The 72089-nt window shown below is 42.7% G+C and overlaps 1 long non-coding RNA gene across 1 annotated transcript; it reads left to right on the top strand.

Moving 5' to 3' along the window:
- Window positions 1–8835: 8835 nt before the first annotated feature.
- LOC133371307 (uncharacterized) lies at window positions 8836–45064 on the top strand. The gene is made up of 3 exons (XR_009759299.1): window positions 8836–8899; window positions 39847–40187; window positions 43429–45064. It is a non-coding gene; the product is annotated as an uncharacterized LOC133371307 (long non-coding RNA).
- The last annotated feature ends 27025 nt before the right edge of the window (window positions 45065–72089 follow it).

Raw genomic sequence — 72089 nt, forward strand, 5'->3', positions numbered from 1 at the left:
AGCACCTTGAAAACAATGTAGTGATTACTAGAGGGCAACATGGATTTATCAAGAACAAATCCTGCCAGACTAATCTTATCTCATTTTTTGACGGGGTAAATGTCCTGGTAGACTGTGGGAATGCTGTAGACATAATGTATCTCGACTTCAGCAAACCTTTTGACAATGTGCCCCATGGTATTCTGATTAGCAAGCTAGCTAAATGTGGGCTGGATGCAACAACTATCAGGTGAATCCACAGTTGGCTACAGAATCATACTCATAGAGCGCTTATCAGTGGTTCCTTCTCAAATTGGAGGGAGGTAACAAGCACAGTACTGTATCACTCAGTCCTGGCCCAGTTATTGTCAACATTTTCATTAATGACTTGGACAAGGAGATGAAGGAAATGCTTATCAAATTTGCAGATTATACAAAATTGGGCGAGATAGCTAATACCTTGGAAGACAGAAAAAAACCTGATCTTGATAGGCCGGAGCACTGGGCTGAAAACAACAGAACAGGGACAAGTGCAAAGTTCTACACCTAGGAATAAGAAATCAAATGCACAGTTATAAGATGGGGGATACTTGGCTCAGCAATACTACATGTGAGAAGGATCTTGGAACTGTTGTTGGTCACAAGCTGACCATGAGCCGACAGCGTGATGCAGCTGCAAAAATGGCAAATGCTATTTTACGCTGCATTAACAGCTATGATTCTATACTGTTGCTGTGTTGTTAACAATTAATGATTTGCTAAGGATTGCTATCAATAAAATCAATGTGCCTGACTCTCTATGTGTTCCTTCCTTTGTTTTGTAAATTCACTGTACAGTAGGGCCCCGCTTACCGGCGTTCTGTTTTGCGGTGTTCCACTGATGCGGCAGCTTTCAGTTTTGGGAAATTCCCCATTTTAAAGCCAATTTTGCGATTTTACAGCATTTTGCGACATTTTCGCGTGACGCAGCCCTTTATAGTCAATGGGTTCCACTTTACGGCGATTTCCGCTTTACGGCGGGGGCCTGGTCCCTAACCCGCCATATAAGTGGGGCCCTACTGTAATGGCCAATGGTATTGACATTAATGTTAATTTGCATCGTAACTGCAGTCTTTATTAATATTTAACACCTAAGTGTCTTTCCTTGCTGTCATAATTTCTAGTGTGAGTTGCGGCCACAATAACAATAAATTACTCATTGGGGTTCAGTGAGTCCCACTGACTTCCATGGGGAACACCTCCTGATAAGTGTGTACAGGATTGCAGCCTGAATTGGTTAGTCTTAAAGGTGTCACACAGGACTGTTAACAAGGGACCCCATAAATAAAATAGAGGGATATTAAGTGGCCTAGGACCTGAGAGAAGTCTTATGAAGTCTGATTTTGAATTGGAAAAGTGTTTGTGTGTGGCCAAATTCAGACTCATGAAATAACCTACCCTAAAAATCAAAGAAAAAAGAACCTGACTGGGACGCAAGCAGGATATCTAAGCCTACAAATATTGGACTTAACATGTAGGTTCTCATCAAATCCAATGTGTGGCTGTCCACTAGGAAGGGCTGCCTTGATGGGGTGTGCAGAGTTTTCATCTGCACCACCCCCTGCACCATCCTTCATTTTGAAATAACACTGTAGAGTTGCCAAAGTGTTTTAAAGCTCTTTCTAGCTTCATAACATTCCTGTAAAGTAGATCATAATGCAATTTTATAATAATAACACAGCCTACTTTAGCATTCTTGGTAATGCATGAAAGCTTATGTAATGATACATTTGCTAGCCTTTAACATGCTACTGCACGTTATACTTGGAGTGAGTGAATTAAAATGGACGGGAATGGGACATTTTCATTCAGACCACTACAAAATATTTTATGCAGGAAATGAGAAATTAAGAAGAAACAAGGTTGCTTTAATAGTGAGAAGTGATGTAGCAAAAGCAATTAGGAGCTACAATGCAAGGTCTGAGCGAGTTATGTCAATGAGATTAAATGGGAAACCTCTTAACATAACCATCATCCAAGTCTACGCTCCAACTGCAAACACAGAAGAAGAGGAATTGGAAAGATTTTATGCAGAAGTACAGGAAGAAATTGATCACACACCAAAACAAGATGTTCTGATAGTCATGGGGGACTGGAATGCAAAAGTAAGGAACAGAGAAGAACTAGGAATTGTGGGGAAATGGGGCTTAGGAGATAAAAATGAAGCAGGAGAAAGACTTACCGAATTCTGTGAAGCCAACAATTTGTTTCTTGCAAACACATTTTTTGAGCAACCAAAAAGATGACTGTACACATGGACATCACCAAATATTCAATATAGGAATCAAATTAATTATATAATTGGTAGCAGAAGATGGAGTAGTTCCATACTTCGTGCAAGAACCAGACCAGGAGCAGACTGCGGTACAGATCATGGACTGGTCATATCAAAAATCAGAGTAAAGCTAAAGCAATCATAATGCCAAAATACAATTTAAATAATATCCCAAAAGAGTTGTTAGCATTAGGCAGGAGCAGGCTGGCAGCACCATGGAGATAATATGCACACAGGGACATGAAAATTGGGGACCGGGTATCTCTTATAAAGAATATTAACCCTGGCAAATTTCAGGTGGGTAGCTTAAACTTTAAACTTAGTTGATAGAGAACCAGAAGAACTATGGATTGAAGTCAGAGACATTGTCAGGGAAGAATGCAAAAAGACAATACCTCTAGTTAAAAAGAGAGAAAGACCTCAATGGATCACTGACAAAACTCTTAAAATTGTTAAAGAGAAGGAAAGCAAAAGCAAAAGGAGATAGAAACACAGTCAAAACCCTAAATGCAACAATAGAGTGACTAGTACTAGGGACAAAGAGAATTATTACAATAGTTATTGTCAGGGCCGGCTCCAGGAATGCCGGGGACCTTGGGCATCAGCTTGCCCTGTGCCCCAGCATGTGTGTGTGTGCATGCGTGAGTGCGCGCCCACCTGCCTGCAGCCCCCACCTACCTGTCTGCTGTCTTTTACCATTGCCCTTAACGAAGATGGCGGCCGTGGTTTCCCTAAGGGGATGATGCCTCCGCCACCATCTTTGTTGATGGCATGCGTGTGTGCTACACGCGTACATCTCTGCCATCAACTAAGATGGCGACAGGGGCTTCAGTACCTTAGTGAAACCGCGGCCGCCATCTTAGTTAAGGGCAATGGTAAAAGACAGCAGACAGGCAAGTGGGGGTGTGGGGGGATGTGGTGGCCCCGTGGATCACAAAAGGGGAGCAGAGGGACGGCTGAGGGGGCCCCTGTAGCTCCAGGGACCATCGAGCCAGTGCCCCACCTGGCTGCCCTTTAGAACCAGCCCTGGTTATTGTATAGAAATAGAAGAGGACAACAAAAAAGGTAGAACAAGAGCCTTATTCCAAAGGATTAGAGAAATGAAAGGGAAATTTAAACCATGAGTATGGATGTTGAATAATCAACAGGGGAACACACTGACTGACCAAGATGAAACAAAAGGAAGATGGAAACAATACACTGAAGAATTCTATCAAAGAGATGCCCGGATGACAGATTCATTCACGGAGGAAACATATGATGAAGAACCAGAAATTTTAGAATGTGAGGTGAAAGCTGCTCTTAAAACACTTGGAAGAAACAAATCACCAGGAACAGATGGCATACCAATGGAGTTGCTACAAGCTACTGAGACTGAATCAGTCCAAATTTTGACAAAAATTTGTCAACAAATATGGAAAACTAAACAATGGCCCACAGACTGGAAGTGTTCAATATATCTTCCAATTCCAAAGAAAGGGGATCCCAGGGAATGCAGTAATTATCGAACTATTGCCTTAATATCCCATGCAAGTAAAGTAATGCTCAAGATTCTACAACAAAGGCTCTTGCCATATACAGTAGGGCCCCTCTTTATGGCACTTTGCTTTATGATGCTTTAGACTAAAGCCCCACTCATATGGTGCCTGTTCCGCTTTTATGGCGGTTTTCGGGCATCGCACGCCATTCTATTCAATGAGTTCCGCTGTTCAGCGGTTTTTGCTTTTCATCGGGGGTCTGGAATGGATCCCGCTGTATGAGTGGGGCCCTACTGTATGGAGTGAGAAATTCCAGCTTTCCAAGCTGGATTTAGAAAGGGAAGAGGTACACGAGATCATATCGCAAACATTTGTTGGATAATGGAACTGAACAAGGAATTGCAGAAGAAAATTGCCCAGTGCTTTATAGATTACAGCAAAGGCTTTGATTGTGTAGATCATGAAAAACTATGGAATGCTTTAAAAGAAATGGGGGTGCCACAGCATCTGATTGTTCTGATGCACAATCTATATTCTGGACAAGAGGCTACTGTAAGGACAGAATATGGGGAAACCGATTGGTTCCCCATCGGAAAGGATGTGAGACAGAGGTGTATTTTATCACCCTATTTGTTTAATCTATATGCAGAACATATACAGAAAGCAGGATTGGACCAAGATGAAGGAGGTGTGAAAACTGCAGGTAGAAATATCAATAATTTACGATATGCAAATGATACCATACTACTAGCAGAAACCAGTAATGATTTGAAATGCTGCTGAAAGTTAAAGAGGAAAGCACAAAAGCAGGACTACAAGCTGAACGTCACGAAGGCTAAAGTAATCACAACAGAAGATTTATGTAACTTCAATGTTGACAATGAGGACACTGAACTTGTCAAGGATTATCAATACCTTGATACCATCATTACCCAAAATGGAGACAATAATCAAGAAATTAGAGTAAGGCTAGGACTGGGGAGGGCGGCTATGAGAAAACTAGAAAAGATCCTCAAATGCAAAGATGTATCACTGAACACTACAATCAGGATCATTCAGACCATGGTATTCCCAATTTCTATGTATGGATGTGAAAGTTGGACAGTGAAAAAAGTGGATAAGAGAAAAATCAACTCATGTGAAATGTGGTGTTGGAGGAGAGCTCTGTGCATACCATGGACTGCAAAAAAGACAAATAATTGGATGTTAGAACAAATTGTACCAGAACTATCACTAGGAGCTAAAATGATGAAAGTTTATCATACTTTGGACACATAATGAGAAGACATGATTCACTAGAAAATACAATAATGCTTGGGAAAAGAGGCAGACCAAACAAGAGATGGATTGATTCCATAAAGGAAGCCACAGACCTGAACTTACAAGATCTGAATCGGGTGGTTTATAACAGATGGTGTTGGAGGTCACCGATTCATAGGGTCACCATAAGTCGAAATCGACTTGAAGGCATATAACAACAACGTGCTACTGAACTATTGTTTTGTTTCTGCTGTCAGCCATGGCTAGTTGACTACTCCTTTGTTTGAAAGTGAACCAGACTAAAACCCAGCACCATGCAATGAGCCTGTGGCAGAGAGAATGGATTGTAAATTAGGCCCCTAGATCTTATTATTTATTTATCAAATTTACATCTTGCCCTTCCTCCCAGAAGGAGCCCATGGCAACTAACACTAAAAACACTAAAACACTCTAAAACATCTTAAAATCAAAAGAAAACATATCAAAACAAAACAGTTAAAAACATGTTTAAACAAGACATCTTCTGGAGGGTGGCTTTTTTTTTAAAAAATGTAATGACCATGTTTTTGCCAATTGATTACTGGGAAGGAAAATGTGCAGGTTTTATTAAGAATTATCATCCTCAGAAATAAATGGGAAGATCATGTACAAAGTGCACCTGCGTCACCAATGAGGAATGTCTACTTTCATTTAATAAGATGATTTCACAACATCCACATTGTTCTTCTGCCTGGAAGTGGAGGAGAGATGGATAGTCATACCGTTTTAACAGGAAGTTTTTCCTAATGATGAACTGAAGTTATAGGAAGCCAAATTTTGACAGATCCTCAGGAAAAACTTAAGTTTTAGAGTGATACAAGAATTGAACCAAGGAAGGTAGTGGGCTCTCCAACACTGGAGGCCTTCAAGAGGCAGCTGGAGAGCCACTTGTCAGGGATGCTATAAGATGGATTCCTGCACTGAGCAGGGGATTGGACTCAATGGCCTTATAGGCCCCTTCCAACTCTGTGATTCTAGATTTGGATTTGGATTGGATGAGCAGTGTAGATAAGAACTTAAGAGCCTGCCACATCAGGCCAATGTCCAGTCTAGTCCTGCTCACAGCCTGAACTCCACAAATTTGTAAGAAAGGTGAAGAGAATGGGGCCACACACACCCACAAGTTAAAGAGAAAAGCACCACAAGTCAAGAGACAGCAGTCATGTAGCCTGATATTTGCTGCATGTTGCTAGGGTTTTTTTAAATAATATTTTTCAACTGCACAAATTCCCCATTCGACACTCTACTCTGCAAAAAAAAAAAAAAGGCCAAATGAGCACACCGCATGCTTTGCTCCTTGCTTGCTCCCTGTATCAGTGGCAGTTGCTTCATAGGAGTCAATCAGTCTTATCTACTATACAGCAATGGTTCATGTATGAATCCACTTTAGTTCATTAACTAACAGGACAATCCAATGGCGCTTGCACCAATGTAAAGCCCAACTGTGACACTTACACCAGAGCAAGGCCCACTGGATCACCCTGAAAGTTATCTTTCTATTTCTGCTGCCTCACTGAACTTGTGCTGCCAAAACTGGCACCTCTCAAACGCTGGGCCTTTCCTGTTTTCACAGGATAAGCACCACTCAGCTGGTGGCTGAAAACTAGTCCCTTTTACACTGTGCTCAACGGAGCCTGCAATGCAGACTTTCGGTGATTGCTGTTAGTTCACAGAAGAAAAACGCCACAGGACAGGCTCTTTCTTCTGGGCCTGCAGGTTCCTCCTCCTTCCTTCTCAAACCTTCTTCGCTCTCAGTTTATGGCTGTGTTAGGTCCAAACTTAACACGCAAGCCATCTCTGTCTCCTCAACTCGCATTCACCCGGGAGGGGGTGCGGAGATGAGTGCAATTTTTAACCCACTATCAGAGATCAAGTAAGTGCAACACAATTCCTTTGCAAAGGGGAACCCAATACTTACAAGCCAAAAGGCAGGTCAGCGTGGGAACCCGTTTTATTGATAGGTCAGAGAATATATAGCCTTTACCCCGAAAAATTACAAAATTGGGTAGCAGCGTCATAAACTACAACGAAACATTTCATTGTCACCATACCCTAAAAACATGTAGAGGAGGTGAAGGGGTGCAGAGGAAGAACATAAGTAGAAACATCAAAATATCTTTTAGACTATGGGTCTGCGTATTTCACATGTCCTTGAGATAAGCGTTCTGCGACTATGGGAACAAAAGAGTTACTGAGCAGGAGCCCCTAGCTGCAACCAGGCGCCCCTCAAGTGACAACAGATTAATATTGCTAGACTTTCATGAGAAGATTGTGGGGTAGTTGGGGAGCTTTAACATTTCTATACATGTTATGATTTGCAACTATAAGCGAAGCAATCAACTTCAGTGTGATACAGAAGTAACAGGGAATAGTGGGCAGGGAAATCTCCAGCTTAAACCGGCTTTTATTCTTTGAGCCACTGGAATGAGAAAGGGTCAGGTCACCAGGAAATATACTGACATTTTATATCCAAAGTCAATTAGAAGCCACTCTGGTGCTACTCCTAATATGTGTCACTTTAAGCAAGACAGAAGGCATAACCAAAATGTTAAATGCACCTTTTTAAATTTTTACCTAGCAGCTGCTGCAGCCCAGAGCAAGTCCCCGGCTGGCAGCCACGAGGCCCAACGCAGGATGAACCAAGTAGACCGAGGCAGCAGCACACAAGGCCTCGAGACACCAACGCCTAAATTTATGCCCTGAACCTTTTCCAATATTGCCAGGCCTACTCAGATGTCAGTAGATCTGCTGAAAAATATGCTGATCTACTGATTGTCTGAAAAATAGCTTTGAATGAGAGAAATCTACTGATATTTGGCCTTAGGTGATTAAAAAAACCAATTCCACTACAAAGCAGCAGTAAACTGCACAAGCAGCTTCTTCAGGCAGGCAACTCAGAGGAGTCAAAGCAGAGCCAGAGCCAACCTGGCAGTTGTGCTCAGTGGGAACTCTGTAATCAGCAGGATGGTCTGCTCAGTTCCCTCTGCCAGAGGGTTTAGTATTGTCTGCAGAATCAAGCTGTTGCCAACCAATGACATTTTTTCAGAGGGTTTCTAGGTGGCCTAGCTCAGTCCAGGCTTATAATTGGTATAGTTTGGGCAATTTTTCTAAAATATATAGAAACGGAGTGCATTCTGCCCTTACATAATTTGTGTCTATGCTGTTCCTTCCACTCCCGCCTGAGTGGCAGTGCAACAGCAAAAAAAAAAGAGGTGTTGGAACTCAGTTCCACCCAATTCCACCAGAAAAAAGCCCTGACTATAGTATATTACTTTACAAAGACATGTACATTCTAGTCCTTAAGAAGAATTAGCTTAGAGCTATGATGCATTTTACACAGAAACAAGCCCACACACAAGTATGCAACCTAGAGTTACCAGGTGTCCAGTTTTCGGCTGGAGTTTCTGGCTTTTGGGGGTCCCCTCCGGGTCTCCGGGTAACTCACATTAATCTCCGGACTCTCAGCTTCAATTAAAAAAAAAAGTTTCTAGGTAGTCTGGTTCCCGACATATACACCAAAACATCAGCCGCCGCCCCCGCAACTGTTAAATCTGTTTAACGGATCTGTTATAGCAGCTCCTAGCTCCACCAGATCTTGGAAAAGTTGCTTTTTTTAAACTACAACTCCCATCAGCCCCAGCCAGCATGGCCACTGGATTGGGCTGATGGGAGTTGTAGTTAAAAATAACTTTTTCAAGTTCTGGCTCTAACCCCGCCCTTGCAGGATTTTAGCCAATAAGTGAAGCGAGGGTTGTGATTTGTTGACCCAGGCAGTGCCTCGACTTAATTGCAACGTCAGGAAATGGTGGCTTTGAGATCTTCAGTTTGAGTAAGTAAGAATATTGCTTAAAGTTTTTTTTCTCTTGTGTGCAAGAGTCAGACCCTGGGCTGTTGGAGAGGGCAGTGCTTTGAAAACCTTGGCAATATGAAAGTATTTAATCCAATACTTGTTTTTCTGGGAGTAAAGCGATGCTAATCCCATGTACCTGGAGTAAACCCCATTGAATTCATTAGGACTTTTTTTTTTAGTAGACATGGTTAGGATTGTGCTGTAAATTAATGGAACTTTTAAGTAAACATAGCAAAGAATTGTGTTTGTGTTGTAAATCTTTCCCTCCCTCTCCAATCCTATTTTTAAAGCAATTAGGCAGGGTTTACCTAGGTATTACATTTTTTTATTATGTAGGAAACTAATACTGATTTTTAAAAAAATGTTCTGCAATAACCAATTGGTTTGACAATAAACTATTATATGGGGTGTATTTTTACAAGTGTGTGTGTGTGTGTATGGAGTCTTTCCAACAACACGGTGAGGTAGGGTTGGTGATTGGAAACCAAGGCAGCTCACGATAAGAAATAAATCACTTTAAAAACCAGTAACCATAAAACAAGTATAAACAGTTGCAAAACAGCTTAAAGTGGCATGATTCTGAATTTTGGGTTGGGTGAATGAAGTTTATTTATTTATTTATTTTTATTGTTTGATTTATATCCTGCTCTTTCTCTCAGCAGGAGCCCAGGGCGGCAAACAAAACCACTAAAAGCACTTTAAAAATCATAAAAGCAGACTTTAAAATATATTAAAACAAAACATCTTTAAAAACATTATTAAAAGCTTTGAAAACTTTTTTTTTATAAAAAAAGAAAAGGTTTAAAAACATATTAAAAAACAATTCCAACCCAGACACAGACTGGGATAAGGTCTCAACTTAAAAGGCTTGTTAAAAGAACAAGTTCCTTATTACTTGAGGCTGCAGTTTTTCCTGCTTGAATAAGCCCCATTGAATACATTGGGACTTGCTTCTGAGTAAACGTAGGATTGCACTATAAATATCTTTACAGGTTGTATAAATAATAAACATATTTGATAGTCATGCTTATATAAATATTTTTTCATACTGTGTCCCAATAAGTATCCAATTTCACACTATGGTTGTACAATATTTCCTCTACATTTTAAGTATGCCTTTCTTCCTTGAGGTGGTCATGGTTCTCCATTGTTTTCATCCTGAGGGGCAGATAGGCTGAAAGATGGTGAGTAGCCCATGGTCACCCACTATACTTTATAGCTCATTTGCATTTTGAAAAATTAATTAAAACAATTTACATGCAGGCAAAATTTATTAAGTGGATCCACACAATCAAACTTGCATTTAAAGTGCATGACTTCCCCTAAAGAATCCTGGGAAGTGTCATTTCTCCCTCACAGTTACAGTTCTGATTCTGTGGTGGGATTCATGTGCTTCAAATGGGTGTTGAATGAGCTTTAAATGAATGGTGTGGATCTGCCCTAGGTATGATTTGCATTCAAGAGTGAATTGAAAAGAACACTTTTAAAAGATACTTTTTTAAACAGGGGAAGGGTTGTAGCTCATGGGTAGGGCATATGCTTTGCATGGAAAGGTCCAGAATTCAATTTCTGGGAAAGACTATTGCCTGGAATCCTGGAGAGCCATTACTAATCCATGTCATCAGTACTGAGCTATGCAGTACCAAATGGCCTGAGTCAGTATAAGGCAGATTCCTTTGTTCCTAAAAGTGGGAAGAGACTCAAAGGCCACAGTGACTCCAAAATTTATTTATGTATTTTATTTACAACCGTTATATACTGCTTTATTGTAAAAAATCTCAAAGCAGTTTACAGAAAGAATTAAAACAATAACATTCTTGGCAAAAACAGTTAAAGACATGTATTTAAAAATATTCAAAATAATAAAACCAACAATGAGTTAAAAACAGATTTAAAAACACAATAGCTTCTACATGCCTGGATAGGCTTGCTTAAACAAAAATGATTTTGGCAGGTGCTGAAAAGAGGTGTCTGCCTAATGTCAATAGGCAAGGAGTTCCAAAGCTTAGGTGCTACCACTTTGTTGTTGTTGTTATGTGCCTTCAAGTCAATTTCGACTTATGGTGACCTTATGAATCAGCGACCTCCAATAGCATCTGTCATGAACCACCCTGATCAGATCTTGTAGGTTCAGGTCTGTGGCTTCCTTTATGCAATCAATCCATCTCTTGTTTGGCCTTCCTCTTTTTCCACTCCCTTCTGTTTTTCCCAGCAATATTGTTTTTCTAGTGAATCATGTCTTCTCATTATGTGTCCAAAGTATGATATGTGTCCAAGGAAGACAATGGTAAACCACCTCTGAATACCTCTTACCACAAAAACCCTATGAACAGAGTATCCAGAATGCTGCCACTTTACAGGACTGATTTCTTACAAGAGCAGAACAAGGACTATGTGGCACCCATAACATGGAAAGCACAGCTTGAACTTGGCCTGGTAGCAAATCAGCAACCAATGCAGATTTCAGAGCAGAGGTATTATGTGCAGATAGGATCTCACTCATGTCAGCAATCATGCCGCAGCATTCTGCATTAACTGCATTAACTAACTGGATGCCAGGATTTTCTTAGTTTTGGTTTTCGGTTATGAATCCTGACTGGTTGTGGGATGCGGCAGAGGCTTCAGCCCCTTAAGGAAACCTCAGCTGCCATCTTTATTGATGGCAAATCTGCGCACCGCAGAAAACAATGGAAAGGTAGGTAAAGTAGGGGGATAGTGGGGGGATGGCAGTCCGCTGATGCTTCCGCAGATCACGGAAGGAGAGCAGAGGGCCCCCTGTAGCTCCAGTAGCCCTTTTGCCAGTGCCCCACGGGCCCCCAAGAGCTCCGGGCCCTTAGGCTTCAGCCTACTAAGCGTACTGGATAATCTGGCCCTGCTCGGGCCCACCCCTAAAATCTCAGGTTTTGGGAAGCTTCTGACCTGGCAACCCTAATACAACCAGAAGCTGTTTTTTTTTTGGTCTTGTTACATCCTCTCTTTACATTTTCAGGAATAAATCTTAAACATATTAGGTGTATACCTAAAAATATAAAGTGTGAAATGACCTTTAAAATGCTCCTGTTGATATCTTGTTCTTTCCATTATTATATTCAAACAATTGTACACTTTCATTTGGATATTTTATTTGTAGTTTGCAACACAATGTTGCCTCCATCCTTTATTGTGATTGCCTTTGCTTCTGAAGGACAAACCTGAACTTGAAAAAGAAGGAACTCAGGGGGCAAATTAAATGTTTGAACATCTGAAAAACCAGGAAAGGGATACCATGATTTGCAGGAAAGAAGTGGCAGAAGCCAAAGCAGTAAAGGTTCCCCTAACATCACTTCTCCTCAGTGTTCTCCTTGTCTAGCTTCATGTGGGAACCACCACCTGAGGGAAGAAGTGGTGAGTGCGGGAAGGATCTGCTCATCACTTGACATGCCTTCCTTTCAAATTGTGGCCTCTCCCCTCCACTTCTTATCTGTTCAACAACATCCTGGCTGATACGACCCCAAATGCGTAACCATGCAAGTGTGTAAGTCTGAATCTGTGTCCTTGATATGATATACTGTACCTTGTAAGTTGAAATACATAATGTTTTCATTGACTATAAATAATTTTAATCAATTTGTGCACACACACTTTTGAATTGGATGAAGAGTAAAGATGGACCCAAAGTAGCAATTAGTTATTGCTAAAGTTACCGCTGTGATTGGAAAGACAGGATGGAAATTTATTTATTGATTGATTTATTTTATTACATTTTTAGACCGCCCTATAGCAATAAGCTCCCAGGGCGGTGTACAGCATAATAAAACAGGTTAAAATACAAGTGGATGTAAATACAATACACAATAAAACATAATTAAACATTTTCAATTTTAAATTCAAATTTTAAAATTTTTAAAATGCCTGGGCGAAGAGGTAGGTCTTTACCTGGCGCCGAAAAGATAATAAAGAAGGCGCCAGGCGTATCTCATCAGGGAGGGCGTTCCATAATTCGGGGGCCACCACTGAGAAGGCCCTAGCTCTAGTTATCGTTCTCCGTGCCTCCCTATGCGTTGGGACACGGAGAAGGGCCTTCGACGTCGAGAGCAGCGACCGGGTAGGTACATAGCGGGAGAGGCGTTCCGCCAGGTATTGCGGTCCGATGCCGTTAAGTGCTTTATAGGTAAGAACCAACACTTTGAAATTCCCCTGTTCACACTGTTAGAATTGTTTGTTTTTGGTTTATGAATGCCCAAAGCAATGGATTTCTCTCAAACAAGCATTGTACAACACACGGACCATGTTGGCACAAGTCTTTTGTTCCTCTGCCTGGAAAGACATCCAAAAGAAAAAAAAAGAAAAAAAAGAACAATGATTTATTTTACTGTAAGAACACCAAAGTGCAAAGAGTAATTGTATTTCATTGTGCAAATAGCAGAACAAACCAAATCTTCAACTTGATAGGGAGCCTGAGTTGTCGTAGCTGGGGAAAAAAATGATCAAAAACATGTCACACAGGAAAAAGGGTTTCCATTCACAAAGAAATCATTATGGTTAATTTAATTCATTGTAGCGTTTAATATAGAAAAGCTTTTCTACAGAGACTGGGAAAAAAGCCAACATTTATATATATAAATGGATTTTATTTTAGAAGCTAATGCAGTGGGCAGGATGCTTCAGGGTTATTTTATCTCTCTCTCTCTCTCCCCTCCCTGCTTCCTTCCTCTCTCTCTCTGCCTGTCTTTCAACATATATGCAAAGCTGGCATTGTATCCACAACAAAAAGTGGAGAGCAAGGAATTTGCTGCTATCTGAAGTTAACAAATTGCATTTTTGAAGAAGAGTGCAATAACATATTCCTTAGAAATGTGATTGGTGGGGCTTTTACAAATCTGCTTCCTCCCCAATTCTTTGTTAAAAGTTACTTATGTTAGTATCCCAGGCACTGATTCACCACATAGACTTCAAGGGCATAGTTATCCCACAGACTTAAACTGATTTAAGAAACATTCCAACTCTACAGGGAATCCTAGAAAATATTGTTCTGGAAAGGTAATGGGCTCAGAGTAATTAAAAGAGATTGGCTAGCAGACCCTCACCAACAATAGTTCCCAGTGTTATTTGTAGGAAGGTCTGTGACTCAATGTTAAAGGTCATGCTTTGCATGGGCAAAGGTCGCAGGTCCAACCCCTAGCATCTCCTGGTACTAGGGATGGCAATACCCCTTGGCTGAAATCCTGGGGAGCTGCTGCCAGACTGCGCTAGGTAGACCAAAGGCAGGAAGCTCTTATATCTACACTGGTATAATAGCTAAGATGGTAACAGAGCTACCCCACTAAATGTCCACTACAGTGCAGTCAGTTTAGAGGAGGAGGACGCTGACCGGACATTCCTGCTGCCCATGGGATACACAGACCATAGGAGCGGAAAGCAACATCGTCCGCCTTCCCTGCTTTCTGGTAAGCCACTAGGGTTGGTTTTGTTATCTGTTGGCTTGCCTGAACCTTAGTTGCTTAGGCAGCAGAGTGTTTACATGTTTCAGCAAGAACATATGTGGCTAAGGCTCCCACTTGGTGGGGGGAAACCCTTATTACTTCAAATTCAGCACTGCTGCTGTGCAGCGGGTCACCTTGAAGGGAAGACATCTAAAGGAATTGTTCTTTTGGATTGTTGCTACCAGTTGTTATGAGGGCAAGAGCACCACCTGTCATATTTCCCCTGCTTATTCTCTGCCTTACAGAGGTAGAGATACTTTTGTCACATCCTAAGAGTAAAACAAAATTGTTTCTATGGACCTTGTTTTCTCCCCCTCAGCCTTTGCTTACAAATTACTCTTGCAAAGGTAAGCCTCAATCCCTCTGGATATATTATAGCAGGTATAAATAAAGACTGTGGTACAGATCATTAAGTAGTAATATCGAAAATCAGAGTAAAGCTAAAGTAGAACAAAGCAATCATAATGCCAAAATACAATTTAAGTAACATCCCAGAACAATATAAAGATCAAATAAGGAACAGGTTTGAGGTTTTAAACTTAGCTGATAGAGAACCAGAAGAACTATGGAGTCAAGTGAGAGACATTATCAGGGAAGAATGCAAAAAGACAATACCACTAGTTAAAAAGAGACAAAGATCTCAATAGATGACTGACAAAACTCTTCTTCGTGGGGGGCTTTGTCAAACGCTTTGCTGAAATCTAGATAGATGACATCTACAGCATTTCCACCATCTACTAAGCTAGTGACCCGATCAAAAAAAGAGATGAGATTAGTTTGACAGGATTTTTTCTTGACAAATCCATGTCCTTCTAATCACAGCATTGTCATCTAGATAGTTGCCAATGGACTCTTTTATTATCTGTTCTAATATCTTTCTCGGTATTGAAGTCAGACTGACCGGCCTGTAATCCCCCAGATCTTCTTTTTTACCCTTTTTAAAGAGCGGGACGACGTTTGCCCATCTCCAATCCTCCGGCACCTCTCCCATTCTCCAGGATTTCTCAAAGATGATGGCAAGAGGTTCCGAGAGTACATCAGCAAGTTCCTTCAATACTCTGGGATGCAGTTCATCAGGCCCTGGAGATTTGAACTCATTTAGGTTAACTAGGTATTTCCTGACTATCTCCTTATCAATCTCGAACTGCAGTCCCGACCCCTTACTGAGATTGCTACCGATGTACTACCCACCCTGCTGCTCAATGGCTTCCCTGAACAAATTGGCCAAGGTTGTCCTGGGTGTGCTGTTGGAGGAACCCAGAATGGTGGTTTTGGGTGACTTCAACATCCATGCTGAGGCTGTCACAGGTCTGTCTCAGGAGTTCATGGCCTCCATGGCAACTATGGGTCTGTCTCAAATGGTCATTGGTCCAACACATGGAGCAGGGCATACCCTCGATATAGTCTTTGCTTCATGTGGGGAAATTGATGGGATGGCTATCACCCCACTGTCATGGTTAGACCACTTCCTGGTGATGTTTGGTCTTGCAGCCACAATTCTCCCCCGCAGGAGTGGGGGACCAGTTAGGATGGTCCACCCCCAGAGACTGATGGAATGTGGTAGATTCCTGACTGCTCTGGGGGATTTTCCAGTGGATAGAGCAAGTGATCCTGTTGAGGCCCTAGTCTCACTATGGAATGGGGAGTCTCAGTGGGCCATTGGCACGGTCACTTCTGAGGGCCAACTGAGCATGTGTTCAGGCTCATCATTAGCTTACCACATGGTGGGGGGGCCACAAAGAGATCCTGCTCTGCTGCCTCCATTGCATCCTTGAGGAGGCACCTGGCTGAGTTGTCTGTGTGGTCTCCTGACCAAGGGGGCAGACCTCTGGAGCTCACAGTGTCCAGCTGTAACTGGCTGGCTAAACACTTTGAAGATTGGCGTTACATTTGCCATTTTCCAGTCCTCAGGCACGGAGGAGGACCTGAGGGACAAGTTACATATTTTAGTTAGCAGATCAGCAATTTCACATTTGAGTTCTTTGAGAACTCTTGGGTGGATGCCATCCGGGTCTGGTGATTTGTCTGTTTTTATATTGTCCATTAAGCCTAGAACTTCCTCTCTCGTTACCGCTATTTGTCTCAGTTCCTCAGAATCCCTTCCTGCAAATGTTAGTTCAGGTTCAGGGATCTGCCCTATATCTTCCACTGTGAAGACAGATGCAAAGAATTCATTTAGCTTCTCTGCAATCTCCTTATCGTTCTTTAGTACACCTTTGACTCTCTACTCTTGGTTTAAATTTCCCTTTCATTTCTCTGATCTTTTGGAATAGGGCTCTTGTTCTACCCTTTTTGTTGTCCTCTTCTATTTCTATACAGTAACTATTGTAATAGTTCTCTTTGTCCCTACATACTAGTCGCTGTATTGTTGCATTTAAGGTTCTGACTGTGTTTCTATCTCCTTTTGCTTTTGTTTTCCTTCTCTCTTTAACCATTTGAAGAGTTTCTTCAGTCATCCATTGGGGTCTTTCTCTCTTTTTAACTTCTTTTTGCATTCTTCTCTGATAACGTCTCTGACTTCATTCCATAGTTCTTCTGGTTCTCTGTCAACTAAGTTTAAAGCCTCAAACCTGTTCCTTATTTGATCTTAATATGCTTCTGGGATGTTATTTAAATTGTATTTTGGCATTATGATTGCTTTGTTGGTTTTCTTTAGCTTTACTCTGATTTTCAATACGACCAGTTCATGATCTGTACCGCAGTCTGCTCCTGGTCTTGTTTTTGCAGAAAGTATGGAACTTCTCCACCTTCTGCTACCAATTATATAATCAATTTGATTCCTATATTGACCATTTGGTGATGTCCACGTGTATAGTCGTCTTTTCAGTTGTTCAAAAAATGTGTTCGCAAGAAACAAATTATTGGCTTCACAGAATTCAATAAGTCTTTCTCCTGCTTCATTTCTGTCTGATAAGCCCCATTTCCCCACAATTCCTAATTCTTCTCTGTTCCCTACTTTTGCATTCCAATCCCCCATGATTATCAGCACATCTTGTTTTGGTGTGTGATCAACTTCTTCATGTACTTCTGCATAAAATCTCTCCAATTCCTCTTCTGCATTTGCCCTTGGAGCATAGACTTGGATGATGGTTATGTTGATAGGTTTCCCATTTAATCTCATTGATATAACTCGCTCAGACCTTGCATTGTAGCTCCTAATTGCTTTTGCTACATCACTTCTCACTATTAAAGCAACCCCATTTCTTCTTAATTTCTCATTTCCTGCATAAAATATTTTGTAGTTGCCTGATTGGAAATATCCCATTCCCGTCCATTTTGGTTCACTCACACCAAGTATTGTAATGTTGATGCATTCCATTTCTTGCTTGATAATTTCTAACTTTCCCTGGTTCATGCTTCTCACTTTCCATGTTCCTATTGTGTGCATCGTACAACTCCATACTCTCCTTTCACATCTGTGCACATCAGCCTCTGGGCTTCCTTTCGTCTTTGACCCAGCTGCGTCATTTGTCACAGCGCTACTCGTACTTGTCCTTTGTTCTTCCCCAGTAGCTCGGTGAGTACCTTCTGACCTGGGGGTCTCATCTTCCAGCACTATCTTGTGTTGCATTTTGGATACTCTGTTCATAGGGTTTTCATGGTAAGAGATATTCAGAGGTGGTTTACCATTGCCTTCCTCTGAATTTGGATGCATCTTAATCTGGCGTTTCAGCTTTGAGCATTCCACCTTGGGTGCCCCTGCTAGGAGTCTAGCCTCTTGGTCTAGACTCCTGACGGCATTGCTCTCAGGTTCTTCAACACACTCAAACCCCCTCACCACGTTAAGGTGTGCATCCGAAGAGGAGGAACATGTAGATTACAACGCTATAAGTTCAAACCAAGTTAAAATCCAAAATAAATATATCATACCATAAAGCAAAACAGGGGAAAAAATCACCAGCCTCATACAGCTACAGAAAACTTTGGTAGCACACTAAGACAAACAACATGATCTTAGTTTATCAAATGCCTGGGAAATGTCAATGAAGGTACCAGGCAGACCTCACTGGGAGAATATTCCACAGATGGGGAACTAGAACTGAACAGGCCCTCTCCCTTCTCACCACCCTCTGAGCCTCCCTCAGAGGGGAGACCTAGAGAAGGGCTTCAGAATAAGAGTCCAGGTAAGTTCGTATTGGGAGAGGCGTTCCAGAAGATACTGGCACTCTGAGCTATAAAAAAAGTTATATGTGTAGGTTAAAACCAGCATTTTGAATTGGGCTTGGAAGTGTAGAGACAGTGAGCATACCTGGAACAGGATTGTTGTTATATGTTCTGTTTGCCTTGAAACTGTCAACAATCAGGTGGAGACATTCTAAACTACTTGAAGTTTCTGAACTGTTTTCAAAAGCAGCCCCATGTAAAGTGCATTGCAGTAATCCATCCTTGAGGTTACCAGACCTTAGATTACTGTAGCCAGGTGTTCTGACAAGTGGGGACAGATGTTCTTCTAAACAGATCCAGGTAGGCAATGAAATTTAACACCAGCTCTGCTAATTAACAAGGGTTATTCATGAGATAAGGACTAGCAGAACAAACAGCAGTAACAGAGCAGATACAACCTGAGTCAGCTGCTGTGAAACCCCTTAGTAGTTGTTGTCAGCAGCAGTTGAATTTCTCTGGGTCATCAGTCACACACTCTCCCTCCTGCTATCATCACATTAATAGCATGTGCTGGAGACTCATTTAAGGACTCAGAAAAGGAGGGGGAGTAGCGTTATACGTCAAAGACAAATACACCTCTATGGAAATCCAAGAGAGCGAACAAAGTGGTCCGATAGAGACCATTTGGGTAAAAATAAATGGAGAAACAAATAAAACCGACATGGTAGTAGGTGTCTACTACAGACCCCCTGGCCAAGAAGAGGTGGTAGACGAGGCCTTTCTCAAACAAATCTCTGAAATCTCAAGGAGGCAAGAAGTAGTAGTGATGGGGGACTTCAACTACCCGGATATCTGCTGGGAGACAAAGTGTGCGAAGCACAAAGCCTCCAACAAATTCCTGATGGGCCTTGCTGATAATTTCCTCTTTCAAAAAGTAGAAGAAGGAACAAGGGGATCGGCAATCCTGGACCTGATCTTAACTAACAGGGACTAATTGGTCACGGGAATTAAAGCGGTCGGTACCTTGGGGGAAAGTGACCACGTAATGCTGGAATTCGGGATTCTGGAGAAAGCCAAAGAAGAATATAGTCAAACATGGACCTTGGATTTCAGGAAAGCCGATTTTAGCAAGCTCAGGGAAATGATGGGTACAATCCCGTGGCTAGATAGACTAAAGAAAAAAGGAGCCCAAGAAGCGTGGGAGTTCATGAAGAAGGTATTACAAAAAGCACAATCGCAAACAATTCCAAAGAGGAAGAAAAATGGAAAACATCAGAAAAAGCCAATGTGGCTACACGGAAGACTGGTGGAGGAGGTAAAAGTAAAAAAGAGCATGTATAAAGAATGGAAGGAAGGACGCATCACCAAGGAAGAGTACCAACGAGCGGCTCGGGCTTGCAGGAATAGCGTAAGGAAAGCTAAAACCCAGAATGAGCTGAGGCTGGCGAGGGAAGCGAAGAACAACAAAAAGAGGTTTTTCAGATATGTTCGAAGCAAGAGAAAGACCAAGGAAACGGTGGGTCTGCTGCTCAATGAGGATGGCAAAATGTTGACAGATAACGAGGAAAAAGCAGAACTGCTCAACGCCTATTTTGCCTCTGTTTTCTCCCAAAAAGGGAACAATGTGCAAGCTTGCAACAGTAGCAATCTCAGTAAGGGGTCGGGATTGCAGTTCGAGATTGATAAGGAGATAGTCAGGAAATACCTAGTTAACCTAAATGAGTTCAAATCTCCAGGGCCTGATGAACTGCATCCCAGAGTATTGAAGGAACTTGCGGATTTACTCTCGGAACCTCTTGCCATCATCTTTGAGAAATCCTGGAGAACGGGAGAGGTGCCGGAGGATTGGAGACGGGCAAATGTCGTCCCGCTCTTTAAAAAGGGTAAAAAAGAAGATCCGGGGAATTACAGGTCGGTCAGTCTGACTTCAATACCGGGAAAGATATTAGAACGGATAATAAAAGAGTCCATTGGCAACTATCTAGATGACAATGCTGTGATTAGAAGGAGCCAGCATGGGTTTGTCAAGAAAAAATCCTGTCAAACCATTCTCATCTCTTTTATTGATCGGGTCACTAGCTTAGTAGATGGTGGAAATGCTGTAGATGTCATCTATCTAGATTTCAGCAAAGCGTTTGACAAAGTCCCCATGACCTTTTGATTAGCAAACTAGTCAAATGCGGACTACATGGAAATACTGTCAGGTGGATTCACAACCGGTTGGAAAACCATACTCAAAGAGTGGTCGTCGGTGGCTCTGCTTCGGACTGGAAGGAGATCTCAAGTGGAGTGCCACAGGGCTCTGTCCTGGGGCCAATACTCTTCAACATTTTTATCAATGACTTAGACGATGGGGTGGAGGGAAGCCTTATGAAGTTTGCGGATGATACAAAACTGGGAGGGATAGCTAACACGATGGAAGACAGGAATAAAATCCAAAGGGACCTGGATAGACTAGAAAATTGGGCTGAAATTAATAAAATGACATTCAATAAAGACAAATGCAGAATTCTGCATTTAGGCCACAAAAACAAAATGCACGGGTACAGGATGGGAAATACCTGGCTTAAGTAGTGCGTGTGAGAAGGACCTTGGAATTGTAGTGGATCGCAAGTTGAACATGACCCAGCAGTGTGATGCTGCAGCAAAAAAGGCAAACGCGGTTTTGGGCTGCATAAACAGAGCTATAGTTTCCAGGTCGAGGGAAGTAATAGTCCCACTATATTCTGCATTGGTCAGGCCTCATCTGGAATACTGCGTTCAGTTCTGGGCGCCTCATTTTAAGAAATATATAGACAAGTTAGAGCGGGTCCAGAAGAGGGCAACGAGGATGATAGCCGATATGGAGAACAAGTCTTATGAGGAAAGGTTGAAGGAACTTGGCATGTTCAGTCTGGTGAAGAGAAGGCTGAGGGGTGACATGATTGCACACTTTAAGTACCTGAAGGGCTGTCACATAGAGGAGGGTACAGATTTGTTCTCTGCTGCCCCAGAGGGTAGGACTAGGTCTAATGGTTTTAAGTTGCAGGAGCGTAGATTCAGATTGGACATTAGAAGGAACTTCTTGACAGTAAGGGCAGTTCGGCAATGGAACCGACTGCCTAGGGAGGTGGTGGGATCCCCTTCGCTGAATGTCTTCAAGCAGAGGCTGGACAGCTATCTGCGGGAGATGCTCTAGCTGTGGATTTCCTGCTGTGAGCAGGGGGTTGGACTCGATGGCCTACAAGGCCCCTTCCAACTCTATGATTCTATGATTCTAAGCAGTGAATTGCCATAACTTATATACTAGTGGACTATCCCAGCCCTTTGGCCTCATTGGTTGCATTAAGAATGCCCACTCATGACATTGGCCCTACCAATGCCTGTGTCCTGTCAATCAAAGTGAGGAATTTCTGGGCAGCCAGCCAAAGGAGATAAGGCCATTCCATTCCCATATTTGGACTTCCTGTGGATACTCCTTATAGGGCTCTTGCTGCCTGGCACTGCCCTCCCAGTCTATATCTGGCCTTCCTGTTCAAGGGCCTTCTGTGTCTCTTCCTGCTTGATGTCTGACACTGCTCTGTAGCCCCCACTCCTCCTGCCTGTATGTGACACCATCCATTCTTACAAACAGAATTAACTCTTTACGGGATACAACTTTATGGCTTCTTCCTATCACAATGTCATATGCTTGCATCATGTAAAAGCATATTATTAAGTGGTTTCAGACCCTTAATTATGCTCCAATTAGGGCATTAAAGGGGCAATTGCTGGATTCCATATATTTCAATGAGACCCAATCCAGCTGGTATTACACCAGGTTATCCCTGTCCAGATAGGGTCACAGTTGGGCCACTAGCCTAAGCTGATGGAAGGCACATCACACTGCCGAGGCCATACCTGTGTCACAAGTAACAGCAATGGATCTAGGAGAACTCCCAAACTACGAACCCACTCCTTCAGAGGGAATGTGACTCCATCTAGGACAGGCCACACATCGCTCAACTAGTCAGAGGAACCATCTACCTACAGGATTTCAGTCTTGTCTGGACTGAGCTTGCCTACTCTCTCTCTCTCTCACACACACACAGATACACACTCACACACACACACACACTCACACACACAGAGGTGTTTCTTTTGACCTGAATGCAAATAAACCCAAAATGAATTGTGTCACCTTCAGCCTGCAAATACCAATTAAACTGATTCATTTCATGCTATTTTAGCAGCTCACTCTGTGACTGCAATTACCCCCAGTGCTCTCTCAGCTACTGGCATCCCCTCCCCCTGCTGCCTGTCACATCTCATGGTTAGAGGATGCCTCCGTTTGTATTTTATTCCTCACTGTCCATTTTCTTTAGGTTTTGTTAATGATGGGCTCCTAGAGGGAAGGGAGTGGGGGGGCAATGAGCCTGCAGTCTCTGGCAATGCTCTTTTCTCTCCAGAGTCTGGTGCTTCAGTTAAGTACGTTCCACATATTACATTGCTCCAAGATGATATTAGAAAAACTGGTTGCAGCCTACAGGATAAAAGGGGCTAGTCTGTTGCTGGCTATGAGTGAAGTGCCTGCCCTCCCTCTCTCCCTCCCAGGTGTTCATTTCCCAGACAAAAAGGGTTGTGGCACACCCTTTAACCTAGAATCCATCCTGTGAGCATTCATACATCACTGACGTGGCTTGGCCCAGTCATGGGGATCTGTTCTACCTGATTCGTGCCCTCCTGAGGATACTGAGGATGGCCAAGCAAAAGGAACTCAGACAATTGGCCTCATGAAGCAAGATTTGCATTTGGCAAATGACTGTCTGTATTTCACTTACATTCCAGAACTGGGGGTGGGAGGCATGGGTCCAAGTGAGCCACCCTTGACACAACCAAAACAATGTATGTATTTATTACCATTATTTTTACCCCGCCCTTTCCCCAAAACTGGAACTCACGGCGGCTTCCAGATAAAAGCACACATATAATTAAAAACATACAAAAGTCTAGATTAAAATCAAATTAAACAGTTTACAGTATTAAAACCATTCATACATACAGTTAAAATAATTCAAACTCAGTTTAAAATAATACGATTAGACAACAGCAATGCAGCACCTTCAAGCCCTGTCCTTAACAGCCTTCAGTTCCAAAGGCTTGTTGAAATAAAAAAGGCTTTGCTTGCCGATGGAAGGACTGCAAGGAGGGGGCCATTCTTGCTTCCCTAGGAAGGGAGTTCCAAAGCCTTGGGGCAGCCACTGAAAAGGCCCTATCTCGCGTCCCCACTAGTCGTGCTTGTGAGGACGTAGGTATTGAGAGAAGGGCCTCTCCTGAGGATCTCAGGGCCCGGGCAGGCTCATATAGGGAGATACGGTCTGACAGATAGCCTGGACCTAAGCCACTACATTTTTCCAAGTTCACCACAGGAATTATTCATCTCACTGTCCGCTGTGGTGAAATTATATGTTACATAACTTACATTGTCATGACATTATCCTACTCCTTTCATTTCAATGCAAAGGTAAGATACACAGTGCAAATAAGGGGAAATGTAATCAATTACGTATGGTTTGTGAACTGAAAGCAATAACAACAGCAAATATTGATTGTATTTGCTGGTTATTAGCAATTTCCACTCCTGTTTCTGTTTTCATCTGAGTTCTTCAACATCCCTACTTGAAAGAAGAAGCAGATTCCCCAGATATCACCTGCTCCATCCAAACAGGCCCCGAAAAGGCTTCCACTTCTGGGATTCTCTCACAGTGTCTTTCACCCAGTGTGATTCACTAATCACAAACAGGACTGAAGACACAGGTTGGTCTTGTGGCTTATCTCCTTTTTGGAGATATCAGAGGAATGCAGGCCACTCGCAAATGCTTCCTAAGAAAACATGACTGAGTGAACACACACACACTTTCAATTTTTTTTTGCATTTTGTCATTTACTTTACACACAAGTGCTGCCACTGTAATTCTGCTTTCATTGCTTTGCTTATTTATTTATTTATTTACTACATTTATATACCGCCCCATAACCGAAGCCCTCTGGGGGGTTTACAGCAATTAAAAACATTAAAAACCAATATACACATTTTAAAACACACAAAAAAAATTTAAAAACACAATTTAATTTTTTTAAAAAACATATGCTAAAGTACCTGGGAGAAGAGGAAAGTCTTGACCTGGTGCTGAAAAGATAACAGTGTTGGTGCCAGGTGCACCTCATCAATAACATAATTCCATAATTCAGGGGCTACCACTGAGAAGGCCCTCTCCCTTGTTGCCAGACTCTCAGCTTCCCTCCAAGTAGGCACCCGGAGGAGGGCCTTGGATGTTGAGCATAGTGTACAGGTGGTTTGTTTCGGGAGAAGAGTTCCATCAGGTATTGTGGTCCCAAGCCGTGTAAGGCTTTATAGGTTAAAACCAGCACCTTGAATTGAGCTCGGAAACATACAGGCAGCCAATGCAAGCGGGCCAGATATTCATGCTGTTTGTACAGCTGCATCACCTTCTCAAACTCACAGACACCCTTAACACCTTTAGTCAGCTGCAGGAAAACTGCCAGACATTGACAGGTTCTTCTAAACAAATCACACTACTACAGTTGAAGCCCATGATGTGATTGACTGGTGATTTGGTGGGCAGCCAAGTTACTGAACAACACAAATCACAGGGTACTTAATACAGGAGAACATATCAAAGATCCACAGTCCAATTCTGACCTTGCAAAAGGTGTGTTTATTTGTATATATTTTTTGTTCAACACAACTTTCTACTCTGCATTAGAATTTTTTTTTTAAAAAAGTATTCCAAATTCTGCATCAAGAAATACCTATAAGTAGACTGTATGCAATAGTAACAACTGCTTGTGGACTTGGATTTCTGGACTGGTGGGGCCTTCTGTGTACTTGCTTCTGCACTCCTAAAATACGTGTTCATCCAATACTTTTTTAACAGCAGAATCCTGTGGTTCCACCTCTGATGGAAATTCCACTGTAAATGTAGCCGATATCCTGTACAATATCAAAAGCAACATGACAGCACTCTCAAGAGCAGAGGACATAGCAATGTAAGTAGACACATCCACAGCCTCCATGACAACACTGCTGACACACATTAATCACTGCATGGCATGCTGACAATGCCAACACATAAGCAGTGCATGGAAGAAACAAGTCCACAAACACAGCTGGCAAAATGACCCCATGATGTCACACAAGCCCACCTTACATACAAGACTCAGACACAAAGGCACCACAACATCCTCCACAGGTTAGATAAATGTAACACATGCCCCAGGGAATCCATGAACACCTGTGAAAGGGACGGTTGGATCTCCCTTAGGGCTTTCTTCAGGTATATGCATAATAAAAGACAGAGAAAGGAAATGGTGGCTCAGCTGGCCAATGAGGATGACAAACTGATACCAGATGACAAAGAAAAGGCAGAACTGCTCAATTCCTATATTGTCACAGTCTTCTCCCAAAAGAAGGTCTATGACTCTCCTGGCAAACTTGAAGTTGCAGGGGCAAGATTGCATCTTGAGATTGATACACCTAATGGTCAAGGAATACCCAGTCACTTTGAATGAGTTCAAATCTGCAGGGCCCATTGAAATACATTCTAGTGTATTGAAGGAACTGGCTGAAGGACTCTTGGAACCACTGTCTATTATCGTTGTGAAATCTGGAGCAGATTATAAAGTGGTCAGTCTGTAAGAACCTTGAAAACAATGCACTGATTGCTAGAAGCCAACATGGATTTATCAAGAACAAATCCTGCCAGACTGATCTTATCTCATTTTCAATCGGGTAACCTCCCTGGTAGCCTGTGGGAATTCTGTATCTTGACTTCAGCAAAGCTTTTCACAAAGTGCCCACTGATATTCTGATTAGCAAGCTACCTGAACGTGTGCTGGATGGAACTATCAAGTGGATCCACAGTTGGCTACAGAATCATACTCAAACAGTGTTTATCAACTAGAAGGGGACTAGAAAAAAGCCTTATGAGGAAAGACTGAAAGAACTGGGAATGTTTAGCTTTGAGAAGAGAAGACTGAGTGGAGATATGCACTCTGCAAGTACTTGAAAGGTTGCCATGCAGAGGAGGGCCAGGATCTCTTCTCGATAGCCCCAGAGTGCAGGACATGGAATAATGGGCTCAAGTTACAGGAAGCCAGATTTCAACTGAACATCAGGAAAAACTTCCTAACTGTTAGAGTGGTTCGACAATGGAACCAATGACCTAGGGAGGTGGTGGGCTTTCCAACACTGGAAGCATTCAAGAGGCAGCTGGACAGCCACCAGTCGGTATGCTTTCACTTGGATTCCTGCACTGAGCAGGGGTTGTTCTTGATGGCCTTATAGCCCCCTCCAACTCTACCATTCTATGATTCAATAAGATGTTTTTATTGTAATAAATATGGAGAGAAGGGAAGGGGGAGTGTTTGGGTTAGAAGGTTGAGGTATGTTGTGTTAAGGAATGCTGTGTTGAGGAATTGGCTAAGTGAATGAGGCATGGTGCATTTATCAGTGTGAGGAGATTTTTGACAAGTGTAACATAAATCAAATCAGTGAATCTCATCTTGGAACCACACACTTTCAGAAACTATATATTGAGTAAACATTTTTATTACTTCTGTTTTTTATTTATTTTTATTACATCTGGTAACTAAATGAACAACAACAAAAAAACTAAATAAACTAACAATTTATTTAACAAATCTGATTCTAGTTACCACATAGAAATGTTACAGTGGCTGGTGTGAAAGCTACCACTATACATTGGCATAAGGCAAATAAAAGCAGGTGTAATTATTTATGGTGACAGTGAAATACCCAGGAGAGATAAACAGTTATTGGTATCAGAAGGACAACCCATAGTTGGGATTGTTTGTTGCTATGTGCCTTCAAGTCGATTACGATTTATGGCGATCCTATGAATCAGCAACCTCCAATAGCATCTGTTGTAAACCACTCTGTTCAAATCTTGTAAGGTCAGGTTTGTGGCTTCCTTTATGGAATCAAGCCATTTCTTGTTTGGCCTTCTTCTTTTTCTGCTCAATTCTGTTTTCCCCAGCATTATTGTCTTTTCTAGTGAATCATGTCTTCTCATTATGTGTCCAAAGTATGATAACCTCAGTTTCATCATTTTAGCTTCTGGTGATAGTTCTGGTTTAATTTGTTCTGACACCCATTTATTTGTCTTTTTCGCAGTCTATGATATGTGCAAAGCTCTCCTCTGACACCACATTTCAAAGGAGTTGATTTTTCTCTTATCCGCTTTTTTCACTGTCCAACTTTCACATCCATACATAGAGATCAGGAATACCATGGTCTGAATGATCCTGACTTCAGAGTTCAGTGATACATCTTTGCATTTGAGGACCTTTTCTAGGTCTCTCACAGCTGCCCTCCCCAGTCCTAGCCTTCTTCTGATTTCTTGACTATTGTCTCCATTTTGCTTAATGACTGTGCCAAGGTACTGATAATCCTTGACAAATTCAATGTTCTGATTGTGAACTTTAAAGTTACATAAATCTTCTGTTGTTATTCCATTAGTCTTCTTGATGTTCAGCTGTAGTCCTGCTTTTGTGCTTTCCTCTTTTAACTTTCAACAGCATTTGTTTCAAATCATGACTGGTTTCTGCTAGTAGTATGATATCATATCTGCATCTCTTAAATTATTGATATTTCTCCCTCCAATTTTCACACCTCCTTCATCTTGGTCCAATCCTGCTTTTTGTATGATTTGCTCTGCGTATAGATTAAACAAATAGGGTGATAAAATACACCCCTGTCTCACACCCTTTCCGATTGTGAACCAATCAGTTTCTCCATATTCTGTCCTTACAGTAGCCTCTTGTGCAGAGTATAGGTTGAGCATCAGAACAATCAGATGCTGTGGCACCCCCACTACTTTTAAAGCATTCCATACTTTTTCATAATCTACACAATCAAAGGCTTTGCTGTAATCTATAAAGCACAGGGGGATTTTCTTCTGCAATTCCTTGTTCCGTTCCATTATACAACATATGTTTTCGATATGATCTCTGGTTCCTGTTCCTTTTCTTAATCCATCTTGGAAATGTGGCATTTCTCGGTCCATATATGGTAAGAGTCTTTGTTGTAGAATCTTGAGCATTACTTTACTTGCATGGGATACTAAGGCAATAGTTCGATAGTTACTGAATTCCATGGAATCCCCTTTCTTTGGATCTGGGATATATATTGAATGCTTCTAGTCTGTGGGCCATTGTCTAATTTTCCATATTTCTTGACAGATTTTTGTCAAAATTTGGACAGATTCATTCTCAGTTGCTTGTAGCAACTCTATTGGTATGCCATCTATTCCTGGTGATTTGTTTCTTCCAAGTATTTTAAGAGCAGTTTTCACCTCACATTCTAAAACTTCAGGTTCTTCATCACACGGTTCCTCCATGAATGAATCTGTCATCCTGGCATCTCTTTTATATAGCTCTTCAGTGTATTGCTTCCATCTTCCTTTTATTTTATCTTGGTCAGTCAGTGTGTTCCCCTGCTGATTAAATATCCCTTCTCTTGGTTTAAATTTCCCTTTAATTTCTCTAATCTTTTGGAATAGGGCTCATGTTCTACCTTTTTTGTTGTCCTCTCCTATTTCTATACAATAACCATTGCAATTATTCCCTTTGTCCCTACATTCTAGTCGCTGTATTATTGCATTTAGGGATCATGTTTCTATCTCCTTTTGCTTTCCTTCCTTCTTTAACCATTTTAAGAGTTTCTTCAGTCATCCATTGAGGTCTTTCTCTCTTTTTAACTAGAGGTATTGTGTCTTTGCATTCTTCCCTGACAATGTCTCTGGTTCAATCCATAGTTCTTCTGGTTCTCTATCAACTAAGTTTAAAGTTTAAGCTAAAAAAAGGTAAAGGTGTCCCCACACTTATAGTGCAAGTCGTTCCTGACTCTTAGGGTGACGTCTTGCGACGTTTACTAAGCAGACTGTATATATGGGGTGGGTTTTCCAGTTCCTTCCCCGGCCTTTCTTTACCCCCCAGCGTATGCCGGGTACTCATTTTACCGACCACGGATGGATGGAAGGCTGAGTGGACCTCCACCCTTTTTACTGGAAATTCGACTTCCTCCTTCCATTGGAATCGAACTGCAGCCATGAGCAGAGCTTCGGCTTCATTACCACTGCTTACCACTCTGCTACTCACCTGAAATTTGCCATGGTTAATATTCTTTATAAGAGATCTCCGGTCCCCAGTTTTCATGTCCCTGTGTGCATATTATCTCTGTGGTGCTGCCAGCCTGCTCCTGCCTAATGCTACCCACTCTTGTCTTGGACAAAGCAAACTTTAAAAGTGGTTAGCATGAAAACCTCTTTAACTACCTACCTGAAATTTGGCAAGGTTCATTCACTCTATATCATGCTGCCAAATTTCTTGTCCCTGCGTGAAGAAAAAAAACACAGTATGTCCATTTTAATTTTAAAACTTTTAAAAAGTTAGTGATGGCTAGCATGAAAACCTCTAGAGCTATCCACCTGCCACATGGCAGGTTTAATCCCCTGTATGGCAGCTAACATGTCTCCTAATATCATGTATCTAGGTCAATAATCAAGAAATGGTAGCAGTTTCAGTTTTGCAATTAAGTCAGTGGGTTTTCTGGAGATTTGTAATATCCAGACTGTGATCTGCATTCAGATCCGTATTGAGTTGGATCAGGTCCAAATCTGTCCAGACTGGATTGGGCCTGATCTGTATTTACAAATCAGAGCCACCAACCAGATTGGGGGTGGTCTGCGTCCAGCCCTAGTCTTTGATACTCCACACAGCTGCATATGACTGTAAGACTTACCTAAGACTGTGTTTAATTTTAAGATTGCAGTCCCAAACAGCATCTGATAGGGTTATAGCCACTTTGAAGGCTCCATGTGGGATGAAAATATATTTGGATAAAACTTATAAAATAAATATGAATTAAGGGAAGCATCTTGCTGCCAGGCTAACTGAGGGCCAATATGTTGTGGCCTCTCCACACAATAAACATGGACTGATCATGTAATGCTTGGGATTTCAGGGAGGAGTTTAGTGTGAACTGAATGTATCATGCAGTGGATTAGGAACTGGGAGACCAGTGTTCAAATCCCTGCTCAGCCATTAAGCTCATTGCGTGATCTTGGGCCCAGGGCCAGTACCAGAGGGTAGCCAGGTCAGGCCCTGGTTGAGGGCCCCTGCAGGGCCCCTCCTTAGGGTGGGTGAGTTGGTGGGTAGTGCTCCCTTCCACAATCTGTGGCAGAGTCAGCTCCTGATTCTGCCACAGATCACAGAGAGGGAGCTCCCGTGCACCCTGCCTACTGCTGCATGTAGCATGCATGCGTGCCATCAACCAAGATGGTGGCAGAGGCATCCATCAGGGAAGTCTCAGCTGCCATCTTGATTGATGGCAGGCATGCATGCACAGCACGGCCAGCATTCACTTCAAGGGAAAGGTAGGTGGGGCATGCAGGCAGGTGCCAGGGCCTGGGGCAGGCTGGTGCCCAAGGGCCCCAGCATGCCTGGCGCTGGCCCTGCTTGGGCCAGTCACTGTCTCTCAGCCCAAGCTACCTCACAGGGTTGTTGTGAGGATAAAATTGGGTGAGGGAGAAGCATGTTTTTATGCCACCTTGAGCTCCTCAGAGGAAAGGTGGGACATAAGTGTAATAATAAACTACATAAAGAAAAATGTATCTACACAACCAGCAATTACCACAATTTCTCTCATCAAGGAGGATAACATTCTCTTTCCTTGGCTGTGCGTAATGGATGTACTTGTGCGTGTCTGCCCGGTTCACATTGTACAACCCCCCCCCCCCATGATTCCAGATACGGAGAAAGCAGAAGTCTAATTTAATTATGCAACCTGCGTAATTGTAAACCAGGCCCAGGCCCTTGACTGCTGCCAACGTGTTCTTAGGTAAAACAACCCTTCTAAGAGATAATGAGTCTCCAGCTGGAATCCAGATCCTCTCTGGCTCTCCATAACACTATGGGGATGTGCTTGTCACAGGAAGGGGCTGCTAGCCTTCTCTCTGCTCCCTCGTGGATGGCCCAAGGGGTAATTATTCTGCATCTAGGGAGAGATCAGAGGGCCTGTAGAGCTGTGCCAAGTGGCTGATTCTGGTCGGGCTCCTCAGTAGGAGCCACATGCTGCTCAGGCTGGACTGCAGTTGGGATACCTGACCCCACTGTCCGCCTGCTTCCAGGTTGACTACTTGCCTGGTTGGGACCTGTTTGTCTCTTGTGTTCCATACAATTCTGTAATGTATTGGGTGTGTCTAGGCTGGCTCATGTTATCTGAGTTATACCACATAAGCCTTGACTTGGCCTGTGCCATTTTGAAATGCAGAAACCTAACTGATTCCCGGCTGATTGTGTTCTACAGGCTCAGAGAATTACACCAGGGATAAAGCTATCTGCAAACCAGGGTGTCTACACGCATCTTGCTTATATTCTCCCTTGTTTCACTAGTTTGTATAAAAAATGATGTGTACCCCAAAATTGATGAGGGAAGAAGAATATCATTTTGTGAGTGGCATGGATCTGAGAATCAGAAAGTGGACCTGAGTGGTCTAGCATTCACACCAAAAGTAAAAGGGCACTCACATGCACTAAGATACCCTCTATCCTTGCTAGTAGGAAGGATTAATCTATTTATGAATCCTGCTAAAAAGGCAGCATGGATGTCGTATGTTAAAGACGCTGCTCCATGTGGTGTTGTAAACCCTTGGTTGGTCCCAGGAGGCTGAATTCAAGGGACAGGGTTCTGAACAGGGCTGTGGAGTCGGTACGCCAAACTTCGACTCCGACTCCTCTATTTTTCCACTGTCCGAGTCCAACTCCAACTCCTCTGTTTTTCTACTGTCCGACTCCGACTCCACCCAAAATTGCTTCTTGTCAATCAAAATTTATTTGGAAGTCAGAGTCGGTACATTTCTACCGACTCTGACTCCACCCAAAATTGCTCCCCACTCTGACTCCATGACTCCGACTCCACAGCCCTTGTTCTGAACACAATCAGAAATATGTGTATAACCAAATAAATATACATACATATCAAGGCTGCCTTCCAGCTTTCATCCATTTAATCGGTATATTACAGTGCTGATAAAATTAGTCTCTCTGATCAATTTGAAGAGGCGAGAAATAACTGGGTACAAATTAAATGCGTACATGATTCTTTTTCTTTTTTCTTTTGGTAGTGATGGGCAAATTCCGCTCAGCTAAATTCAACAAGCTACGCTTGATAAACTATATTTCCCCCGCCAAAAAGAAAAGTAAAGAAAATAATATATATATATATATATATATATATATATATATATATATATACACACACAGAGAGCGAGTCTATTTTCAAATTTGGACCCTGTTACAATCCTGTCATACTGAAACCAAACATCTTAATATTTCCTTGTGTTCCCTGTAAGGCTCCATCCCTTGCCTCTCTGCCCCTTCTCTTCCCCAAATGCATATGGAAACCTCCCTTCCTTAATCCTAAAACATTTCTCCTCCTCCTCAGGTTTAATTTATTTATTAATTTATTTATTAAACTTTTATACTGCCCGACTAGCAGAAGCTCTCTGGGCGGTGAACAACAAAAATACTAAGATACACAATATAATACAATAAAAACATATAACAATAAAACAGTCTAAAATCAATTACAACAAATGAAAAATCAATAGCTTAAGTTAAAATGCTTTGGGAAAGAGGAAGGTTTTAACTTGGCGCCAAAAGGATAGCAGTGTCGGCGCCAAGCGTACCTCCTCGGGGAGACTGTTCCACAGTTCGGGGGCCACCACTGAGAAGGCCCTAGATCTTGTCACCACCCTCCGGGCCTCTCTATGAGTCGGAACCCGGAGGAGGGCCTTTGAAGCAGAACGCAGTGAGCAGGCGGGTTCATATCGGGAGAGGCGTTCCAACAGATATCGTGGTCCCATGCCGTATAAGGCTTTATAGGTTAATACCAACACTTTGAATCTGGCCTGGAAGCATATTGGCAGCCAGTGCAAGCAGGCCAGAACAGGTGTTATGTGATCGGACCACTTGGTCCTTGTCAACAATCTGGCAGCCGCATTTTGTACTAGCTGCAGCTTCCGAACTGTCTTCAAAGGCAGCCCAACGTAGAGCGCATTGGAGTAGTCCAAACGCAAGGTTACCAGAGCATGTACCACCGATGTAAGGTCCTCCTTACTCAGATAGGGGCGTAGCTGGGCTACCAACTGAAGTTGGTAGAATGCATTCCGTGCCACCGAGGCTACTTGAGCCTCAAGTGAAAGGGAAGAGTCTAGAATGACTCCCAAGCTCCGAACCTGGTCCTTTAGGGGGAGTGTAACCCCATCCAGGATAGGGTATGTATCCACCATCCGATCAGAGAAACCATCCACCAGCAGCATCTCAGTCTTGTCAGGATTGAGCCTCAGTTTGTTAGCTCTCATCCAGTCCATTGTCGCAGCCAGGCAATGGTTCAGCACATCGACAGCCTCACCTGAGGAGGATGAAAAGGAGAAGTAGAGCTGCGTGTCATCAGCGTACTGATGACAACGCACTCCAAAACTCCTGATGACCGCACCCAACGGCTTCATGTAGACGTTAAAAAGCATGGGAGACAGAACCGACCCCTGCGGAACCCCACATTCGAGAGCCCACGGAGTCGAGCAATGTTCCCCAAGCACTACCTTCTGGAGATGACCCGCCAAGTAGGAGCAGAACCACAGCCAAGCAGTACCTCCAACTCCCAACTCCGCTAGCCTCCCCAGAAGGATACCATGGTCGATGGTATCAAAAGCCGATGAGAGATCAAGGAGAATCAACAGAGTTACACTCCCTCTGTCCCTCTCCTGACATAGGTCATCATACAGGGCGACCAAGGCCATCTCAGTGCCAAAACCAGGCCTGAAACCCGATTGAAATGGATCTAGATAATCGGTTTCATCCAATAGCGCCTGGAGCTGGCCGGCAACCACACATTCCAAGATCTTGCCCAGGAACAGAACATTTGCTACTGGTCTGTAGCTATTGAAACTTTCTGGGTCCAAGGAAGGTTTTTTCAGGAGTGGTCTCACCACCACCTCTTTCAGACAGTCAGGGACCACTCCCTCTCGTAAAGAGGCATTTATCACTTCCTTGGCCCAGCCAATTGTTCCTTCCCTGCTAGTTTTTATTAGCCAAGAGGGGCACGGATCAAGTATCGAAGTGGTTGCACACACCAGTCCAAGCACCTTGTCCATGTCCTCGAACTGAACCAGCTGAAACTCATCCAATAAAACATGACAAGACTGTGCTCCGGACACCTCGCTAGGTTCAGCTGCTATAAATTGAGAGTCTAAGTCCCGGCGGATGCATGAGATCTTATGCTGGAAGTGCTCAGCAAACTCATTACAGCGAGCCACCGATGGTTCTACCGTGTCCTGCGGGCATAACTGAAGTAGCCCGCGGACAACTCTGAAAAGCTCCGCTGGGCGGCAGAGAGATGAAATGTTGTTTTTTAGCCCCCCTCACCGCTCTTACATATAGCTTGGTAGAAGCACTAACCAGCGCATAATTGCATCCGTTGGGAGTTCGCCTCCATCTCCGCTCAAGCCGCCTCCTATCTTGCTTCATCGCTCTCAGCTCTGGAGTGTACCAAGGAGCTGTATGAGCTCCGCACAGGAGAGGGCGCATAGGAGCGATTGTGTCAACAGCCCGGATCATCTCCACATTCCACAGAATCAAGGCCAAGGAAAGACCCTAAAACTTTTCCATGGCAGAATCCCAGGTGTCAGGGAGCCTGGGAAAAGTAGTTCTCCAGGGTGCCCAACTGTGAGCTCATGTTTTTTGTTTGGGACAACACATTCCAGATGTAACTGGAACTGGAACATTTAATTTCCAGGGTGCTAGATATCTGTGGAGCATGTGTTTCTTAGCCTCCCTGGGCAAAGTTGTGACAGTACTCTTCCAGGTACCAGAAGCACCCTATATCTGTAACTGAAGGGAAAACACCTATAAAATGAATACCTACAAAATAATACGAGGCCTGCAGTGTTGAGTATGGTTCAGGAGAAGGCGGGCTTGAAAGAGGCTGGGGAGTTTCAGAAATCTCACAATCTTTCTTCCAAGTCAGAACCCCTGTGGAAGTTCACCTTCACTGAAAGCTAGCCTTAAACTCTTATCCCAGACAAGCTATTGACTTTTCCCATTCTATGAAGAGTTTCTTCACCAACCTCAGACTCCCAAAGAGCCATCCTGTGCTAGTAAGAGCTAGATCACAACACCCTTGGCATCTTGACAAACAACCTGCATTCCTCTTTGTATTATTTCCCCAATGGGTCCTGGGTAGGGATTTCTCTATAGCAGGGTTGGGGAACTTGTGGCTGTCCAGGGGTTGTTCCCATCAGCCCCAGCCAACATGGTCAATGGTCAGTGATGATGGGAGTTGTGGCCCTTCAGATGTTGCTGGACTACAAGTTCCCCTTCCCTGCTCCATAGCGTCCTCTGAAATTCATGTGATGTTTGATTTGAGGAAACATCTCTAAAATTGCCTTGAAATTATCCTCATTCCCAGTCTTTGCCACCATTTCTTGTACTGTTGTTTAGGGTGTGTGTGAAAAAAGAGGGGGGTAATAGAACAGGAATGTTGGAAGATTCAGGACAGACAAAAGAAAGTCCTTCTTTACACAGCACATGGTTAAACGATGAGATTCACTCCCACAAGATATAGTGATGGACAGCGGTTTTTCAGGGCTTTAAAAGGGGATTAGACAAATTCATGGAGGATAATTAGGCCATCCGTGGATACTAGTCATGGTGACCATGTGCTACCTGCAGTATCGAAAGCAGGATTGCCTCTGAATACCAGTTGCTTGGGAGTACCAGTGAGGAGAGTGCTGTTGCACTCGTTTCCTACCAGTGGTTGCCCAGTGTAGGCACAGGATGGTGGACCTTGGTCTGATCCAGCAGGGCTCAACTGATGCCCTTAAGCACTCCTTCCCATTCTTCCACTGCTGTTATAATTTACAGAAGTGACCTTATTTATCTCTATCTATGGATATGAAACTGAGGCTGGGAGACAGTGTCTTGGTGCAAGGCCATACAGTAAGTCAGTGGCAGAAGGAAAGATTTGAATCCAGATCTCCCAGGTCCATATTTGATTCTGTCCTCTGCATCATACTTGCTCTCCTATTAGCTTGCCTAATAGTTTTTTTCCTTCAGTTCCTGATCATAAGTTCCAAGCTGATAAATTATGAGCTGACATGAGGACATTTGTGATGGGGCTTGCTAAGAGACAATGAAGACATCATCAAGCAGAGGTGCTATCAAGCAAGGCATGCTGGATAAAATATCACCATCCTGGACTGACAAATTACAGAGCAGTGCACAGACAAGAAGCTGTCTTTTGATCAGTGATTTAACATTCTGAAGGAACAGATTAACGCCTCCAAACTTCTCAGGGAAGCATTCAAACGCTAATTGGTAGTTGCAAGTAATTAAAGTAATTTACTCAGATTATAAAGAAATTTCTTAACAGTGATTAAGTAACTCTACGACATGTATCATTGTTCGTACTCACTATCCCCGAGGTATTAAAGCTCTTGGTTGTATGTAATAGATCTTGTAACACTCTATGGGTCCTTGTACTACCAACAAACAGCTTGTCAGAGGAGATACAAATTAAGTTTGCTGTAGGGATTGGGGGGAAGTTAGTCCAGCCTGCAATTTCATGTGAACCTATCACATTTGCCTTTCTCCAAAAAAATCTGTGAACTGAAACTCAGCTATCCTTCGAAAGTTGCACAGTTCCAAATTTTGCAATGCACTTCTCCAAGGAAAAAAATACCCTAAAATATATTTAGGGTAAAGTGAGTGTATCAAAGCAAACCATTCATATATTTTATATTAGTGAACATGATAAACAAAAATCCAGTATATTAAGGAAAACTGCTTGCACAGATGTGTATGTTATAGGGGTGTGCAGCACCCACACAATTCACTTCGTATCTGTAGGTTTTACAAGAAGCTGATTTGGATGCAAATTTCAGGTATGGTCACCCCTTCTGAGGGATGACACCTGCCAAAATTCAGAAAGATGGTAGTAGTTCTCCCACATGGGCAGAACGAAACAGAAATCACATTTTCTCCTCTAATTCTTTAGGAGAGCATCAGTTTTAAATCTGGGAACATGAAGGCAGCATCCCTGGGTAAACAAACCTGCCAAAAGTCAGACAAACAGATCCAGGGGCTGTTATGCTAGGTGACAGACAGATAGTGATTTTTTTTACATTTTTATTGCTTTTTAAACAAGGAAACACATCACATAACCGTAAACTACAGTGTACTATAGATTTGTCCTTTTTTTAATGTACAGCAAGAAGAGGACAATTGAGAGTCTCTCCGGAAGATATTAATGCCTGAACCATTACAGCCATAAGCGCTTTGGTAATAGGTCATACCAAAAGGACTTACGAGCCTCCGCAGGCTTCAGTAGTTCATATTGTTCAGCTGCATAGTTCATTAGTGGGTGCCAGCGCAGGTGTGCGGTGGTGGCGGCGGCTGAAGCATTCACAGCAAACGGAGCAGGCAGGAGTGATAGGCAGGCAAGGTGGGCAGCTAAAGCAAGCAAACTGCAATGCAAATGCTTCAACTGCCCACTTTGGCAGCCGCAAGAGGCAAAAGGGAATGATGGGTGAACTGCAGCTGTGCTGGGCTCAAGACTGGGGGCAGTGAGGAAGGAAGGAGAGAAGGATGGTCGAGCCATACTGGGCTCAAGGGTGGCCAGAGGCTGGTAAGCGACTCATGCAGCAGTGGCAGCAGCAGCAGTGGCCTACGTGACATCAACAGCAGCTGCAATGGGAGGCCAGTAAGTGGCCTAGGTGGGCAGCATCTTTGCTGCAGGCCAGGGGAGGTGGAAGGCTGGGAAGTGGCCAAGGTGTGGCAGTGGCCGGGGCAGGTGAGAGGCCAGTAAGGTTTGTGAGTGCCTGTGGGTGGGTGTATTCATGTGTGCAGGAGGAGTGCCTGGGTGGTGTTTGGATGTGCCTGAGCTGTGTGTTCCCCTGTGTGTGTTTGTGTGTGTGAGAGAGAAAATCTCTGTTTGTGTTTGGAGGTACCTGGGTGTGTGTGCATGTTTGAGTGTGCCTGGTGTGTGTGTGTTTGGGGGTGGGGGTGGTGAGCAAAGCAAGCAGGGGGGCTCTGCCCCCTAGTATTATTTTTTAAAAAGGCAAAAGTCACAGTTTTTCTCGCCATCTCCCCTCTTCCTGAAAGTACCCTTGATGAAGAAAAAAGGCAGCGCTACAGTTTTTAATTGTTTGCCTTAATCATTATTGTTAGGAACAGTAGTGATTAAGGAGAATGCTGGCCGCCCCAGTATCTTGCCTCTGTTGCTTACACACACTCTGCTGTCACAGCCAGACCTCACGGGAGAATGCTGACTCGTGTGATAACTTCAGTCTCCCTTTCTCCAGATCCTTCAGTGTTCCTCCCTCCCCCCATCACTGTGATTGGAGTGCACTGAGGAAATGTTTCACACAGATTATTCACTAAAATTGCTTTTTTTTAAAAAAAATGATGTTTTGCTTAAAAATGATTTAAAATATTTTTTGTTTTAATATATTTTAAAGTCTGTTTTCATGAGGTTTTGGAGTGTTTTTAGTGTTTTTGTTTGCCACCCTGGGCTCCTACTGGGAGGAAGGGCAGGATATAAATTTAATAATTAAATAAATAAATAATAAATTAAAGCTAGAGTAGTCTGTGACAATGAACGGTTCTCACAGACTGGGAATAAAAGGTAACTTAGATTCCTGCATTGAGCAGTGGGTTGGACTTGATGACCTTATAGGCCCCTTCCAACTGTACTATTCTATGATTCTGTGATCTCTCTTTTTTTAAAAAAAAAAACCCACCATGTGTAGCTGTTCCCTGAAGAAAGGGGTGTTCTGCTGACATGTTCATTGTCTCTGCATGCTTTCTAGTGTCTTTGGTCATGAGCAGTTTCTGGACAACTCTGTTAGTCTCTGCCAGTGCCTATTAGGGATGGGTGAGAATTTCAATTCAGTTCACATTTGAAGCAGAATTTTTCAAATTCACAATTTTCAAAACAATATGAGAACTGAAACACAGTCGTCCTATATGAGGGGAAAGTGTGCATAAAAATGAGTACATGAGTGAAAATAACATGCAAAAGGGCATGATGTGATGAGAAATGGCTTGCAAAAATGTGTAACTTTGTTAAAATTGCCCACAAAAATGTGTTTTTGGAGAAATTCATCCTAAAATGGTGAATTTTCATGAGGATTTAAAAAAACGAATTTGCAGATTGCTGCAGAAATGTGGAGAACTGAATTTAACACTGGAAAAATGAGAAACTGAGAGAACCGATACTGATGTTCTTTCCACCCCTAGTGCCGATACAGCCAGAAAGGAGGGAAGCCGGAAGCCCTGACTGCCCGCAGAACAGGCGAGGGACGCTTCACAGAGCACTCAGGAAGGCGGTGGGAAAGGGAAAGGAAGCTGAGCCGATCCACCCAATTACAATGACCAGCAAAGCAGATTCAGCAACCTGAAAGCAGAGGTGTGGCAGAGAAAAAGAAGTCGGGGGAAGCCAGAAGAGAAGGATAAAAGTTGCCATGAAAGCAAGACTGAAACATGAGTCTGCTGAGTTAAAGCAGATCCCAACGAGTGGAGTCTGGGCTGATGGGACCAGCTACTGGAAAACAAAGCCTGAAGCTGATGGCTAGGGAGAGGTGGGCAAAATTCTTACATGCTAATGAAAAGATTGTATATTTAATCTAGTAATGTTAACTATAACAAATCTGTTGGTCTGTAAGAGCCACAAAGATTATGGCAGCAAAAAGCTTTCCCCTCTTTCCAAACAAAGAGGACCTGGTGAAGCACAAGCCCATGTACGTTTACGCAGGTGTGTCCCAAATGTGTTCAGTGGGGCTTATTCCCTTCCCCCATGTGTTTAGGCTGCAATCCTATGCATAGTTCCCTGGGAGTAAGACTCAATGAATTCAGTGAGAGTTACTTCTAAGCAGACCTACACAGAGTTGTTCTGCATGTAACATAAATGGAGCAAGATGCTGGAAATATAATCAGCTTCCTCTGCAGTATCCAGTGTCTGTTTACACCTGACAAACCCTCAGCAGGTAGACTGGCATGCCCTTTGAAGTGCAGAGCTAGCCCCAACCTGAAGAAGAATGCTACAATCTAAATCAGGGGTTGCCAATCTTTTCGGGACCAGAGGGCACATTTCAAAATGTTGAGAGTGTGCTGGGGGCACCAGTCACAAAATGGCTGCCATGGGGATGTGCCATAGCACAAAATTAGAAAGTAGTGGTGAAGCTATTCCCATAATTGTATTTCCATACTAGATGAGGCTTAACCTGTTGAATTTCTGCCTGCTATACAGCTTTTAATGGCATAAGAATCCTGTTTTTCCCCAATGCTATACCAATTAATTAATACCCAACCTTCCTTCCAGAATGAGCCCAGGGTGGCAAACAAAAACATTAAAGCACTCTAAAATACCTTAAAAACAAAAGAGTTCAAAACACATTAAAACAAAACATTTTTAAAAACATCTTTAAAAAAAAGCTTTAAAAACATCTTAAAAAGCAATTCCAGCAGACTGGGATAAGGTCTGCACTTAAAAGGCTTGTTGAAAGAGGAAGATCTTCAGTAGGCACCAAAAAGATAACAGAGATGGTGCCTGTCTGATATTTAAGGGGAGGGAATTCCAACATGTCAGTGCCACAACACTTAAAGATACATTTCCTGTGTTGTGCAGAATGGGCCTCCTGATAAGACGGCATCTGCAGGAGGCCCCCACCTGCAGAGCACAGTGATTGACTGGGTATATAAGGAGTAAGCCTAGGTTGCTGTCCTGAAAGTAAACCCCAATAAACTCAATGAGACTTACTTTTGAGTAGACATGTATACCATTGTACTGTAAGGGCACAATCCAACTTTTATGTATGCCAGGCTGAGGGTAACTGGATATGCCAGACTCCTAGCTGAACTGGCATGGGTCTGACTCAGATGGGCTCCACCAGCAGAAGCTCTTCACCCTAGCTCAGCTGCGGTGGAGCTGGAACTAGGGTTGCCATGTTCCTGGCCTGAGACTGATCCTGTATCTTTAGGAGAAGAGAACGTCAGCCAAGTGCAGGTGTTCTTGCAACCCTGTAATAGGAAAACACACAAGGTGGAATTCTCCCTCCCCCCCCCCCACAACTTTTAAAGATACAGAAGACCTCTTGGAGGCCAGGCCTGGCAACCAAAAGGTTGTGCAGGGGGAAGGGAGAATTCCACCTTGTGTTTTTTCTTATTATAGTGTTGCAAGAACACCTGCACTTGGCTAACTTTCTCTTCTCCTAAAAATACAAGATCAGTCTCAGGCCAGGAACCTGGCAACCCTAGCTGGGACCCTTCCGACTTAGCTGGGGGTCCACTTGGGAAGCCCAGATGGTGGAAGGAGTGCAGGCAAAAAGGGGCATTCTGGGGGCATGTCAGATGAGGGGCCTGGGGGGGGGACTAATGCAGCATCCAACTCCTGTTCCAAGCACTCCTGTGAGTTGCGGTCCAGGCCAAAGTTAACGCTGAGAAAAAAGTCAGTCTAAGAAAATAGTTATAATGGATGTCAATGGGGAGTGTTTACTTGCTGTATTTGTGAGTCATTTTTTCCCTTTCTGTTCCTGCGCACAGTTCCTGGCTGCTCCTGAATGGCTAATGGATGCTGCAGAGCTTCCTGATGTTGCCCTTTCTGCCAACTTCCCCTGAGTTTGATTCTTTTGCCCATTATTATACAGCCAGCATAGATTTTTCACATTCTACCATGTTAAATGAAAATACCCACCCACCCACTATTCTGGTGCTTGTATAGCCCCAATTCAAAACAAAAACTTACAAGCCTTATACTGTTGAACTCAGAATCATTTGTTCTACAACCCTGAAAATTTTCATGATAATACACAACCTCCCTACAGAGAACACACAAGGTGAAGTGAAAAGTGGGAGCAAGAAAACAAAACAATATCAAGATGTCTCTTGGACTTTTTTCTGCAGGGGGTCGCATAATCTTTTGAAATTAATTAAAATTCAGAGATAGTAGAATATCTCTAATCGAATTCCTGATCTTGCTCCAAACTCAGAGCTTAATCTTCAGGAGGTTTAAAGCAAAAAAATGGCATGGTTGATTTTTAATTAATTTAGCAAAAATAATATGAGAGTCAATTATAACACCCCACAAGTGCAGTTGAAACCAAGAGTTTTTTCTCTCTTCCCTCCCCTCTTCTCCTGTGTTCTAAAAGTCCTGGAGCCACAGAGGGGCAAAGAGATGGAGGTAAGGGCAGGAAAGAGCAGTCCTGAAGCAGAGCTTCTGTGTGCTGGTAATGTGTGAGTTTGAGGAAAGGAAGGAGGAAAAAATGGGGGAGAGGAGATAGCTTTGGAGGATTCACACTTGAATTTTAAAAATGTCTACTCAGAAGTAAATCCCAAGTTCAGTGGGGCTTACTCCCAGGTAAGTGGAGTGGAGCTTCTGTGTCCTAGCATTGAGCAAGCTTGAGGGAAGAAAGGATGTTATTCTCATGGAGTGCAGTGGCTCCCAGATAAATGTGTCTAGGTTGGCAACCTTAGTGTAGGATTTATCAGCAGGTCCCAATTAGAAAATCTTAATAAGGGTTCCTGATACATTTAATGTATATTCTTAAATATTCACTAAACTAGGGGAGGAAAAACTTTAGGACTGTGAGTCTGGGATCTACCCTGGGTTTTACTAGAATCCCAAGAGCCACCAACCACAGCTAGTTGCAAAAGACATATATATTTAGTAGGAAAGAACATGGTGTGTCTGAGAAGTTGCTGAGCACAGGGTTATAGGAACTGAGATGAGCCCACAGATCTATTCCTAGTTTCATAGATCTATTCATAGATTTATTCCTCATTTCCACAAGCTCTCTTAATTTCTGTTGTCAAATTTCCAAACAGGTTGTGTCATTTTGTTGCTATTGTAAAACAACTGGAAATCAGAAGCTCTTACCAATCAACTACAGATCTCCCAGGGAACTACCAATAGATCTACCAGGGATACACCAATAGGGATCTGGTCACCTCTGCATTAAATCATTTGTATGGACATTGGCCAATCTTACAGGGTTGTTGTAGGGTGGTTCCAAGGAGTGCTTGCAAGAATGAAATTGCAATGGCAGATGTGAGAATCTTCAAAACATTGCCAAAGAAGGCATTCTCAAAGAAGCAATATCACATTTCTACTGTGTACCCAGGAACTGAGAAGACAGCAATTGTGGATTTGCTCATCCCTGTGCAGCTCTTCCCTTCTGCATCAAGTGTTGTGCATCAAACTGAGACACACCTGAGTGTCAAACACAAGATAATGGCTGCCTCCATTAGACACTGCTGCTAGAAGCAGCTACATCATATGGCTTTATGGTAAAGCATGTCATTTTAGCACAAACCTGTCTTGTAGAGTTGTAATACTCTAGATCAGGATAGGTAGATTTCAGGTTTTTGGTATTAACCTTTAACAACACCCCCCAAAGATCCACCAACCAGAACCAGCCACAGAATATATACACTTAGAATTAAATAACTCTTAGCCCAGGGATTTGTTTTGAGTTCCAGAACAGAGCTGAACTCACAGCCCTTCCAGAAATCCACCAGCTTTCTTCTTTTCAACAGTATAATGGTTGGAGTGTGTGTGTCATTTTGTTGTTTTCATAGTTAAACAATTATGAGTTGGAAATCCTCACTCATCATCTGCAAGTCATCCTGAGATCTGCCACTACATATCAATCTACTTTCTGCCACAACTCTTTCTATTGAATGTAAGCCTTAATAGGAAGCAGTTTAAGGAAGTATAACAGATCCAGCATGCCTTGCCTTGTTGCCAGTAAAAGGGAATTGCTTCAATGGCACATTTAATGTGTCACTGAAGTCATTTTCCTTTCCTGGCAGTAAATGTGTATATAAGGGGGACTGTACACCTGTTGAATGTTACATATGAATAACTGTACAGTGCAGTTATTCACATGTAACATTGTGTGTACCTGTATGGGAAAATGACTGCAAGACATTTCAATGTATGAGGAGGTATAGGATGGCATGCTCAATTCCCCTGTCTCATGCTCCTATCTCACACCCCTCCATGCCAGCCAGGTGGGCCTTTTTGCATGCTTTCTCACCCTGCCTATGTAGAATAAGCTTTGTTTATGTAACACAGATGAGGTAAGAAGAGGCTGTTAATTGGTCATAATAGACAGTGGATGCCAATCGCTCTTTAGTGAAGATGTTTTCTCTCACTGCTAAAGCCTGGGAACGTGGCCTTCAAGGCAAGTACAATGAATCATGCTGCTACAAAGCCCAAGGATACTGACCAACAGAACTGATAAACAAAGGCAGAAGCATGAGACCCAAAGATTAAGAAACATTCTCACATGTATAGTTAGTTAAAGTCACAGATCCAGGAGCTCTTTTGGGTATAAATAAGGCTCCTAACTCCTGTTCAAGAAGTCTCAACACAGACTGAGTCTGGTGAGGTGCTGTGTACGTATTAGCCAGCTAGGAGCTCTCTGTTCTTGTTACCCAGGGCTTCCAACAGCAGAAAGGAGAGCATAAGATAACTGCTCAAGAGCTGCTTTTATCTGTTTATTGCCTTTCACATTGCTGCTGTGAAAACGCCAACTGCTCTCAATTAAAGCATTGTAAATTTTCTTTTTTCCGTGAGTCTGATCATTGTCTTTGAAATCAATCCTCAGACTTTCTTGCGTCTGACAAAATACCCAGGTATGCAGACTGTAAACTCATTGAATATGATGTGTGAGCAGGGCCCATGTGTGTGAGGGTATGTTTTAATTGTTTTTTGCTTATCAAGGAATTGGCTGTGGATTTGCAGAAGTTTTGCATGCAGGAGCTTTTGAAAACTGAAAACTGTGCTTACTGTGAGTCAGCCTCTGATCCAAGAAATCGTGTATTGGCTCAAGGCTGTGATCCTGTAAGCCCTCTCCAGGAAGAAGAATGATTGAAGTGAGTGAGGCTTACTTTTGGGTAAAGATGCTTGCACAGAAGTAAGCCTAACTGACTTCAATGGTCCTTTCTCCTTGAGAAGGATCTGCTGCATTTTGAAGAGGCATTGAAATAAATAAGTGGGATATATTTCTTAGTCCAGTGGTGCACTTTCCTTACCTAGAAAATAAACCTTACTGAAATCTATGAGGTTCAGGGAGATTTGCTTCAGATTTAAGGATGAAGGTGCAAACATCTTTAGGATGACAATCCTATGCACACACTTGCTTGTAAACAGTGAGAGATACTTCTGAGAAGGGATGGAAAGATCTGTCTGTTTCGGTTTTCTCCGTTTCTCATTTTTCCAATGTTAAATTCAGTTCTCTACATTTCTGCAGCAATCTGCAAAATTTTGAAAAAAAATCCTCTTGAACATTCTCCACCATTTTAGTGCAAATTTCTCCAAATAAACACATTTTTGTAGGCAGTTTTGACAAGGGTACACATTTTTGCAATCCATTTTTCATCATTCAATGCCTTTTTGCATATTATTTCCACTCATGTATTCATTTTCACACACTTTTCCCTAATAGATGCATTTGTGTAAATATTGTTTAGTTGGCAAACTGCATCCCAAAATTCCAATGAATGCAAATTTCAAAGGATGACTGTGTTTTGGTTCTCATAGTGTTTTGGAAATTGCAAATTTGATAAATTCTGTTTGAAATGTGAATCTAAATTCTCACCCATCCCTACTTCTGAGTAAATGTACCAAGAATTGTGCTGCAAAGTTGAAATCCTGTGCACACACTAGGACCTAGCCCCATCCAATACAGTGGGACTTACTTCTGAGTAAATATGCATAGGGCCATACTGCAAGGATGGATGCTCTTGCAAGGTAGTGTTTTGTGCAACCTGATCCAGTATGTGCCTGTTTGGTAGTAACTACTCCAGAGTAGAAGCTTGTGTAATGCCTGATCCATTTTACAGCATTACTGAGAAGCTGCTTGTGATTGACAGATGCTATTCTGGGCACTTAGAGCCTGGTGGAGTCAGGTTGCAATCTGCCATGCCCCCCACCTTCCAGTCTCCTGTCTTTTACCATTGTCCTTAATGAAGATGGCGGCTGCGGTTTCCCTAAGGGGATGACACCTCCGCCGCCACCTTTGTTGATGGCATGCGTGCGTGCTATGCATGCGCATCTCTGCCATCAATTAAGATGGTGGCAGGGGCTTCAATACCTTAGGGAAACCGTGACCACCATCTTCATTAAGGGCAATGCTGAAGGCAGGAGACAGGTAGGTGGGGCAAGGGAATGGCAGGCAGATGGAAGCTCCTGCCCTGCAATCTGTGGCTCATGCCTCGGATTGTGGAAGGGGAGTGGATCTCAGAAGGGGAGTGGAGGGGCCACTGAGGGGCCCCCTGTAGCTCCAGGGGCCCTCGGGCCAGTGCCCCACCTGGCCGCCCTTTAGAACTGACCCTGACACTCAGCATGCTCTGCCACTGAGCTAGTCTTTCCCCTTGACAGTTTTGAAAAACTAGCCTTTAATGTGATATAAATTATGAGGAAAAAAGACTTCTGATTGTGTTCCTGTTGTTGCAGTCTTTATCTTCTGTGGAACTATAACATAAATGTATTTAAACCATTTCAGAAAATGATTCAGAAAAGGGCAACCAGAATGATCAAAGGGATGGAACAACTCCCCTATGAGGAAAGGTTGCAGTATTTGGGGCTTTTTAGTTTAGGGAAAAGGCAAGTAAGAGGTGACGTTATGCATAAAATATGTTGTTATGTGCCTTCTAGTCGATTACGACTTATGGCAACTCTATGAATCAGCCTCCTCCAATAGCATCTGTTGTAAACCACTCTGCAGATCTTGTAAATTCAGGTCTGTGGCTTCCTTTATGGAGTCCACCCATCTCTTGTTTGGCCTTCCTCTTTTTCTACTCCCTTCCCAGCATTATACATATACATAAAATTTGTATAAAATTATGCATGGCATGGAGAAAGTGGACAGTGAATAGTTTTTCTCCTTATCGTAACACTAGAACTCATAGGCTACATTCACACCATCATTTATTCCACTTTCAATAGCCATGGCTTCCTCCAAAGAATCTTAGGAAGTGTGGTTTGTAAAGCTGCTGAAAGTTGTTAAGAGACTCCTATTCCCCTGACACAGTAACAATTCTCAGAGTGGTTTAATAATCAATCATTTTGCGCAACAGTCTTTCATACACAGAGCAGAGTTTTTCTCTCCCCCTTCATTCGGCCTCACGCGACACCAGATGAGCAGGTCTTCATCTACCTTTGGTTTGAGGCCTGTTCTTTTGGTGTGGGGGGGTTTGAAAAAGGCACGATCGTGATCGCGATCAGCTGAGGCGTGGTGGCGCAGCAGCAGAGGGTCTGGTTGAGCACAAGCAGCAGCAGCACAGGCTGAGCGAAGGCTGCATGCTGGGAGGGCTGTTGGTAAGGGCAGGAATGCACTGCATGCTGGGATGGCTGTCACGTGAGCAGTGGCAGCTGGTGCAAAACTCCCACAATCTTCCGGGTTCCCAGCCTGCTCTTGGAATTTTTCTGGTATCATTTATTGCTGAAATTAGAGCTAAACTTCCACTACATTCCACCAGAATTCCAGAGCTACCCGTTATGTCATGTGAAAGCTCAAATTTAATGTGCAAATTAACAGGAAATAAATCATCAGAATAACAGAATAAAGTGCAGTGTGAAAGCACCCAACATGTGTCATTACTCTGGGATTTTTAGGTCCTATGCAGCCAACAAACTGTCTTCATGCAGGCTGTCTGGTACAGCTGCCATCACCCAACCAGCAATTCCTGAAGTCCAGGAAGACTCCAGGGAAGGGAGATTTGAGCCTGTTGTTGCGTCCCTGGCTTTAGAACTGGCTGCATCCCATCAAGAGCACAAGGAGGAAGTCACACGAGGACCCACTCCATGACATCACTAGGGCCTGCCCCCAAAATCTCAGGGTTTGGGACTCTTCTGATCTGGTAACCCTAGGAAGATGGAAGAGAAGGAGGCAGCAGTGGAATAAAGATGAAGTACTGTGGAGGTGAGAGAAGACGACATGTGCATGAGTATGTCAATACTGTGTCTGCACTTGCCAGGGGAAGCAGCCTCCACCGCCCTCCCTGGCTACTTTGCTGCATTTGCAGTGTTTTGTCTTTTTTGCATGACAGGGGAAAATGTTTGCTTGGGGAGGTGTGCCTTAGTTGGTGGTAGGGCGGGGTCCAGGATATGGTTGAGTGAGAGTAGGGTTGCCATATTGCCCGGTTAGCCGGGTATTACCCGGATTCTATGCATGCCACCCGGTGCCCAGCTAGCCCTTTAGGTGGCCCGGATTCTCAGCTTTAATTTTTTTAAAAATTAAGTTTCTAGGTGGTCCGGTTCTCGAGATATACATAAAAACGTCAGCCGCCCCCCGACTGTTAAATCTTTCTTTAAACAGTACTGTATAGCACTTCGTAGCTTTAACCCCGCCCGTTCAGGATTGCAGCCAATCAGGGAATGTGTTTCAGTTTCATTGACCTGAGGAAGTGTCTAGAAAACAAAATGGTGGTTTCACCCCCTGTTTATCTGAAAATCTCATAAATTGGGTAAGTATATATATTTCAGTTGTTTTTCCTCTTGTGTGCAGGAGTCAGATCTTGGGCAGTGTTTTGAAAACCTTCCCAATGCTTGCTTTTTGTAAAAGCAATGCTAATCCCATATGCCTAGAGTAAATCCCATTGAATTCAATAGGACTTACTTTTGAGTAGACATGGTTATGAATGTGCTGAAAATCAATGGGACTTTGGAGTGAATGTAAAAAAGAATTGTGTTTGTGCCCTCCAGTCCTATTTTAAAGCAAGTAGGCAAGGCTTACTTAGATATTACAGTTTTTATTCTGTAGGAAAGTAATACTGATTTTTTTAAAACTAATACTGATTTTTCTTCAATGACCAACTGGTTTGACAATAAACTATTATATGGGCTGTATGTATTTATACATCTGCAGTGTGTGCATGTGCGTGTATGGAGTCTTTCCAACACCCCTGTGAGGTAGGGTTGGAAACCAAGGCAGCTCACAACAAGAAATAAAGCCATTTAAAATCCAATGACCATAAAAACAAGTATAAACAGTTGCAAAACAGTGTAAAGTGGCATGATTCGGAATTTTGGGTTGTGTGAATGAAGTTGCTTATCACTTGAAGTTGCATTTCTGTCCCTGTTTGAGTAAGCCCCACTGAATACGCTGGGACTTGCTTCTGAATAAATAAACCTAGGATTGCACTATAAATATCTTTACAGTTTGTGTAAATAATAAATATATTTGATAGTCATGCTTTTATATAAATATTTCTTCATTTATCATATTTTTGGTTGTGAGATGCTTAGTTTTCTGCCTTACTCATAGGAATCTTGTTGTGGTTGGTATGGTATTACATTTAGGAAAGTGTTACTGCCTTTGGTGTTTTTTTTTCCTATTTGCATTTCACTTATCTTTAACCTCACTCCATTACAGCCATAGAAGCAACAGCAGCATATGCAAGATAATTAACTCCCATTAGTGATAAGAACAAGAATTTATAATTATTATTTCAATTAAAACAAGAGGCTTATCAATACTTTGAAGAGGACCAGATATTTATTTTCTTTCTGAGCCCAGGACTGGGTCTTTCATTATGCCCGAGGGGGGGGAGCAGGAGAGTAGTCGATAAGACAGACATCCTGGCAATGGTAATCTAATTAGCAAGGTATGTGTGGGGTTGTTGCACACTTCCAGGCCCAGTTTCATTTTGAGTATGGAGGTGGAACCTGTGTAGATGTGGTTGATCAAAGGGAGAAGAAATTTTGAGTTAAGCAAAGCTCTGCTTTTATAAAACCTAAGAAACATACAGATACTTTGAATGTCTGAGTGCCTGCACCAGTGGAATACCGGAGGAACTTGTAAAGCTTGCTGCAACAGTATTTACAACTGAGCATGTGGTGTGAAAGACTCCTTTTCCTAACATTTTAGCTTCTTGTTTTTCTCCACCCACCACATCTTTGAAATATATTGTATATGGTTAACCATACTGTTGCCCTGACTTACTTTATGTTTGTTGCTATTTTGTGTTTTTATTATGTTTTATATTGATTGTGTATTTTTATTGTTTTTATTATATTTGTAAGCTGTGCTGAGCTCTGTTTTTAACAGCAAAAGGGCAGGATATAAATTCTCTTAATCAATCAATAAATACTCCATAGTATTGGAAACTAGACTCTAGGCATTTAAGGCTAAAAATGTTGCTTTTAAAAAAAAGATTTCTCACATCTTTCCCCAGTTTTTGGTGGTAATTCCTAGGCACAAAAACAAAACAACTGGACAATCCAAGTATTAATATGCAAATATTTGCATAAAATGCAAATAATATGCAAATAATTTGCATAATATGCAAATACTTTACATAATATGCAAATTAACCTGCCCGGATTTGTGGAACTGGAATATGGCAACCCTAAGTGAGAGAGACTAAGCTTGCTGACTGTGAGTGTGTGTGTGTGTATTAGGGTTGCCAGGCCCGGCCTCCAAGAGGTCTTCTGTATCTTTAAAAGTTGTGCAGGGGGAAGAGAGAATTCCACCTTGTGGTTTTTCCCATTACAGGGTTGCAAGAACACCTGCACTTGGCAGACTTTCTCTTCTCCTAAAGATACAGGATCAGTCTCAGGCCATGGACCTGGCAACCCTAGTGTGTATGGATGCACTTGATTTGGCATGCAAAGCTCTGAGTGGTGGGCTGTCCTACCAGTGGAGAGACCACCACTGCTAGCTAGCTATGCATGTTTATTTTTAGCATTGTTTTAGGCTATTTGAGTGCAGCATCCAAGGCCAGCACCTTGTAGGCACTCTAGTTTTTTTTAAAGTAACTTAAGTGTAATTGTAGTGAATACTTTTGAGTAACTGTAATGTAGTCCATTCCTTTCAGAACAATTGTGATGGTAATTGTAATTTAATCCTTTTTGGGGCCATGTGACACTCATTGCAATTTATTTCTTTTTAAAAGTAATCTTCCAAGCTGTGCTCATGAAGAAGGTGGAAGAAAACCCAGCATTTGTGTGGGCTACTCTTCATTCTGTCTCATGCACTACAAGTGGAGATTAAGGAGTTGTGGGGAAGAAGATGGTTCTTGGATTAACGTCAGGGAACAGAGATGCCCATTTCTGCTGCAGATTTCATTATTGATTGAACAGCACTTTACACAAAGAAGTTGTGTAACAATATTTGTGCTTCATATAGACTGAATACTAAAAATATAACTATTTTTTTTAAAAAAAGAAAAGAAATAAAAGTAAGGAAAATTGGAAGGCCTAGGTCTGGAATTCTCTGTGTTTTTTGCCACATAACACACACAAAAACTATTAGACCATTTTCATGAATCCTTGTATTGCAGATACAGCAATTTCTACATTATAAGATAAAAGGTCAACACGACAGATGCATAGATTTGCATATCATGTTAAAAATTGTGAAATGTAAAGCTGCAGTCCTAAGCATGAGTGCACGGTAGGAAATCCCATTGAATTCAATAAGCATGCCGATGATCACACACACTATTCCCAGAAAACTTGCAAAGGAACCCTGTGGAAGAAAACATGCTGTGTCACATCGTATTGAATCAAGAAGACCTGCTAGAGACACTTTTTATTAAAAGAAAATAACACAAAACCAAGCAAAGCAAAACAAAGCAACTGAAGCAAGTGGCCACTTGGAGAGAACTTCATACAAGCAAGTCCAAAGCTCTCTGCCATAGACAATCATCCGCTTACTCTTATAGCAAAATTTCTAAGGCATGCCTAAAGCAGATTTCTATCATCACATAAACATCCTTCCACTGCTTGGAAATGGAACGCCCATGTTATGCACGTTATCTACTTGTGGCCTTCAATTGTATGAAAGAATTCTGGTGGTTCCAGCTGTGAAGGATAGAGTGCTTAGGATGGCTAGGTTTCCACCAACTATTGTTGGGAAACAGTTTCATGAGCTCAGAGTCCTTTAATTGCTTGCCACCCATTCCATGTACCTTGGGTGCATGTTGCCACGAAGCTGCAGTAACTACGAACCAAGTCTGATCCCCCCAAGCACATCCAGGCCAATCCAGGAGCAGCCAGACTAGTCCCAAGAATAGAAGCCATACAACGGCCACACCCACTTCGGGAAGTAGGATCTAGGCAGAGGGGTTCTTTCTTTCTCTTAGATGGCACCTCATCTGCCAGATATTTTCAGCTATATCTTGGAGTGGCAAATCCTCTTCCCCAGTGAGCGCTTGGCTTACTGCTTACAACTAGACTTTTCATTGAGGGCATTATTGTGGCCCTTTGCTGAAGGTTTCTTCTCTAATAGGTTCTCCTGCTGGCCAGAGCTAGGCTCACTACCAGACTGTGGAGGCTGTTAGTATCTCTCCAAAAAGGGAAACAGAAGTGGGAAGAAAGAATGGAACCAACCGAAACCAGGAACAAAGGCAAAAGTCCCTTTCTCCTTCAGGTCTGAGATGTCCAGGGGGGCTGACTGGTGCTGCTACTGGAGTCACCAGGTTCTGGTAGTGAAGTCTTCTTGCAGTGTGATGTGTGAATCCACATCTGGACTACATCTATTTTAAAGTCGTTTTGTGATGTTTTAAAGCGTTTTTAGTGTTTCTGTTTGCCGCCCTGGGCTCCTGCTGGGAGGAAGGACGGGATATAAATCAAATAATAATAATCTGGAATCCTTGGTGCTTTACAGCAGTGCTGGTGGTCAGCGAGGTTCCAGTGAAGACTTATTTTGATGTACCTTGATATGGACCCAATCACCTGGCTGGATCAGATAACACTGGTTCTCTGGTTCTCTGGGTAGAGCCACCTGGATCTATAAATGCAAGGCCTTAACACATTTCATTAACACCTTACAAATAGTTCATGAATATATCATCATTTAAATGGAAATCACAAAGGGCAGGATTTACAGGAGGTGAAACTGGGGTTCGCATTGAGTGAACCATGAGGATTTTGTGAGGTGACAGTCCAGATTTTATTTCTATTAACTGTTGCTGTGGTGCTCATAAGGGAAAGGGAATAGCAAATCGAGGAATGAATTCTTTCAATAGTCTTTTAGTGATGGTGTCGGCCTTTGAACAAGGATAGGCTTCAATCCTGATCTTAACTAACACGGACGAATTGGTCACGGGAATTAAAGCGGTCGGTACCTTGGGGGAAAGTGACCACGTAATGCTGGAATTCGGGATTCTGGAGAAAGCCAAAGAAGAATATAGTCAAACATGGACCTTGGATTTCAGGAAAGCCGATTTTAGCAAGCTCAGGGAAATGATGGGTACGATCCCGTGGCTAGATAGACTAAAGAAAAAAGGAGCCCAAGAAGCGTGGGAGTTCATGAAGAACGTATTACAAAAAGCGCAATCGCAAACAATTCCAAAGAGGAAGAAAAATGGAAGACATCGGAAAAAGCCAATGTGGCTACACGGAAGACTGGTGGAGGAGGTAAAAGTAAAAAAGAGCATGTATAAAGAATGGAAGGAAGGACGCATCACCAAGGAAGAGTACCGACGAGCGGCTCGGGCTTGCAGGAATAGTGTAAGGAAAGCTAAAACCCAGAATGAGCTGAGGCTGGCGAGGGAAGCGAGGAACAACAAAAAGGGGTTTTTCAGATATGTTCGAAGCAAGAGAAAGACCAAGGAAACGGTGGGACTGCTGCTCAGTGAGGATGGCAAAATGTTGACAGATAACAAGGAAAAGGCAGAACTGCTCAACGCCTATTTTGCCTCCGTTTTCTCCCAAAAAGGGAACAATGTGCAACCTTGCATTGGTAGCAATCTCAGTAAGGGGTCGGGATCGCAGTTTGAGATTGATAAGGAGATAGTCAGGAAATACCTAGTTAACCTAAATGAGTTCAAATCTCCAGGGCCTGATGAACTGCATTCCAGAGTATTGAATGAACTTGCGGATGTACTCTTGGAACCTCTTGCCATCATCTTTGAGAAATCCTGGAGAACGGGAGAGGTGCCGGAGGATTGGAGACGGGCAAACGTCGTCCCGCTCTTTAAAAAGGGTAAAAAAGAAGATCCGGGGAATTACAGGTCGGTCAGTCTGACTTCAATACCGGGAAAGATATTAGAACGGATAATAAAAGAGTCCATTGGCAACTATCTAGATGACAATGCTGTGATTAGAAGGAGCCAGCATGGGTTTGTCAAGAAAAAATCCTGTCAAACCAATCTCATCTCTTTTTTTGATCGGGTCACTAGCTTAGTAGATGGTGGAAATGCTGTAGATGTCATCTATCTAGATTTCAGCAAAGCGTTTGACAAAGTCCCCACGACCTTTTGATTAGCAAACTGGTCAAATGCGGACTACATGGAAATACTGTCAGGTGGATTCACAACTGGTTGGAAAACCATACTCAAAGAGGACTTCCGGGAAGGGTGACTTCGCTTGTGCCTGCTTTTGGGACGGGCTCCCGCCTCAAAAGAAGCTTATTCAGATATAAATCAGTCAGAACATTTTTTTTTTTGACTGATGAAATTTCTCCCGGGCAGGGAGAAACGTAGAGATCAACCTCAAAGCCTGTTTTTGTTGGGAGGACTGGATTTCATTAATTTATGAGATAAGGTCCAGCCAACAATGCCGGAAGGACTTTCTAACAAGCTCTATCTGCTTAAGCGATACGTTTATCTTTTATTGAAAGGGAGAACGGACTAACAGGCAAGCACCCTTCTTTCTATTATTTTTTTTACTTGGTTTAAATTGTTGCAGCAAAAGGAGATTTGTCAGATTGATCGGTTTTGGACAACTTCTGGGTGAGATATAGCTCTTCTCTGTTATTCACGAAATTAACAGCTTATCTCTGTTTCTGTCGCAAAAAGCTGTCCTGGAAGTGCATTCTAAAGATAATAAACAGAAGAGGGATTTCTATTCCTGATTTCTATTCCGAGGAATATTATATTGTCTGGGACTATTCTCTTTTTGGTCTATTTTATTTTGACGAATCTGCTTCTTCACGACGCCACTAACTGTTTTGATGCTGGGAACTAAATTTATTTTGCATTCTTGAACATAGAGAGATAAGGCAGGTTGCTCTGTTTATACTGTGATGTCATCAAGCCTGGAATATTAACCCAATTGTTGCTGAAATAAGAAGTGGTTCTTCTTTATTTTTGTTTTGCTTTGTTTTCGTGGTTTTAAAAATGGCAATCAAGAAAGTGGCTGAGAATCTGGAAGTAATTATGTTTCAGAAAATAATGGATGAGATTGAGATAACGAAACAAACCCTGCGACAGGGTAGTAAGGAGCTGAAAATTGAACTGAGCAAAATGACGCAGGAGTTTAAAGAAATAGGGGACCCTGTGAGAGAGGAGAATGAGATCAGAGATGAGAAAAGAAAAAATAAAGGGAAGATACAAGCCCTGGAGATTGGAACAAATGTGGAATTGGAAAAAGATCTGGAGTTTATGGATTTTAGAAATAAAATCTACTGTTTGGAATTTAACGTTATCTCTGAAGAAATTAATGAAGATATTAGAGATAAAGTTATCAATGGCTTGGATAATCTTCTGGACTGGAATGATGTGATGGAGCTTGATATAGAGAAAATCTATGGAATTAACTGCAGTCATGTGACAATGGAAAAATTCTTAAGAGATGAGCCAGTGCATTTTCTAAAAAAGAAGAACACAGATATGAATTTACAACAATGTTTCAGCAACTTATTCAGAATGGATGGCAAGAAAATATTTGGGATAGAGGAAATTCCCATCAGACTCTTATTATATGACTATGGCTACAACAGCAAGATTATTATGGAATACTGATAATGGAAGATTGGACACTGAAATTACTGGACTTAACAGGACTATTGAAGATGGAAGATGGAACTAATAGGGATAATGGAATAATGGCTATTGAAATTATTGGACCTAACAGATTCTGATGAGATGGATTAATCGAAATGTTTATTTGGACTATGATTATGACAATAAGATTATTATAATTATTAACGAGATGGATTAATTGACATGTTTATTTGGAGAAAAATTGATAGATATATTTCTTAAAGAATTGAAACCTCTCTTTGATTTTTTGTGGAAAGAATAAAGTAATGTTTATGAGATTTGATGATTAATTAAGATAACTACTGGAGGAAAGTGATTTTATAATATGATTTAAGAGACAGGATTGTTATATATTGTAGACCTATAACTGATTTGATATGTGACAAATGTTTTGTTTTTTGTCTTTGAATGTTTTATGATTTTGTTTTCTATGTTTTATGAAAATTTGAATAAAAATTATTGTAAAAAAAAAAAGGAAAACCATACTCAAAGAGTGGTCGTCGGTGGCTCTGCTTCGGACTGGAAGGAGATCTCGAGTGGAGTGCCACAGGGCTCTATCCTGGGGCCAATACTCTTCAACATTTTTATCAATGACTTAGACGATGGGGTGGAGGGAAGCCTTATGAAGTTTGCGGATGATACAAAACTGGGAGGGATAGCTAACACAATGGAAGACAGGAATAAAATCCAAAGGGACCTGGATAGACTAGAAAATTGGGCTGAAATTAATAAAATGACATTCAATAAAGACAAATGCAGAATTCTGCATTTAGGCCACAAAAACAAAATGCACGGGTACAGGATGGGAAATACCCGGCTTAAGTAGTGCGTGTGAGAAGGACCTTGGAATTGTAGTGGATCGCAAGTTGAACATGACCCAGCAGTGTGATGCTGCAGCAAAAAAGGCAAATGCGGTTTTGGGATGCATAAACAGAGCTATAGTTTCCAGGTCGAGGGAAGTAATAGTCCCACTATATTCTGCATTGGTCAGGCCTCATCTGGAATACTGCGTTCAGTTCTGGGCGCCTCATTTTAAGAAATATATAGACAAGTTAGAGCGGGTCCAGAAGAGGGCGACGAGGATGATAGCCGATATGGAGAACAAGTCTTATGAGGAAAGGTTGAAGGAACTTGGCATGTTCAGTCTGGTGAAGAGAAGGCTGAGGGGTGACATGATTGCACTCTTTAAGTACCTGAAGGGCTGTCACATAGAGGAGGGTACAGATTTGTTCTCTGCTGCCCCAGAGGGTAGGACTAGGTCTAATGGTTTTAAGTTGCAGGAGCGTAGATTCAGATTGGACATTAGAAGGAACTTCTTGACAGTAAGGGCGGTTCGGCAATGGAACCGACTGCCTAGGGAGGCGGTGGGATCCCCTTCGCTGGATGTCTTCAAGCAGAGACTGGACAGCTATCTGCGGGAGATGCTCTAGGTGTGGATTTCCTGCTGTGAGCAGGGGGTTGGACTCGATGGCCTACAAGGCCCCTTCCAACTCTATGATTCTATGATTCTATCCATCCAGAATACATGCATACAATGACAACAAATTCATAAGAACAACATTTTTGTATTTAAATAAAATCAACCTGAACAAAAGGTCTCCATGGTGCTGGATGGGCTACCCTCTTTGTTCTTACAACTTTACCCATATTGTGGGTTTGGCAAACAGGGCAGGTGTGGCAATATTGCTGGGCCAAGTTGGAAAATTTGGAGCATGCCAATCTTGCTGTTCTGTATGTATCATCCCCCCTTTTCTACCACGCTGTGGTGCACTCCAGCAAAATAGGGAAGAAGGACCATGGGGGCCACCAAGCAGCCATCTGGGGAATGCCACAAATGGTCTGGGTGCAAGAGACACCCTGCCAGTCTCCATTTTTCTTTTTTGAGAATCTGGGCTTGATCTTAAAGTGGAGCAACAGCTTCAAGGATTGCTATTGGACACCGGGGCATGGTGGAGAGGTAAACAGAAGTGGCCTGAGGTGTTAGAAAGAGTCTGTCAAAACATTTCCATGCTTTGGTGCTGGGATTGCCAGCAATAACTTTAACTTTAAACCATTTTGCAGCTGTACTTATCTCTAATTAAAATCCAAATTCAAGCCACTCTTTGCAAGACGATGAGAGGAAAAACAATCCATCAGTAGAAGAAAAATAAGAGGGAGAAGAAAAAGCTTCCCTTAGGCGCCGGTGATAAAAACTATTAACTGAAACATTTTGTAGCTACATAACAAGACAGATATAAACATTAATAAGACATTAACGACTCCCAAAAATCTTTTCTTGAAAAGAAACAAAAGTAAGGAAAATCGGAAACTTTAGATTTGGAATTCTCCGTGGCCTCCATGATTCCTTGTATTGCACATCAGCAGTTTCTGCATTATAAGAGAAAAGGTCAGCGCTAGGACAGATTTGCATATCATGTTAAAAATATTTTTTGTGAAATGTAAAGCTGCAATCCTAAGCATGAGTGCACGGTAGGAAATCCCATTGAAGTCAATAAGCATGCCAGTGATAAAACACATCATTCTCAGAAAACGTGCAAAAGAACCCCAAACTTGCAAAGGTACCCCACCTCCATTATAAAAAGCAGGGAAATTCACTGATAGCTAAAAAAACCCTTGCAGTTTAAGAAAGTAGCTATAGCCACAGCTATTTCTGTCAAACTTCAAAAAGCAGGGAAATTGGGCAGCTATAGTGAATGCACCACAGGAGACCTGACCTCCTCTCTGAGATATTGTACTGGCCATAATTGTTTTTGGAGGTTTTTAATGTAAATTATACAAAGTATTGCAGTACTTCATATATTCACAGAAACAGAAGCAAAAGAAAATGATTTACCATAGGAAACGTCACTAAAATTGCAAAGTAAATCAAACATATTTAAAGTGAATGTCTGAAATACTTCAACTGTCTTTATATTGTTGCTTCCTTCCTGCTAAAATGAGACCAGTACAGCACATGTCTTGTTTCTGTTATTTGTGCTGTTTGCAGGTGTTGTCTGCACTCAACGTGTCCTCAGCAGCACGTTACCAAATTCTTCCAAGCTACCCAGGAAGTGGATTGGACCGTGAAAGACCAACCCAAATTGTGTTTGCATTTTTACACATTTGCAGGACAGTACAATATCTCAGACAGGAGATCACGTCTCCTGGCCTGGCACATTCACTATAGACGCCCAATTTCCCTGCTTTCTGAAGTTTGATAGAAATAGCTGTGTCTAGAACTATGTTCCTAAACTGCAAGGGTTTTTCGCTATTAGTGAATCTATATAAGTGAATTCTTGATGAGCCCCTGATCTTTAGCTCCTGCAAAGGAGGAGACGTGCCTAAGCCTCTTTGCAAAGTTTGCACGTTTGCCTTTAGGGAGGGAAGGAGATTCTTTAACATTCACCCACACTTATTGTGTACTAGTATTTGCAGAAAATAACTTCTAGGGGACTCCCTGATCTCAGGTGAACCCAGCACAGGAAAAATGCACCCGGGTTGCAAGGAAAAAAAGAAGGGCAAACTATGATGATTTCAAGGACTAGATTTAAAGACAGACACAGAAAAAGTGCACTAAACAGAAGAGCAAAACAGCAGCTTTTGGGGATCCTAGGGATTTTTTATTGACTAGTGTCCAAACAACTTGCTTATCAGTCACAGTTCTGACTTCACTCATTGATTAATAACACTGACAGGCAAGAGCAGTCAGGCTGGCTCATTTCACATAAATGGCTTAGAAGGATAACTGCACAGCTTGCTCCATGCTAGAGCTAGAGGGCTAGAGGATTACATTTTTTAAAAAATGAAAGCTCAGATTTGAGGCTACCTGCTGGGGATGCCACTGAAGGCCTTTGTGGGTGCCATGGCACCAGCGGGTGACCAGTTGGTGACCCCCGGTATAAATAAAAATATATGACAACTTGTAACAGTAATCTCTGCTAATTCTCCTGAGCATACATTTACAGGATCACATCAGTTCCCTTCTTAAGGGAAAATGTGTGTCAGCGGGATGGAAGGTTTGAACTTTCAAGTTCTTTCTGACCATATGACAGACAGAAATCCAACCAGTGGAGTGTCTCAGTAGGGAACTGTAGTAATGGAAGAGCTTCACCAGTTGAATTTTTACATGCCAGCCAGCTATTAATGACTCAAGGACCAAACTAGGAAAAGGTGGCAACCATACACACACACTCCCCTATTAATACTGTTCAGAATATATTTCTGAATTTAAATGTAAAACAATTGAGCCATGCCAGATGTGGGTGTAGAGGTGTGAGTGAGGAGGGCGAGAGGTAATAACTAACAAATCAAATGACATGGGGGGAAGACCAAATATTACACCACATATGACCAAAATGAAATTATAGCCAAGCTCCTTCCACACTGCAATTTATTCTGACAATTTCTTACCTGGTAATTTGTGCATTATATTTGATATTTCACACAACGCACAAGCTTGCTCTGGAATTCTAGTGGAATGTAGTGCAGGTTTAGCACAAATTTTCATGATAAAAGATACCAGAACTCCCCACTCCGCATGGTACTTACCGGCTGCGGGGCGAGATTTGCAGCCTGGGGTGAAGCCCTAGCTGCCATTTAGAGGAAGGGCAGGCGCGCCAGGACTGGCATGACGTCATCAAGGCGCGCTGCGGGCGACGAGCGGCCGAGCCTATTTAAGCTCGCGCCGGCCCCTCACCCTCCTCTTCTTCTTCGGTGAGCAACGAGAGGACGATGAGGGACATAGCAGAGAGAGCTGCAGGACAGTTGGCGTTGGTTGGGCCTATTAATTGGTTACATCCAAAGGGGGTTTGGGGAGCCCCAACAGCTGTGGGTGGTAGCACTGCGGCGTGGCTGTGACTGGGGCAGGCCTTGTAAAGGGGCCTGACCAGCGGGCCTTGTAGCGGGGCCTAGCAGCGGCACGTCCAATACCCCCCCACACCTAGCAGTTGTGGAGGGGTTGATTGAGGCCTTTTATTAAGCAGCGCGACGTTAGTGCTGCTGCTGGTTAAAAGAAAGACACACAGCATACTAAAAGGAAGTTTAAAAATAAATGAGACTATACTGGATATACAAACAAAATTAAATATAGCCAGGCTAATACACTGGTTAGAGACAGACTCATGCACATAAAGGGAAATTAAAAATAAATCAGAATAAAAGGGATGAACAAATGAAATTTGATCTAATCCTTCTAGTTTAAGTTCCCTCTGAGCACTCCCCCCCCCAACAGGTTCATCTTAGCCCCCCCCGATGATACACAGGTTGGTTCTTTATTATATTATTACAGGGTGGATGCATGATGTGATGGCAGAGCCCTTTCGTGAGGCTTATGACTTCTTGCTAGGCCCAGACATAGGGACAACTTCTTGCTAGGCCCGGGCATGTAGGAGGTTTGAAGTACTTAATTATATGATTATTATACTACATACTAGTATATTGGTGGGGCCTAGTGAGCCTTTTTAGCCTTTGGGCCTTTCACAGTTATATGATAATAAGGGCGGAGATAACAGTTTGCTAGAAAATGTCTAAATCGCTGTATCTTAAGTGAGCGATCCTTTTGCATTCCAAGTGTTAATTTCAGGCTATTTGTTCACTCTGAGACAGAAGAAGCATTTACCTGAATTTAGTTAGGAATTGAAAGTTTAGCAGATGATAATCATATTGATTGGGGAATAGGAATAAAGAGGAAAGCCCGATTTGCCTAATAGAGATCCCTCATATTACAGGATCTTAGACTTTTATTGACATAGGGCTGCCTTTTAAGGTCCAGGCAGACTTCCCCCCCCTTTACTGAGGATTGTGGCACCAACAACGAAACATCATTACCTGAAATTACATTTTAGTTAGGACTTCTGATATCATTACCTGGAATTACATTTTAGTTAGGACTTCTGATATCATTACCTGGAATTACATTTTAGTTAGGACTTCTGATATCATTACCTGGAATTACATATAGCGTGCAACTGTTGCATTGGCTCATCTATGTGTTGTGTTGGAAAACCTGCTATAGTGCAGCCACATATTGGTGACAGCAACACATCCTCGGCATCTGCTGCTCTTGGATTTATGATATCATTTACTAGAAAGGAATATAGGATGTTAATTTTGCATTTTGGACATCTATTATGATAGGTGTTTGGAAGCCTACAAGGGGGAGGCCGCTGCAATGGGCCAAATATGGGTGGCAGCGCCATATCCCCAGTATCTGTGCTTTGGGGAACTGGGTTAGCTGCACTAAAATGGTGGCTGGGAAAGTGTGCTTACTCATAAATTATTTCCTTTCTTTATGTGAAACAGGGAAATATGAGGCCAGTGGCTCTCACAGCGGTGAGGAGAAGCACCCAGCAGTAGCTGCTCAAGGAAAGCGTTCCTCCCCTGTTAAGCTCAAGGTACTGGACCTTGCTTGCAGACTGCCCAGTTCCTGGGGAGGTTTGTTTTGTTATGGGGTTTTCTTTCAGTTTCTGGACCCCATATTGTAGTCTCAGGGCTTGCCTTAAGGGACTGCACTCTTAAATTTGTCTTGGGCATAGACGCAATGGCAATCAGTAATGGCTTCCTACCAGTTAGTTAATGCACTGCCTATGGGAAAGTATGACATCTAATCTGTTTTTTCATCTACTGTGGGGATACAAGGGGATTTATAGCTGCTGGGTTTTTTGCCTTTTCAGTCAATTCTATGAGGTAGAGCATTACATACAGGCTGCTCTATTCTCGCGTGGAGCGCTTCAGCTCCTTCCTTGAAGGGGCTGTTGGGATGAGAGGGTAAAAAATAAAAATAAAAAAATAAATAAATAAAATAAAATAAAAAATAATAAAAAAAATTGGATGCATGTTAACACCTGATGTCACAGATTATGGAATGGCTATGTAACTGGTTCATCTCAATGGCTGTGTCAATGGACCATCCTGCCCGGTTTTAACCTTCCTGGGCATACCACCTAATTCACCACCAATAATACTCATGTGGTCAGTCAGTAGGGTTTCATGACAGTTAGGCCAAGAAAGTGTTTCTTGTCTGCCCTCCAGGTATTAGAGGTCTTTTCCGGTGGTTTATGAGGTCGTAGCAGGACTTCCACAGCCTTACTACAGGTTCAGGTTTGTGGCTGTATAATAGGGAGCAGAGTCAAAGATGGCCATAAGCCGGTCTGTCGCCCCAGCATGCTCAACAGCTATCAGAATGCAGGAGGGGTTTTTCCCAGGACTTCTGGGCCGGCAAGGGCTATGCACCAGAGTGGCCTATTCAGTGAGTGACCTGCTGGGTTTGCTTAGTGAATGGCTGGAGACTGGGCCTCTCAGTCCAAGCACTTCGAGGTAAAGGCTGATGATTTTCCAACTTATTCCAGGGACTTTATAGTCCACCGTATGTTAGCTGGGTGGGCTAGAGAACACCCTGCCGCCCTCGATCCCCGTTGCCCTTTCTCACGGGACATTTTATTGAGTATGGTGGGCCAGTGAAAAACAGTATGCTCCTTAAGCTATGAAGCCAGACTATTCCAGGTGGCAGCCCTTATGCTGTTTTTTGGAGCTTTTTGGATAGGTGAGGTGGTGGCCGGATCCAAGGGAGATTTGTCTCGACGGGCCCTCCAGCTATCAGATGTCTCCATGGAAGGGAGTTGTATCTGTATAACATTGATGGACTGGCAATGTTGCTGGACAAGGATGGAGCAGCTGCACACCCTATCCTGGGCTTACAGTTAGGCCTCAGTCAATGGGCTGCAGTGTGATGGCTTGGCTGGTGAGGAATACTTTGGGACGGGCTCCTACCCACTTTGTCCCAGCTTGGTTCAATGCGGACATCTCCGCTTGTGGTGGTCATTCCCCGAGTTGGGAATGACCTCAGTATTTGAGGCAAGGCCCTCAGGTGGCGGGCATGTGCAGACATGCAGTTCGGGACGCAACGATGGCCTCGGTTACCTAAGGGCATGATCCTCAGTTTGGCAGGCATGTGCGGAGATGCAGTTGGCGAGGCAACGGAAGGGCATGATCCTCAGTTTGGCAGGCATGTGCGGACATGCAGTTCAGGAGGCAACGGAAGGGCATGGCCATAAGTTTGGCAGGCATGTGTGGACATGCAGTTCAGGAGGCAACGGAAGGGCATGGCCCTCAGTTTGGCAGGCATGTGCGGACATGCAGTTGGCAAGGCAACAGAATGGCATGGCCCTCAGTTTGGCAGGCATGTGCGGACATGCAGTTTGCGAGGCAACAGAAGGGCATGGCCCTCAGTTTGGCAGGCATGTGTGGACATGCAGTTCAGGAGGCAACGATGGCCTCAGTTACTAAAGGGCATGGCCCTCAGTTGCAACGAAAGGGCATGGCCCTCAGTTTGGCAGGCATGTGCGGACATGCAGTTGGCGAGGCAATGGAAGGCCATGGGCCTCAGTTTGGCAGGCAAGTGCAGACATGCAGTTCAGGAGGCAACGATGGTCTCGATTACTTAAGGGCATGGCCCTCAGTTGCAACGAAAGGGCATGGCCCTCAGTTTGGCAGGCATGCGTGGCATGCAGTTAATAAGGTGACGTCAGCCTTGGGTACGTCTACTTTGGTCAGACATACTCCCACGTGTTGGCACACAGCTGGGGCTTAGCCAGTGGGCCACAGTACAGTGGTTGGGCCGCCGAGGGATGCGCTGGGACGGGCTCCTTCCTATGCTTTCCCAGTCGGCAGTGGTTCGTCATGTGCCACAGTTTTTGGTTATTCACCTGGGCGGTAATGACCTGGGTATGCTGAAAGACAGGGCTCTTATCGAGCAGGCGTGTGCTGACTTCCGGGCCATCGAAGGATGCTGGCCGGGAGTGCACTTGGTGTGGTCTGATGTTTTACCCCGTAGGCATTGGAATTGCGAGGGGGACCCTAGGGGCATAAATAGGACCCGCAAGAAAGTCAATAGGAAACTCAGGCTGGCTCTTTTAGGCTCTGGTGGGTCGGTTATTCACCATCCAGAGATAAGACGCAGTAGGATAGAGCTATATAGGTCAGATGGAGTCCATATGACAGATATGGGTAATGACATTCTTCTAGGGGACCTGCAGAGGGGTCTGCTTGAGTTGTTGTTTGGAGGTGGGGCAAGTGGGGTTTGTCCCCTCTTTGGTGGCAAGGAAGTGCGGGAAAGTGTAAAGGTGAAGGGCAGCTAGGTGACACCTTTAGGCATCTTTGGAGGTGATTGGCGGTTCCGGAGGCCTGCAGCTCCGGGTTATACGGCCTGAGGGCAGGATACGGGTCGCCTTTGGGGCCAACATGTCTCATCCACTCGGAGTTTCAGGGCACCGGGGGCAGGCGGTAACACAGGTTGGCCTTCCTACACACCCTATGGGTGTGGTCAGGGCAAGGGGTTGGCAGATTGGCAGCCCCTTGCCTGGCAGGGGTTGAATCGCCCCAATAGCTGCAAGCAGGCTTTGCCTGACTCACCAGGAGAATCCCGCACTTATGTTCCCCTCTGTAGGTTCTTTATGCAATGTGAATTTGGTTAATAAAGTGGCCCGTTATTTAACCCAAATATATATTGTGTCTGTGTCTTATTTCACCCCTGGGCCGCAAATAATCCATTTGCAAGCTTGCGAACCCAGAAGATTGCAGGAGTTTTTCACTAGCTGCAGCTACTCATGTGACAGGCATCCCAGCATGCAGTGCATTCCCGCCTTTTAGTTGCACATTTTTTTCCTGATGAAAATTGTACCAGTATTCCGGCATTGGCACAGGTAGCAGCAGCATTTCCTACACACACACACCTGTGTCGATAAAACTAAAATAATTTTAAAAGTCAGATCTTAAAGGGAGAGGGCTTGCATGGTGACGGGATGAGATAATAGACCTCCTACACAGGGGGGAACAGTGCGCATGTGTATAATGGGTGAGGGACGAAAACAAGCCATGTAAAGACAGTTGCGTGAAACGCCGGCATGTCAGCGTAAAAATCAACTGTTCCTTAACGCAACAGGTACTGCAGTGTGAACGGGATTTTAGAAATTGGGACAGAAGCGCTACCTTTTTAATCCATTAAACTAATACAGTCAGCCCCATGTGTGAAAGCAGTCCCATTCAGAGTCTAGTAGCTGAGTGTGAAAATGGATTGTATTCTGGTATTTTACTCCCCTCAGTTCTTTTTTTAATGTTACCCTTAAAAATAAAAACATAAATAGATAAATCTGATTGGCAAGTAGATTATAGCCCTCTCCCCACTTGGTGTCTTTTCTTCACTATCCCACGGAGTGTTTTTATTATTATTATTAAATGTTGTGCTATCCCTGCACTATTGACAGAAATATAGTAAAAGAAACATAGGAAGCCACACTGACTGGAAGTGGCTCTCTAGAGTTTTGGGGTGGAGTCTTTCCTAGCCCTGTTTGGAGGCACCAGAGAGTGAACCTGAAGGATCTTAAACAAGGTTTCCTGATACCTTTAAAATGCATTCTTAAAAATTAGCTTACAGCACAATTCTAACCATGCCTACTCAAATGTGATTCCTATTAAATTCATGGGATCCTAGAATAGTAGAGTTGAAAGGGGTCTGTAAGGCCATCGGGTCCAACCCCCTGCTCAATGCAGGAATCCAAATTAAACCATTAAAGGTGGCTGTCCAGCTGCTCTTTGAAGGCCTCCAGGGCTGGAGAGCTCAGCACCACCCCCATAATAGAAAGTTCTAATATTTAACTCCACAAGGGATGTGTTATCATACAGGCTGTTTTTTTCAGGATCACTTCAGTAATTTTAGGGTGACTGTGATCATGACAAATGCACCCTCAGTCAGGGAAAGTCTTGAGTGAGCAGACGTTTGGGGGCTTTTCCAGTTGAGGCTTTGGTTGTGCACTCACCCTGCCTTATTCACTGAATTTTTCAGAAGTTTCAATTCTTAAATTGTTCCTGTTCTTAAAACAAGCTGTCATTTTTTAAATGGAGGTTGTCATTGTCTGTCATGTCACAAATTAAAAAGAAGACATTTTTTTCCAAAAAATACCTGGGGAAGGAAAAATAGCTCTAGGAAAGGTGGCACTCCCATCCCCCCCCCCCCCGGCTGCAGGCCTGGACACTTCTCATGTCCACTGGAGACTATTCTGCACAATCGTCAGTGCCATTATTCCACAATTGTTTTGGGAGTTTTTAGTGCAAATTACACGAAGTGTTGCCGTGCTTCACATATTTGCATTAACAGAAGCAAAAGAAAATAATTTACCATAGGAAACTTCACTAATATTGCTTCACTAATATTCACTAGTATTGCAAAGTAAATCAAACATATGTAACGTGAATGTCTGAACTACTTCAACTGTCTTAATATTGTTGCTTCCTTCCTGCTAAAACAAGATCAGCACAGCATGTCTTGTTTCTTTTATTTGGGCTGATTGCAGGTGTTGCCACCACTCACCATATGCTCAGAGGCACATGTTACCAAATTCTTCCAAGCTACCCAGGAAGTGGATTGGACTATGAAAGACCAACCCAAATTGTCTTTTGGATTTTTACACATTTGTAGGGCAGTACATGTCGTCCTGTGAAATGTAGCGCGCCCAGCACCCGGTTGTACCCGGTACCGACCTGTCCAGGTAATCAGTTGAAGTGATAGACACAGACATTTTGAAGATTTTAAGAGTCTTTACTGACTGAATCACACAAGCAATAAACATACACTCCAGCTTCTCCCAACAACTGCTAAACATCCCCCACACTTTACTTTCGGTTCCTCCAAGAAGATATACTCTCCTCTGCCCTTGATGGCCACATCTGTTGTGCCGACCTTGGCAGCCCTGCATGGAGTTTAACCCTATAAGTGTCTTTCTACCCTGTCTTTCTGTGAAACTACACAGTTGGTCTTCTGCATGGCCTACAGTACAATATCTCAGAGAGGAGGTCAGGTCTCCTGCTTCCCTGATGCATTATAGCTGCCCAGCTTCCCTGCTTTTTCAAGTATGATAGAATGGCAGAAGGAAAATAAGCTGAGCTTGAATCCTGGCAAGATGGAGGCACTGTGGGTGAGTGGTTCGAAAAGTACCTTTTATCAGCTGTACCTGGTGAGACAACTACAACCATTCCTGGACCAGGAGAACTTAGCCATAATAATTCAGGCATTGGTGATTTCAAGACTGGATTACTGCAATGCACTTTAGGCTGGGTTTCCCTTGCACTTGTCTCAGAAATTGCAGTTAGTGCAGAATGCTGCAGGCAGATTACTGATGGGAGTGAGACCCTGCCAGCATATAACACCACTGCTAAGGGATCTGCACTGGTTGCCAATCTGTTACAGGGCCAAGTTCAAGGTGTGACTATTGGTATATAAAACCCTTAACAACTTGGGACCAGTTTACCTTGCCCCATAATTGCCTACTTGAGCACTTCGCTCTGCAGAACCGGCACTGTTACAGGTGCCACATAATACTCATTCCACACTTGTAAGAAATTGTTCCTTCAGTGTGGCAGTACCTACTCTTTGGAACTCCCTGCTTAGTGACATCAGGCAGGTGCCTTCACTGTATTCCATCCACCACCTACTTAAAACTTCTTTGTTTAGGCAAACCTATCCAGACAAATAGATGTTTTAATCTTTTTAGTAGCTGTTTTAATTGTTTTAAATATGTTTTAATTACTTGTTTTTAACTGTTCTATTGATTATGTTAATGTTTTGTAAGCTGCTTAGAGGTCCTTACTTTCAAACGGTATATAAATGTGATTAAATAACAAAAAGTATATGTTTATTTAACCCAATGAACAGCTTTTAATCAGTGTTGGTCAGTGCTTTTCCAGAGTGAGTGAATGATGCAGCAGACAGAGTATAACCTTCAGCAATTTGCAGTGTGTGTATGTGTGCGCTTGTGCAGAGATAACCCTTGGTCTGTGATCTTTGACACCAGAATAGCAGCAGCCCAAGCATGTCCCTATTTTTTTTCTGAGAAAAGTAATGACAAATGCTGAAGAAATTCATTCAGTTTGCATGCTAATGAGAATCTACAAAATTTGCACTTCCTGAACCAATATGCAAACTGAAATGGAGCACTCCTTCAAAATTTGCCCAAATTTTATGATACAGTTATCTAACCAAAGAATGAGAAATAAATGTGTATATTAATAAAAAGTGCTTGCAAAAATGTGTATGTCAGTGAAAATAATATACACAAATGAATTCTGTTTGGAGAAAATTGGTTGAAATACTACAAACACTATGCAAAATTGTGTATAAATATTAGAAAAACTGCACAAAGAATGTAAATGAATTTTCATGCAGGGTTTTTAATTAATTAATTAATTAATTAATTAATATTCTGCCCTTCCTCCCAGCAGGAGCCCTTTGGAACTCCCTTTGGAACTTTTTTTAAAATGACAAATGCATGAAGAAATGGGTCCAAATGGTCTTAAGTTTGGGAAAATGTGAGAAACTGAAATGGACAGATTTGTCTACCAACCTTGATCGATGTGTTCCACCTCTGACTGTTGGATGCTTCTGAATACCAGTTGCTGGAAACTGCAGGAGGGGAGAGTTGCTGTTATGGTCATGTCCTGCTGGTGGGCTGTCCTTTGGAACGAAATGGGCCACTGGCCTGAGCCAGCAGGCTCTTCTGATGTTCTTATGCCTGTCCCTACAAACATGGGAGATAATGTGTATGGGGCTGCCCCTGCTGGCTGATAGTTTCATTTGGCCCCTTAGCCCCACTAGCTGCTGCTGACTGCCTCAAAACACTTTTCCCCTAAAGATCTCTCTTTGCCATCCAATTGCAATTGTTTGGAACAACATGTGTAGGCTTGCTTCTGAGAAACATTTTGAATTACCCACTGGGTTCTATCAATATGTACAGAAACATATCTAATAAGATTGTCAAGCGGATCAAATCTTATGCAGCAGGTATGCAAGGATTCCCCTGGAAAAAAATTTTTTTTTTAATGTTAGGCTGAAATGTAAATTGTTTTGAGCACAGAAATCTTCATTTTCTTGTATGGTGTTCTTATGAACAGTTCCACACACCCTCCACTTTAAAGCGTCTCTGACTCATGTTGGAAAAGAGATTCTTCCCCTCCTTGATATGGAGGACAATTACAGGGCTTTGTTCAAAGAGAATTAAGAAGCATGAGGGCTGAATCCTTACAGAGAGAAACTGTCACTTTCCTTTGTTTTCTGCTTGCAGTAATTACCCTTTCAGCTGCCTGGTCTGACATCCTCAGACCTGTTCCAACCTCCTCCAAAATGTTTTCTCCAGCTCCAGTTTGAGAGTTTATTTTATGCTGATTAGCTACTTACTCAGAGTTTGTCTGTCTCCATCAATCATGTCTCATTTCTTTTCCCTTCTGCTTTTGTTTTACTGGCCATGTGGGAGTTTTATTGTTCCCAGAAAAAAATACAGGACATCTCATTACATTTCCACTTCAAAAGAAGCTTCAACCATGTAGGCCAGAGAGAGGGAAGGAGAAGCACAGGGCCTGTCTCGAGCCGGGGGAGGTGTGTTCTCAAATTTGCTCCTTCATGCCCTACAACATTTTGCAGACAAAAACAGGGACATGCAAGACCTTATTTCTCATGCCCCAGATGACTGCCCACTCCTAAGCCCCCACCATCACCATATATCACAAAAGGCTCAACTCCATTTTCTGTATTCCTTAACTCTACAGTAGGGATGGGTTTATCTAATCCTAAATTTGGTTCTCCACATTTCTGCAACAATTTGCAATTTATTTTTCAAAAAGTCCTCCTGAAAATTCTTCAGCACTTTAGTGCAAATTTATCCTAATGAACACATTTTTGTATGCAGTTTTGAGTAATGTACACATTTTTGCATACATTTTCTCCTAATATAATGCATTTTTGTTTGTTATTTTCACTAATATATTCATTTTTATCCACACTTTCTTCTAATAAATGTAAGCACGGTTTGGCTGGAGAACTACATCACAAATTGATCATTTGCATAAGTGTGAATTTCAAAGGATGGCTGTGTATGTTTGATCAATTCGACTTTAAATGTGAACTTAATGAAATTTCTCCCCACCCCTACTCTACAAACATCTGTCTTACACTGACTGAAAGATCAGGTGGATGTTTGTTCTTTTAGGTAAAGATGCACTAGAAATACATAATTGTCCCATAATACTGTCAACAGTTCAAACAATACTCCAGAAGGTGTGAAATTTTGCAGCAATGTGACTGCAAAAAAGGTAAATGCTATTTTAGGCTACATTAACAGGAGCATAGTTTCCAAATCACGTAAAGTGTTGGTTCCCCTTTATTTGGCACTGTTTAGGCCTCATTTTGAGTACTGCATCCACTTCCGGAAACTACAGTTCCCATGATTCTGTGGTGGGATTTATGTCCTTTAATATGCGCTGAATGTGCTTTAAATGAATGGTGTGGATCTGCTCTAGGTATGATGTGAATTCATTAGTGAATTGAAAAGAACAATTTTAAAAGATACTTTTTTAAACAGGGGAAGGGTTGTAGCTCAGTGTAGGGCATATGCTTTGCATGCAAAGGTCCAAAATTCAATTTCTGGAAAAGATCATTGCCTGGAATCCTGGACAGCCAATGCTAGTCCATGTCATCAGTACTGAGCTGTGTGTGTGTGTGTGTGTGTGTGTGTGTGTACTGCCTTCAAGTCGATTCCAGGTTTTCATGAGGCTGAGAGGCAGTGACTGGCCCAAGGTCACCCAGTGAGCTTCATGGCTATGTGGGGATTCAAACCCTGGTCTCCCAGGTTGTAGTCCAACACCTTAACCACTACGCCACATGGTACGAAATGGCCTGAGTCAGTATAAGGCAGATTCCTTTGTTCCTGAAAGTGGGAAGACACTAAAGGGCCACAGTGACTCCAAAA

Source organism: Rhineura floridana, chromosome 16 (genome assembly GCF_030035675.1).
Source record: "Rhineura floridana isolate rRhiFlo1 chromosome 16, rRhiFlo1.hap2, whole genome shotgun sequence".
NCBI classification, from domain to species: domain Eukaryota; kingdom Metazoa; phylum Chordata; class Lepidosauria; order Squamata; family Rhineuridae; genus Rhineura; species Rhineura floridana.